The 67,354-nt window shown below is 51.9% G+C and overlaps 6 protein-coding genes across 6 annotated transcripts in view; 3 read left to right on the top strand and 3 right to left on the bottom strand.

The window, feature by feature from the left end:
- Positions 1–2,916: 2,916 nt before the first annotated feature.
- On the bottom strand, positions 2,917–6,372 carry BCDIN3D (BCDIN3 domain containing RNA methyltransferase). Its single transcript, XM_062597321.1, has 2 exons — positions 6,179–6,372; positions 2,917–4,153 (listed from the first exon to the last, which is right to left on the bottom strand). Exons 1-2 carry the CDS (start codon positions 6,368–6,370, stop codon positions 3,530–3,532), a joined length of 816 nt encoding a protein of 271 aa, XP_062453305.1. The 5' UTR covers positions 6,371–6,372; the 3' UTR covers positions 2,917–3,529.
- Positions 6,373–8,293: 1,921 nt separating this feature from the next.
- Positions 8,294–25,768, bottom strand: FAIM2 (Fas apoptotic inhibitory molecule 2). The gene is made up of 12 exons (XM_062597315.1): positions 25,658–25,768; positions 24,359–24,539; positions 21,210–21,313; positions 20,917–20,981; positions 20,049–20,102; positions 17,610–17,660; positions 17,051–17,090; positions 16,514–16,551; positions 15,440–15,527; positions 14,811–14,906; positions 13,133–13,186; positions 8,294–11,117 (listed from the first exon to the last, which is right to left on the bottom strand). The coding sequence occupies exons 1-12, from the start codon at positions 25,670–25,672 to the stop codon at positions 10,968–10,970; spliced, it is 936 nt and encodes a 311-aa protein (XP_062453299.1). The 5' UTR covers positions 25,673–25,768; the 3' UTR covers positions 8,294–10,967.
- An 11,713-nt stretch (positions 25,769–37,481) lies between these two features.
- On the top strand, positions 37,482–42,153 carry AQP2 (aquaporin 2). The gene is made up of 4 exons (XM_062597333.1): positions 37,482–37,844; positions 40,141–40,305; positions 41,069–41,149; positions 41,938–42,153. Exons 1-4 carry the CDS (start codon positions 37,482–37,484, stop codon positions 42,151–42,153), a joined length of 825 nt encoding a protein of 274 aa, XP_062453317.1.
- Positions 42,154–49,020: 6,867 nt separating this feature from the next.
- On the top strand, positions 49,021–52,028 carry AQP5 (aquaporin 5). The gene is made up of 4 exons (XM_062597337.1): positions 49,021–49,383; positions 50,807–50,971; positions 51,178–51,261; positions 51,781–52,028. The coding sequence occupies exons 1-4, from the start codon at positions 49,021–49,023 to the stop codon at positions 51,964–51,966; spliced, it is 798 nt and encodes a 265-aa protein (XP_062453321.1). The 3' UTR covers positions 51,967–52,028.
- Positions 52,029–56,685: 4,657 nt separating this feature from the next.
- Positions 56,686–57,258, top strand: LOC134152202 (glucagon-1-like). The gene is made up of 2 exons (XM_062597369.1): positions 56,686–56,776; positions 57,101–57,258. The coding sequence occupies exons 1-2, from the start codon at positions 56,686–56,688 to the stop codon at positions 57,256–57,258; spliced, it is 249 nt and encodes an 82-aa protein (XP_062453353.1).
- A 1,775-nt stretch (positions 57,259–59,033) lies between these two features.
- Positions 59,034–67,354, bottom strand: part of SLC4A8 (solute carrier family 4 member 8) — a 13,874-nt gene continuing 5,553 nt past the window's right edge. The window contains exons 11-24 of the mRNA XM_062597157.1: positions 67,340–67,354; positions 66,942–67,116; positions 66,691–66,824; positions 65,817–66,062; positions 65,599–65,704; positions 64,511–64,672; positions 63,731–63,844; positions 63,196–63,357; positions 62,320–62,571; positions 61,487–61,555; positions 60,730–60,903; positions 60,487–60,624; positions 59,991–60,091; positions 59,034–59,432 (exon numbers count right to left, since the gene is read on the bottom strand). The exon at positions 67,340–67,354 is cut by the window's right edge and continues 77 nt beyond it. Of these exons, the coding sequence (XP_062453141.1) occupies positions 59,345–59,432; positions 59,991–60,091; positions 60,487–60,624; positions 60,730–60,903; positions 61,487–61,555; positions 62,320–62,571; positions 63,196–63,357; positions 63,731–63,844; positions 64,511–64,672; positions 65,599–65,704; positions 65,817–66,062; positions 66,691–66,824; positions 66,942–67,116; positions 67,340–67,354 (1,936 nt within the window). The 3' untranslated portion in view covers positions 59,034–59,344. The remainder of the gene's footprint in view (positions 59,433–59,990; positions 60,092–60,486; positions 60,625–60,729; positions 60,904–61,486; positions 61,556–62,319; positions 62,572–63,195; positions 63,358–63,730; positions 63,845–64,510; positions 64,673–65,598; positions 65,705–65,816; positions 66,063–66,690; positions 66,825–66,941; positions 67,117–67,339) is intronic.

Consider the following 67,354-nt stretch of genomic DNA (forward strand, 5'->3'; position numbering starts at 1 on the left):
CAGTGGGAGCACAGCCCTGCGCCTACATACCCAGGGCAAGGTCATACCCCCCTTGGTTTAGCAGCAGCTGCCACCAGTGCCACACTTGTTCATCTCCCCTGTCATCCGAGGATAGGACAAGCAGCACTTTCAGCATAGAAGCCTCTGCACCAGCTTCACCTTCCCCTAACTCAGGTTCCCAGAGCTCTGTAAGGGTCATCACCCCCAGGGCCTCAACCAAGCAAGCAGTATCTCCAATTTCCCCAGCTGGTTGAATAACAATAACCACCCAACATTGAAAAGAGCTCTGAGCAATAGGAAGCGGAAGTGCTCCTCCTAACTCTCACCTTAATTTTCCTTCTCTCCTGCCTTTGGGAGACCCCTGAACATGTTTTAAAGCACATTGCCAAACAGAGAAAGTAGAGTATTAAAGAAAACAAATACTCCAGAGCCTTACATAAGCACTGCAGTTCAAATCCACAACATTTCTTCTATTGCCATGTCATGGAACTGGGCTCCTATTCTGTCTCTCATGTCCTGAGAACTTCCTGGAGAGCAGAGGCAACAAGCTGGAAAGAAAGCAAAAAGGGAGATTTTTCTCCTGTCTGCTAAAGGACTGAATCCATTCTAGCTGAATCCAGCTGCCTGATGTCCCAACAACTGCACAAGGATTTGCACTGACATCAGTTGGAGTTGTATTTGTGGCTATATGCAAGTGAAAAGAAAGAGAAACAAGACGTACCAAAGCTGAGCAGGGCTAGTTTTGGAGCTTGTCCCTTTTAGAGACGGTGGGACGTACTGCTATTAGCAACTTAACAGTCCAGACTTGACAAGAGTTAGAAAATATCACACTGTTACATATGCACTGAGCTAGTTCGCAGGTCTGTACACAATCAGCACACACAAAGGGGGAGGGGGGAGGAAGAGAAAGAAAATACACCACAACAAGCATCCCAATGGGATCCCCCAGGGAAACACTGATTTATCACCCAGAGCATAGGAATTGTAAGACAGGGCCTCTGGTGAAGGGGAAAGTCATTCCAGGTGGGTGCAGAGAGTGTCCGCATGTGATTCTCTGGGGTTGTCAACCTTTCTGTCAGCTCCACATAAAATTCTTCATAGGCAAGTTTGTAAACCTCCATGGTAAAATGAAGTGCTGGAAAACCTGTTCTCCCCTTTAAAGTGAGCACTCGACACACAGTCCAGTTTCATTCTCTAAGTATTTTAAAGTTTAAAGTAAACAGCAGCAAATATTGACACAGTGCAACAGTCTCCCAAGGGCCAGGGCTGTAGGTTGCACGATATTCCAGTGCCACCAGCTGCACAATGTAGGAAACAACAGCTAAGCAGAATGAAAAGGGAGGCTGAGCTGTCAAGTAGCACTGGGTGAGGCAACACCCTTGAGTCAGCGGAGCTTTCCCATAGATTACAACGAACATCAGATGCAGAGCTTCATTACCAAAGGGATAAATAACAAGAATTCAGGCACTTGGTGAGCCCCCAGGAAAACACATGACAAATTGGTTTTCCTTTCCCTCCCACAGGGATAGTAAAATCAGCACAGACCATAGAATAACAAAATTCACTACCATCACCAGGAAAGATGCATTTGTCTGCAGCTGGGGAGGCAGAGGAGATCTCAGAGAAAGGCCTTCCACACTCTCAAGGGTAGGCCCTAAACGTTTCCCAGTGGAAGCAGCCAAATACTGTGGAAGTTGCATTTAGGTAGAGAACCTCAAAGCTTTTCTGTGACTCTACAGTCCTGCCACAAACCCAGGAGAAGTGTCCATTTCCATGTGTGCACGCATTCACCGACCCCAGCAGCTCCACGTGCAGAAGTGTCTAGCCAGCCACGCCAGGCATTTGCACTTCAGTCTTTGAGCTGAGCTCATTATGGAGGAAAGCAAGATGCTTTCTTTGTTACTATCACTGCAGAACAACTGGGAAGTCCCTGCGAGGACAGAAATTAAAAGGTCTCTGCACACAGACTCACCTGAGCACAAGAACTGCTAGACAAGAGCACCTCCTGGAGGACATGGCCTCCTCTCTCCTGTTTCTGCAGCACCTTCGCTCTAGGACACAAGGCTTACACGCAGCGTAGGGCTACGAAGCTGATCAGAGGCTGGAGCATCTGCCCTCTGAGGAACAGCTGCGAGAGCTGGGCCTGTTCAGCCTGGAGAAGAGAAGACTGAGGGGGGATCTTATCAATGTGTATAAGTACCTGAAGGGAGGGTGTCAAGGGGATGGCGACAAACCCTTCAGTACTGCTATGTGAAAGGACAAGAGGCAACAGGCAAAAACTGAACCACAGAAAGCACTGCCTGAAAGTGAGGAGGAATTTCTTCACTGTGAGAGTGACGGAGCACTGGAACAGGTTGCCCAGAGAGGTTGTGGAGTCTCCTCTAGAGATATTCAAAGCCCACCTGGATGCAACCCTGTCTAACATGCTGTAGGTGACCCAGCTTGAGCAGGGCTTGAACTAGATGATCTCCAGAGGTCCCTTCCAACCTTACTGATTCTGTGATTCTGTAACCTGTTTAGACAATACTGTGGAAGCATGACTCCTACTTAATTATCAAAACAAACACTAGCTATACATAAACTAAACCATTTAAGGAAGTAGAATGAAATTAAATTAAGGTACTTTTCTTGATGCAAGATTTTTTCCATTTTCCCCCTCCTAGATTTTACTAATGAAAAAAAAAAAACAAAAAACAAACAAACAAAAACCTTTAACCATAGCCAAACAGCTTAAGCTTACCAAAGTCTCAGAGCCTGTGAACATAACAGAAATTATAAACTCAGTTACCTGAGATTGCTCAGCTTTTGAAAGCAGTGTGAATCAGAAGATTAAAAACAAAGTATTTCTGGCAAGAAATTTATGGCAAGAATAAATTATTTTTATTTCAAGAATGCTGTTACAAAGCTCTCATTTTTTTATATACACTTAAATACACATCTTACCATAAAAAAGTCACTCCACCATTAAAAAAATAAACACATTCACACCATTATCAGCCTTCAAAGTATACCCCATGCAAACCTTATCTGACAAAAGCAAGGGCATACTGATGACAGCCTGACCAAAATACTGACCAAGCAGACTCTCTCTGCACTGATCCAAATTATTTGCTTATGGTTGGTAAGCCATATTTTATGTTTTTCTTGAAGTATTTTAAAGAGGAAATATGTCAAGCAAAACAATGTATTCACATGGGTCAAGAGAAATGCAATTTCCTTCTCTTTCCGTTAAAACCTCTGGGGATGATAAAGGCACTCTCTCTTTTATTCCAGAGAATATTCTTAGCACACATAGAAAGCATCTTTCTAGGAATGGAAATCTCAGAACCTACAAGGCAGGTTAAAACTGTCACCGCATTTTGCAGATGGAAAGAAAGAAAAAAAAAAAACCACAGACATGACTTGCCCCAAATTCCTTTGGGAGGTCAAGGTATGATCCTGACAGGCATTTAGCAATTCCTAGATGTGACTCTGTAACCAGCACACACCTCCTTTCCTAAGGAGTCATGAATATGAGAGGCTACTTCTGTCAATCACAGCACTGCTCCTGTTCTGAGGGCTCCCTACCACTCTGATTTGATCCCTTTGATTTAAAGAGCAAGAGGCTTCTGTCCCAGCTGGTGCTGCCAAAGCAACACACCAACTCCATGGCACAGTCCTTTGTTAAAATTTCCATTATCCTCTCCACCATGTCCCCATTGATAGCAAGAGATCGGAAATGATCAAAGTCATTTCTGCCCAGTTTCCGCAGGCGGCGGGCAGCTGCTCTGTAGCATTTCCAAGGCTGGGGTTCAATCAGCAGGTATTTGCACAGAGAGGAGAGGAAGGACAAGAACTCTATCAGGCCACTGTCCCCATGGTTCAGGTGGATCCACATGGTCACAGACATGCAAAAGCCAACATCAAAGGTGGAGCGGCTAAAATGGCTCAAGTAGGAGCTCAGGAACGGCTCCCTGGCACCGGAGTCCATGATATCCAGCTCTGCAAAGGATATGGAGGCAGGAAAGGGATTGCACTGCTGAGCCCTCTCAATCAACACCGGATCGATGTCACAACACAAAAGGTTCAGATCCTTTCCAGCTGCAGGCTGATCCAGGCTGCCTTCACCCTCCTGAAGGCCAAGCAGGTGCCTGTACAGAGCCACACTTAGCTCCTGCAGAAAGGAAAACAACAGGGATTCATGGGGCCTGCACCACTTCATTAAGGCATCACTAAGCACCTAGGATCCCAGTCTCGGCAAGAGTGTCAAGTCAGAGCTTTCTCTTGAGTTGATGAGGTTTGGAACAACAAGCTCCCTAATAATCTACCTTTCTGTAGCAAAAAGCATCTCAGTAGCCCTGACTACTGGAGTCAGACAGGGCTTGGAATAACCCTGTATCACCCAGCACGTGGAGTTTTGATGCAGTAACTATGCAAAAAGTTTAGGCTTAGTTATAACTATCTTGCTGAATATTCCCATTCAGTGGCAAGGCGAAGAATTCATTGGTTTCTTTAGGTGAGCCTCAGAGTTCTCTAACAGCACTAACACCTACTTATAAGGCCCAATTTAGAGTGATGCACTTATCCTACTGCTAAAGGAAAATCATCCCCAACCATTATACTGTAGTGTAAGATAGAGCTTTACTTTCAATTTCCTTTTGTAGAGCGCTCCACTAAATGCAAAGTTCATTAACCTTTCTCTACCAGGGATCTGATGAAAATCTGAATGACATCAAGGGAAACTAGCTGTACAATTCTCTAGCCCTTACATTTTCAAAAAGCTTTTGGCTACACAGGCAAATAGTGTCCTCTAGTGGCAAAAGCCTCCGCATTTTAAAAGAACTGGACTGAGAACATTTTCACCTGACCTGTTTTACAAGTTCATCTGAAACAAGATCTAGAATTGTCCTTTAGATAATACCTCAGGTAGAGTTTCAAGCCATCTCACAAAGGGAGATGGGGCGCAGAGAGAAGCCACAAAAGCAACACTACTCATGTTCCCAGCCAGAATGCAAAATAACTTCACTCTCAACACACAATTATTTCTAAGTTAATATATTGGTAAAGTTTTCCTGTGAAAAGGCTTTAAACATACTTACATTAAACATTGCACTAGTATGCAGAGATGCACAGATGCTCCTGCATTATAACACAGCAGGTTTTTGCCTTAGCAGGAAAGGGGACAGACAAGATCTGCCACGTGCAAGCCAGCACAGCCTCCCAAGCCACCCCACAGCAACACTCAGCAGCAGCCAGCGCCACTGCACGCACCCGAGCCTTCGTCCTGCCCTTGGGGGACAGCGGTGGAGGGTGCTCTCCAGGAGAAGCGTCCCCTGACCCCACCAGTGCCACACTGCATCCAGCTCCCTCCTTGGCCTCAATTACACAGGATCATCCCTGGCCCAGACCAGGGCAGTTCCAGTCTGTCCCATTCCTGCCCAACACCCTAAGCCACTGTGTGTTCAGTATTCCCCCACACTCCGCCTCCCCGAGGCACCCCTAGCTGCACCATCACCCCCTGCACCTCCAGTCCACCCCACTGCCCCAACACCCCAGGCCCTGCCTCCACCAGTCACTCCAGTCCGCCCCACGGCCCCAACACCCCAGGTCCTGCCTCCACCAGTCACTCCAGTCCGCCCCACGGCCCCAACACCCCAGGTCCTGCCTCCACCAGTCACTCCAGTCCGCCCCATCACCCCCAACACCCCAGGCCCTGCCTCCCCCAGTCACTCCAGTCCGCCCCACTGCCCCAACACCCCAGGCCCGCCCTGCCTCCACCAGTCACTCCAGTCCACCCCATCACCCCCAACACCCCAGGCCCTGCCTCCACCAGTCACTCCAGTTCACCCCATCACCCCCAACACCGCAGGCCCTGCCTCCCCCAGTCACTCCAGTCCACCCCATCACCCCAGGCCCTGCCTCCCCCAGTCACTCCAGTCCACCCCATCACCCCCAACACCCCAGGCCCTGCCTCCACCAGTCACTCCAGTCCACCCCATCACCCCAGGCCCTGCCTCCCCCAGTCACTCCAGTCCACCCCATCACCCCAGGCCCTGCCTCCCCCAGTCACTCCAGTCCGCCCCATCACCCCCAACACCCCAGGCCCTGCCTCCCCCAGTCACTCCAGTCTGCCCCATACAGAGGCCCCAGCCCAGCATTTCTCCCCTCCGCGGCTCTCTGACCTCCCCCCTTCTCTTACCCCTGAGTTGCACCCCACGTCGAGCCCCAGCAGCGGACGGGCCTCAGCGGGGAACAGGCGCCGCAAGAGCCCCGGAGGCAAGAGGCTGACGCGACCCTCAGGCGGGTGGAAGCGGGAGTAATGGGGGAAGTTGCCGTAGGGGGCAGCGCCGGGCGCCAGGGCGGGAATCCTCTCACTTATGGGCGCCGCCATTTTCCCCTTCCGCCGCCGTGAGCGCCGGGCGGGAAAACGGAGAGAGGAGGCGCGTTCCGGGGGAAGAAAGGTTCCGGGGGGGGGGAACAGCGCATGCGCGGGCTGCGGCGGCGGGGGCGCTAGGCGGCCATGAAGGATGGCAGCCACAGGGAGCGGGGTGGGGACGAGGGACAGGGGCAGCCCCAGCCCGCGACTTTTCCGGTCTGCCTGCGATAAGTCGTTAAAAACATGAATTATTAGAGATTTTGCTTAAAAATACCCCTTCTGCGCTGGGCCTAAAAGGCCGCCGGGCACAGGCTTCCCTCCCGCAGCTAGGCCGTGGCGTTGCCATGGTGACAGCGCCCCAGCAGGCCGAGGCCAGGCAGCTTTTTGGGGTTTGTCTTAAGCTTTTCAGGCCCTGCTGAAACAGGAGCCGGGGAGAAGGTGAGATTTGGGGTGGGGGTGGATAGAAGGAAGCTGCAGTTCATGGTATACCAGTGACTTTTTTTTTTCTTGTTTTTTTCTTTTTTTTTTTTTTTTTTTTTCAAGCCACAGAGTGGAAAGCAGAGGGCGCCAGGAGCTCAGAAACGCCAGGCAAATGCTTCAGGGGCAAACGTTTGTGTTTTGGCAAAAACACCCATGAAGATCGTGGTGTCACCCCTTCCCCAAGGAGCAAAATTCAGTTTCTGCCTATCCTGCTGGGAGGGTTTTAGAGGTCTCACCTGGATCCCTCTGGCTGCATTTAGAGCCCCCGAATTCCTATGCTGTTTGCAGCAGGCATGGGAAACACTTCAATCTCCTTCTCTTCACAACATCCCTTAACACCTCAATAAGACACCCGCTCTCCTCCTACCTCCTCTCACTGTTTCCCCCTCTCTGAGTGGCCCCATGACACTTACGGCTTCCAGTAAGCCATGCACATTTTTGCACAGTTCCTCAAGAGTCGAGTGTCAACATTTGACTGAATAATCAGCCTTTTATTCTCCTTGTGATAATTACAGGAACTGCCGTGAGGAGTAACTAATTACGCCTCTCATGCGAATGCTAACAGCCACCTCACTGTTTGTGTGGCAATACCTCGCTTCAGTTATTCTTCCACAAGCGCTGCCCCACAGTAGAGCATGAACTAGCAAACGTACCACAATGCAAAATATTTTCTCGCTCCAGCAAAGGTGACTGTGATAACAAGGTTAAGAACATGCAGCACAATAACAACTGCAATGACCCAGGCACTACTGCCAGTTGTCAACACTGAAACCCCAAATCTAGCAAGTTCATGGAGCATATTTCTGCAACCCTTCGCACAAATGAGTTCACGTAGCAGTAAACTAATCTTTGGAAACAATTCTCCCACTTGCCTTTGGGCACGGCTCCTTCTGAGGAGCAGAGATCTGTTGCAACAAGATGCTGCAGTTGGGATTTCTCTCGCCTAAGAGATCTGGTAGCCTGGACTAACCACCCTTTCATAGCTGATGGATATAGATAAGTCACCTCCTTCCAAAGTGGGCATTAATTTAGGTCAGATTAATTGGGAAAGCTTAGTGCCTCAAGTTCCTCTCTGAAGGCAATGGGGAATGTCCCTCTGAGAAGGTACCTTCCTTACAACATACCTCCCCCCTACTGTTGAATCCTGTGGCTATTTACAGCCAAGTCTAAGGAAGCACAGAGATTTCACCCCAGGGAACCCCTTATCCTTCAGTTGCCAAATATTCCACGTGTGATGCTACACTGGAACCCAGCATATATTTGCTTTATGTAGGATGTGTTCCTTAGACATAAAGCAGCCTGGTCCTAATTAAAACTTCAGGCTATGTCACATCATCCTGTAACCTTGTTCATTTTTCCTGTTTTAAAGGGGACAAGACCTTAGCTGTGTGACCAGACCTTCCATCAGCTGCCCTTCAGTAAGGAGACCTTGCGACAAAAAGAACAGTTTTGCAACAGTTTATTAGCAATGTTCAGAGAAAATACAAAATCCTATTTACAATGAAATCATAAGAACAGCTGGACAAAAGGAGCAAGGGGATACAGAGCCAGGGTCTGGGTGATGCAGACCTCAGATAAGGACATTACACAGAAGAGAAACAGCCCTATACCTCTCATGCCCAGGGTGTCAGAGAACCCAGGAAGAACTTGCCTAGATCTGCGTTATTCAGCCTGGTGGGGACTTCCACCTCTCTGAGTGTTTACACATTACTCACTTCTTCAATACAAGTGCTTTCAGTAGAGAAAGGCTGGGACATGGCTTGGATGGGTGATATGGAAGGGCAAGGGGCTCAGTGCAGAACAGGACCCAGGAGACATGCAAGAAGGGAGCCCTGTGGTTCTGTTGAGGGACGCGGGAGGACAGCAAGCCATCTCTGCTTGGGTGTCCTGGAGAAGGAGCCGCAAGTGCCATGCAGGTATTTCCTTACTTTGGAGCAGAAAGCCAGGAGGTAGCAACAGCTGAGTTAGCAGCAGCAGAAGACAAGTCACTCCACACCAGAAGGAAAAAGCAAGAGAACCAGAGTGGGCTGCAGACCAGTATTCTCCCCAGGACCAGAGCCAGTTGGGAGGAGTCCCAGTGCAGAGAGAAGGGGCAGCTACAGAGCTCAAGTCTGAAGCATCTTCTAGAGGACAATTTTCAGGACTTTTTCAGAGTCTGAGAACTTTTCACATAACTTCAGCCATTCTTCTCCCTCAAAAGCTGGAAAGCAGAAATATCTACAGGCCTTTTGCTTTGAGTAACACAGCCTTTTACTGGGACAGAGGCTGTGCATCAGGTCTGCTAAGATCTGTAGGAAAGCACCTGCATAGGTCTGACATGAGCAGTACTTGAGCCAGGAAATTCCCTTTCTGCACTCCCATTTCATACATTCAAGGTGTCTCCCATGCTGTCTCCTCTCCCAGTTCTGGCTGCTCAGCTGTTCAAGGCAGTGGATTATGTACTTAATGCTGCCATCACCTAGTAGTTTCCTTTATCCTAGAAAGTTTTTTTGGAGCTGGGAGGCACCAGTTCTGTCGCTGCTGTCACTGCAGAGGTCAGTGCAGCCACTCAGAGTCCAAAGACAAGAAAGGCCCGGGAGAGAGCTTAGCTAGCAAAAGCATTTTCACTCTTTGCACAGTAACTTTCCTCTTCCTCTGCCCAGCTGAGGGTATTGAACACGTGTGGTGGGAGGATACAACATGTGAGGGGTAAAAGCCAGGGCAGCAGCAGAGGAGGAATGTGCAGTATGGAGCATTTTGGCATAGCCTCTCTCTAACATGCGGGGATTGCTAGAGGCAGCACAGTGACGCACTTACCCTGGCATTCCCAGAGAGATTGAAGATACGGGTTTCTATCAGCGGGAAGGATCACTTTCTAAATAAGAGCAAAAGGCCTCTTATCTCCACCTGGAGCTTTACAGTTAGAAATTAGCCAGCTGATCCCCAAACAGGGGAATGCGAGCAGGGGGAGATGGAAAGTTACCTGTGCACTCAGAGGCATCCCATGCCCTCATTGACATCCCTGTTTAGGGAAGCAGAGCTGGAAAACCACCAGAGCAAAAGGAAGAGATGATAGTGGTGTTGGCGACAGAAGTGCCCGCTTTTCCAAGCAATGGGCATTCACCTTGGCCTTAGTCTCTGCACAGTAACCACTTAGGGCCAATAATCTCTAGCAGTCAAGACACTAGCATGAAGGCATCAACATCCTTATGATTGACCACAGGATCTCCTCCCCATTTCTACAAGGGGAGGTTCCTAACTTTACAAACTCTGCAACTCAGTCTTTCATCCATTCTTTGCTATTGCTTGTCAATAATCCTCACATGAGATCACAACTCTCCCAAGTAAAGACCAGCACTTTAGAGAGCACTGACATACACGTCTCCTGGGGCGGGGAGACATCAGCAATCCTGCTACTCCAGGCTGGGAGGAAAGAAAGCACGATCTCAGCTCCATGGTCAGATATAAAGGATACAGACAAAATCTTCCTGCATTAGGGATGTCCTCAAAGAGGCTGCATGTCCTGAACAACAGGTTCCTTTGCGCCTGGAGGACTGGTTGCTAGAAGGACATCCAAACTATAGGATCTCATGCTCAGCCTTTCCAAAGGCAGACACTATCCAGAGCATATCTCTGCAGAGGCCATGATGCTCCATGAAAAAGTGCAAGTAAAAAACAGGGGACATGCAAGAATTTTCCTAGCCTTTTCCTTTTGTCCAACTAGTTTTCCTGCCAGGATCCTAGCAAAATTCCCTGTTTCTCCTTTCTTCAATATTATTTTCCCTTTGCAGGGCTGATCACAGCGTGTCAGCATCCCACAACAGGCAGGACCCAGACGGGCAACTCTGGCAGCCTTTGGGGAAAAGATCTTTGTCTGATGCGTCCCAGTCTCTGGTCTGGTTTGATCTCAGCAGGAGCAGAGGGAGCAGAAGAGACACAACACTTAAGCCCTGCTTTACTTTCTGGGTCACAAACACTTAACAGCATATATACAAGCTGCATAAGGAACCCAGGGGCTTTGCTCAGCTGATGGAGTGGAGCCTGCTAGTGGGCCAGAAAGGGTGGTTATTTTTTCCTCTTTTCCTCTTTTTTTCTTTTTAATTTTTTTAGACATGGTTCTTGCCAGCAAAGACAAGAAACTGCCTTGCTGCATTCACTCTTGGCTGGAGCCAAAGAACTGGAGGAAGAAGGAGAAAATGTAGATTATGTCCAGATAGATATTGAGGGCTCCAAAGATGTATTCCTCTGGGCTCAGCGAGTACCGACGATTCCCCATCAGCATCTGGGTATCAAAGGCCAGGAACTGGGGGGAAAGAGGATGAAAACCCAGTAACAGTCACACGCAGCTTCAGCACAGAGGCAAGAAGCACTTAACAGGAGTTGTCCCAGTTGCTTCAGTGATCCCACAATGAAAATGCAACGATTTCTTTTATGGGCTGTAACTGCTGTTTAAAAAGCTTAGAACAATACTTTGATCATGAGTTATGACTTTCCCCTTCATTTCACTGTTGTTAGTCCAACCCTGAGCCTAACTGTTCCTCCATCCCCACTTTTTTCATGCATATTGTGCAGGCTCCCCTTTGCTTCATCTATCCTGAACATGTCCTCTAGCTCAGCCCTGGAGCAATTCTTGTTCTTCCTCAGCCAGTCCCTATGACTTGTTATTCTTGTACTTTCTACAGTTCAGAAAGACCTGCCAGGTAACAGAGTGTCCTGGACCAACATGACATTCCAGCAACACCAGAGCAAAGAAGCCAAGAAATTGCTCCTTCCTCTCACTGCATTCATTTCATTTGTCCAGACTGCCCAGTCTTGCAGGGAACCTCCGGCTGGCCTCCAGCTAGCTCAGGGACCAGCAGCCCTGAGAGCAGACCTTGCACTTGACCTAGCTGCTGAGAAACATACTGCAGACCCTGGGCAGCAGCAAGGCCTGTACAGAGCTGCTAGGAGAAGTAACCAGACCCAGAGCAAAGCTAACATCTGGCAATCACATCTGAGAGCAGGGCAGATTTTATCCATGAAGCCATCACAGCCCTGCTGCTGGGGCAAGAACCCACTGCCCAGCCTGTCTGTGCTGATATACTGCTCACAGAAGGAAGTGTGTACAGGGGCAGGTTGGTGGCCCATCTGCCAGAAAACCTGCACCTTGCTGCACGACTTGGAGCACATCTTCCCCCATGCCACCTCTATCCCCTCTGTTAACCTAGCCTGTGACAGGCACCATGACTTGAAGCTCCCCGAGCTGGCAGAGCATCTCTGCCGTTCCCTCGGCTAGCATCTCTGCCATCTACGGTCATAAATAATAAAAATTGATCTCTCAAGACAGATCATCAAGCTGAGTTGACAAGGCTGGTGCTGTCAACTGCATCAGCTGAGTTTGACTGAGGTTTACGGGGTAATTATAAAATGTTTAGCCTGCTTATATTTTACAGAGCAGTCTTTAATTGTGAATCAGAGAAGAAATATCCGAGCTCTCTTGAAATGACTTTATTAGCTATTAAATGAAATTGCTCAACTGTTCTTATTCACAGCATGCCCAATGGGCACCGCCTTGATCCCCAAGGCAGCCCTGCTCCTGACCCCCACTTCGAGGTAACGCCAAGCATCTTCCCAGACAACTCCCACACCCAACCAGCAAGCACAGCACTGCCAGGACATGCTCCGGGAAGAGGCTCGCTGCAGGGACAGCTAGGGAGCAGTCGAAGGAATGAATCAAGTTTTTCAGTTTTGGTTAAAAGTGCTGCTGGGATTCAGGATTTTTTTCCTGCCAGCAGTGCACCTTCCCAATGACCCTCACTCCCAAGCTGCAGCCTGTAGGTAATCTTCCTATACGCTCATCTCCATTAACGAAGCTCATACCCGCTCCTTAGCCTTCATCCACTCTGGCCTGACTTGGTTTTGTTCACATCTGCAGCCTCATTTCATGCCCAGACTCCCTTTGAACCCTGCGGTCCTGCTTCCATTGCTGTGCCAAACCTTAACCTCTGCTTTTTCCACTCCAAAGAGGCCTTTTTGCTCCTTCTCTACAATACTTTCTACTCTTCACACCTAGTGTTGCACATACAGCATTGGTTTGCCAATCACACCATGCTCTGCTCTGACACTGTCACGTACACCAGCACCTTCTTTGGACAGAGCTGAGATCACTGCAGTAATTGCTATTCATGAGCCATTTGAGGATGTGGAGCTCTGCAATCCTGCAACTTACTCCTTCCTTCCCTGGGCACCCTTCAGGGCAAAAAGCATTTACTCCATGGTTATTCACTTATTTTTTCCTGCCTGCACATTCCCAGTCCCTATGACCAGCACTATACTTACCATAGTGAAGATAATGGCACCCAGAAGGGCATAGATCGCATGGAGCCAGTGCACCTAAAAAAGTAAATACATCAATCAGTGACTGGGAGAAAACTAGTTAATTATGACTTGACACAGAGCAGCGCTCAGCTCTGGTGTGGAGGAGTCAAATTAGGGAAAGTGCTGTAAAAGCCTTCAGCTTGCACCACTTTCAGCTCCATCCCAGTTCGATTTGTTCTTCTCATGGCAAAGAACAGGTCACTGTGCCTCAGTTTCCCCTATTTTAGTCTTTGCTTGGCTCATAAGCTTCCAGGTCAGCTTTCCTCAACAAGGCTGAGGTCTCTTCAGCAACCTCCTAGCTCTGTCCTGTTAGAAATATGTTTTGCAGCAGGCCTGGAAGGCTTGATTCACCTGGACAAGGATGATGCCTCTGAAAAAAACACCATATGCTTCCAAGGGACAGATCCAGCTTTAATTAACACAAAACTCCAGTATCTGGTGGAGTTACAGTGGAAATTCACTGGAATTGAGGGCAAATTCATACCCTGCTTGCTGGGGCACAGTAGCGCACAGCACTACCAGAGCAGTTGCAGGAGGTGTCTACATGGACTGCAGATTCAGCCCAGAGATTGCAACCTGCCTCCTCAGATAGACAAGCTAAATACAAGCTGCCTCGAGCTATGCTTATCTTGACAGGCATCAAGATATCAGAGAAGCTGTCACAATAGTTTAATGGCAGCAGCTTGGCAATGCAAGCTCATTTACCCTCACATGCACACACAAGGGGAGATGGACCTCAAAAAGAGACAACCAAAAACCAAGCTACTTTGGGAAATACTGGCCTTCATGTTCACCCATCTGTTTGACTCCAGGGCTAGTAATGGGGGAGCACCTGCTGCAGATCTGGCCTTGAAAGTATGATTTCCATCCCCAGAGAGCCCAGGTGAGAGGCAAGGGGTTTGGAGGGTATTTAGAGGCTGCTGTGAGCAAAGCCAGGTGCTGCTGTCTCCAGCACAAGCAAGCATTCAGGGAGATTAATGGAGGCTGTGCAGCCCCGTACTTTCCCTCTTATCAAGATCTTCCAGGGTCTGTCAGGCTCTTGCTTGAATGATGATTTGCCTAATGAAAAGCTCTTACATCAAAAACAGGCCCTCCACTGCTACACCAAACCATTGGGTAGTCACAAGCTGCTCCAGGATTTCAGCAGGGAACAGCCAACCGTGACTGTGACCAGGTCCAAGCCAAGAGCAGGGAGGCAAAGTGAAGAGAGGCTGCCCAAGGAGGCTGAAGGGACTGAACCCATGGAAGTGGGACTGGCAGTGGCTAGAGGTGTGACAAGGCAGTCACTCCTGATCAGAGCGCTGTTTTGTACTGGACAGCCAGGCACTCTAAAGTGCTCACCACTGTTTTACTGGAGGGAAAACTGCAGGCAGATGCCACCACTGTGAGGTCCTAACAGGAACAGAAGTTAACTTTAAGCCCAGGCCAGTGCTTCATCCTACAAACCAACCTGATTGCAGAATGACCAGGAATCAGGCATCATTTCCCCTGATGCTTTTGCACTTTTCAGGAAAGCAGACTGGGACACTCCTATCTTGAGCCAACCCCTGGAGTTTGCCTGCTTGAGGCTGATGTTTGGCTCCTTGTGCTGGAACTGGTTGCACTTGGCAAGGAAGGAGGGATGTGGGTTGTTACTCACATATTGGTAGGGTAGTATCACAGCCAGAATGATGCCGCCGAAGAAGAGCACCATGAGCATCACGAAGAGGACGCCCTGGTAGGAGGTGAAGTCAAACTGCGGAGGTAAAGAGCGCCACGTTACGAGTGCAGAGTGCTGCGGCGGAGGAGCTTGCCAGCATCACACCGATCTTGCTGTCAGACGGTGATTGGACTCAAGATGCAGGTGGAGCAATAACCCGACACCCATCATACTGCAAACACCCAAGCATTGTCCATCACCCCGTTATTGCCTAAGACAATAACCCAGTACCCACTGCAGCCCTTATACAGAAGTCCAACATACTCACTTGTGCCAGTATATTTTGTATCATCTTTCAGGACCTCCTGCACCCAAATCTGATACTCCAAAAGCCAGCTTACCCCGTATGTTGGCATCTTCCAATCCTGTCTTTATCCCAACATATTCACCCAGCACTTGTCATAACCTTCCTATATGCTTCACTTTTTGTCCCAGCATCCCTCAAATTGCTCCCATACTCAGAGCCCTATGGTCCTGCTCCATAACACCTCAACTCCCAGCATTATCTGACCCTGTTCCCTGCCCACAAAAGGTGCCTTTTCCAGAGGGACTAATCAGCACACACCCACCTTGGTCTGGAAGCTGAAGATGGTGACAGAAAGACACACCAGGGCTGTGATCCCCAGACACAGGAGGACTGACTTGGTATTGTAATAGCTGCAAAATTAACAGCAAAGCCACATTTCTAACAACTCCCACAGAGCCAGAAGGGATAAAGACAGGCAGAAGCTCAGTGGAGACATAGGAAAAGTGGAAGTCTTGGGGGCAGAAGCTGTCCTGACCTTACCAATGTTCCTGCTTAATGTCAAAAGAGAAGGGAAGACTGAATACACAGAAAGATTAGATTGGCTTTTCTCCTGCTTTAAATAGAAGAGGGTGAGCAGCAGGGCATGTCTACACCTCTTGGGAACTCACGAGCAGCTAAGATAGGAATTTATCATAAAAATCTATCTGTCCACAAGCATATGGAGAGGAGGAGGATTCAACCTGGGAGATAATAAAAATAAAATGACAAATGCCATTGCAGCACAATGAGAAAACAGAAAGCTCTGTTGCACTATCAATGTGCTCATAACGTGGAGGCTTGAATCTCAAAATTAACTGCAAAAAAAGTATGGAGAAATCTGAACAAGTACAGACTGCAGGCTTAGGTTCTAGTTTTCAGTGGGTCCAACTACCAACTTCAGTGGGTTACAGCACTAGGTTCAGCTCTAAGAAAACCCAGGTCTCCACTCTTCCCTTCAGTTTTATTAGTGATATCACTGGTATTCTCTCTTAGTTGCCAAGGCCACCACTTTTTGTCCCCAGTAGGTGGCCATTAACACCCACTGGCTCATCTGCCTCATCACCAGAGACTCACGTGAATCAGGGCTGATCTTGTGAGCAGACTGCAACAGTGAGAGCACAAGTAAAAGGATGCAAAGCCACAGACTACAAAAAGAAACTGCTGGAGGTGCCACCATAGCTCTTACAGAGCATCTTTAAAAGGTGTTTCCAAAGGGAAGGTCAGGCTTCCTGTGGCTGCTGGAACAGCTCCAAAGGGATCAAGCAGCCCAAATATTTCAGAAGTGAGAAATTGTTTTTCAGAGGAAGAGCCAGGACAAAGGCCCAGAAGAACTCCAGGGACCACGTATACAACCTACCTGGAGAGCATCCCGGTGAGATAAGCCATGGAGAGAGTCTGGGAGGGAAAGAGAATCACTTTACTCTTGCATTCATGTCCCAGGGACAAACACTCAGCAGATGAAATATTTCTAATTGCAGTGACAAGGATAACCATAAGGACAGTGAAACCTCTTAAACCAACACCCAAGAGATGCAATTTTTGCATAGTTTTTGATACTAGACTGACTAATGTCCATAGGGCAGGCCACAACTCAAGAGTTACTCCCCCTCCCCCAGTCCCCGCTTCTCCATCCCTCTGCCCCTCCTACGCAGGGTCCCAGCTCCTAACCCCTCACCAGACTCCACAGGCACTGGTTTTAAACAGAGGCTCTTTTCTGCTTATCGCTTTCTAGTTCAATTACAGTTCCTTGGCCCAAGTGCAGGGCAATTACAGGATGAAATTCCTGCTTTCTGCAGGAATTCAGAGCAGACAATAGCCTCTCCTGCCCGGAGCCATTGCAAAACCCATGCTGGTTGGAGGGGCATGGCAGACACTGTCCAGATGTACCACTTACAAAGATGCTCAGCAAGATCAGATTCCATGGGAAATACCTCCTGCAAGTTAAGAAACAGAGGCCGGTCAGCTCTGCGACACAAGGGGCAGTGGTGCTTAGCAGCACTGCACAACCGCTTGCATAACAGGTGTCGTATAATTAATGGTCTGTGCGTCGTATGGCAGGGGTGCTGCAAACAGACAGTCGTTCTGCTGGGAACAAGAGTGCATTCAGGCTGCTCCTGGGCCAAGATGGCAAACATCTCCCTGATACCCCAACGAAGCAGCCAGGAACCCCCTGCTCTGGGGAAAGCAGAGATGATTCTCCACAGTATCTAATAACAAGCATTTGGAGCTGTATAGCAATTTGGGCTGCACCAGCTTTGCTCTTCCAGTTGCAATTTTACTTCAGCTTTTACAGCTGTGTTGCAGCAGCCCACAACTGTCAGGCCTGAAAATACAGGCCTACATGACCGTGCTTTAACATGATCCATTCCCATGCAACATGTTAGCAATGCTTGAGGCAAGAGCAAAGCATTCATCTTTCATTTCACTGGGTTGTTTAAAACAAAACATTTTACCTGGGTCCAGAGCAGCAAGCCAGAATCAAGTAGGTCACAAAGAAAACAGCACTTCAAGGAAGAGAAAAAAGACAGATTAGGGAGGAAAACCCCAGCACTGTGTGTTGATGTTTGTAAAATTTGTCCATCTGACAAGTTTTACTGTTCCAGTACACTGCTTATGCATGTTCTACACCAAAAAGTCAGTGTTGGGTAGGAAGCAAAGCTGTAACTGCCCCTTGCCGAAGCTGTTTTGCTGCCTGCAGCTGCCAAATTTGCTTATGCTAGTTCCCCACTGCCACCCCGAGTTTGGGCAGCACTGCCATCCTGGAACAACCTGAAGGAAGGTTTTGGAGCAGAGCAAGGGTAGCATTCAAATCCAGAATATATAGGGCAGCCAAAGGTGTTGTAGACACCTTCTCAGTGCATGAATCACACATCCACAGCCAGTGTCTCCACTACATCAGAAAGGACTTGGACCATTCCAGACTATGCCCTCATTTTCAGTCTCTTCCTGCTTCAGTGAGCTCTCAAGGTGTCCCGCTGGGATTTCAGCAGAAATGAAAGATTAACAGTGCTAGAAGTGCTTAAGTGACTTGTCTGAGGCCAGAGCAAAATCCTGCATCTGAGAAGGAAACTGGTCCCATGCTAACTGCAACAGCCCACAAGGAAGAGTTCAACAGCAAAAGGATCCTCTAAAGACAGAGACCCACAGACCCAAGCCTAATACGTTGTTGCACAAGCCATCCGCAGGTCATAGGGAAGTTATTTATCTCGCATGACTTGACCCTTCAGTCAAGCAAAAACCCAGCAGCTGAGGAATCGTCTCCCTCTGCCCCAAACATCACGTTTTTCTATGGCACCCATGGGTTACAGCACAGTGGGAACCTGCTTACCTGCTTTCACCCAGCGCCTGGGGCTGAAAGCAGCTTCCAAGCATGCTGATGGCAGCCCGATAGCCAGTCACCTCAGGTCTAATAAATGAACATGACGGCAAAACCCACGGGCCGTGATAAACACACCAGAGATAAACCTCAGCATTGCTCTCCCACGGGGAAACCAGGAAAGCTAGAGTGGACACGGCTGAACAGATGGAAAAGCAGCATATAGGGAACTGCATTTGTCCATCGCCTTTCCTCCCTCTCCACGTTACTTTATTTCCTCTGAGCCCAAGCTATCACTCCAGTGGTAGGAAACCATCCTGGTACATCCACTTTTATTTTACAGAGGCATATAGAGATTTAGGGTCTCCATGCATGAAGAATATCCAGACTCAGATCAAGACAAGACACTAAGGATAGTTGGGGAAAGAGGGAATGGTTGGATTGGCAGGAGGTGAAAGGACAGAGGCACAAAAATTAAGTCCAGAGTCTACCTCCAACTGGCCCAAGACATGTTTTTTCCTACTGAAGGATGGAAAGAGAAACACATGCTAACTGGCTGGTAAGCCACAAGACATGAGCCCAGAGGTGAAAACATAGACCTGATCAGAGCTTGATCTTGTCTTCCAAAAAGCCCTGTGAGACAACGATGTTTCTCCAATCTACCAGCTGGCCAAGGAGGAGACCATATTATCTTCCTTTAAGGTCATAAAAAGGCATGTTGGTGCTGGGTTCCTTCTATTAGTGCTATTTTGATTCTTTTTTTTTTGAGTTATATAAGCTGGTGTCTCATCTCCGGGCCTGGACACATTTCATGATTTGGGTGTGAACTAATTAAAGCCAGATTTCAGAGCCTCCTTCACAGTCAATTGCATTGTGCACTCTGCCTGCTTAATTAGCAGCACTAACGCTTGCAGCATCCAAGAATTAGCACAACTGCAAATATCTTAACACAGAGGCATAGCTTAAGCTACCTCCTCACTGACCTTTCAGACCAAACATGCCTAACGAACAGGATCCCAGGTTCTGGGCACAAAGCAGCTCCGTAATGATGATTCGGGTAGGTCGGCTGCATCCAGACAGGTCCAGAAACACTATAATACCTTCAAATGCTTCCCCCTCCCTCTTAACACTGCCTACATCCTTCTTCACGTGTCTGTTTATCAAGATATGTGGTGTAAACCCAGGCAAGCTCCTTGATTTCGATGGGGTAGCCCCCAGATTAAGCCTTAAAGGTATACTAAGCATCCTCTCAACTCTCACACCTGGATTTCTGCACTGTTTTCCTGGTTTTACTTTGTTCGTTCTGTAAGCAATACTCACATCTTTACTACACTCCTGTTTGTAGAGTGGCAAGCCGTCAGTATTCAGATGTCTGTATCTTGTACCTCGGACTCATTTCCATCTTTGTTCTCAAAGATATCCATAAACTTTTCCACTTCACCCACACCTACACCCACTGGAGCAATTCCTCACGTGCAGGATGCAGACACGTTTGGAAAATGGCCCCGTATCACTATAAACACATCCAGAGCCATTTGGCATGTGCACGGCCGTAGGAGAGGACACGGATACTCACTAGGACGCCCAGTACCAGGCAGGGTTCATCTGAATGTACCCTTTGACCGGCTCACTGCAAGACAGGAAGAAAGAAGGGCACTGAGAGAGCAGAAACTGCCAATCACTGCACAAATCACTGCTGAATTAAACCCGGGAGCGTGTATGGGGTGGCACAGCATGGGACGTGGGGAGGCAAGTCAACGCCACAGCAGAATTTGCCCAGCAGGCTGACTGACTGAAAGAAATTCAACCTGTCAAATAGGAAAGATGGCCCTGCTGTTATCGATTACACAGTCAGCCTTGCTCAGGGGAACAGCTGCTGCCTTCCTAAAGTGATTAAGGAGCTGAAATCCTCAAACTGACAGCGGTTCATTATTTATTCTAGCTGCAATTTGATCTGCACATGCCCAAAGTGCTCAGTCATCCGAGCTGGAGAAAGCCCGCTGCTCGAGCTCAGGGTATCTGCTGCTGTGAAGGCAGGTAACCCGGTCCCGAAAGCCGAGGGAGCCAGGTGTCTGATGGCCTTGATAACTCCCAAAGGAAAAATACTGGCTATTGCTGATGCCTAAGGGAGCCGTATCCAACGGACCGGAGCCTGTTAACACCCTAGAGATGGTGCCTAGCTATGAAGCAGCAATTAATACCCAAGGGAGAATAACGCAGGTCCAGAAGGGATGATGCACCAGCTGGGACATGCAGGAACGGCAGCTGGGCACCAGAGGGACCAAATGACCTCTCAGGGTCCCTTAGTCTTACTTTCTATTAAAGCACATTAGAAAGATTTTTAGGTAACTGAGTAACAGACAACGCCCCTGAGTAAGAGTTGCATAGCAGCAGGTCATGCAGAGGACACCAAAGAGAACATTACTGCTGGACAAAAGACTTACCAGAAGGTGAAGAAAGCCACGATAACAACTGTGACCAAGAGCTGGACCATCAGGATGGCATAAACCTGAAAAGAGGCAGCATGGCAGTGTGGGAAACGTGCAGAGCAGACCAGCAGCCTTCCCCCCCCACTTCCCACTCGGCTCGGAGCAACTCCATGGTCCGGAGGAGCCAGCAAAGCTCCATCCATTTCAGGAGTGGGATGTTAAATACACCTGGCCTGCAGCCTTGCCCTTTCGAGAGCAGAGCTGGGTGTTCCCCCTTGGCCGGCACAGACATACCCCTTGCACCATACCTTCCTGATGAACACCCTGCGCACATTCCTGTCATCCCAGCTGAAGGTTGTGAGCATCTCCGTGTCGCCTGGGTACCCACCACTGCCATAGCTGGGGCTCGTACCTGAAGCAGAAACCAGGCAAGTCAGCTCCCTCCCCAAGCCTTCCCCGGGCAAGCTGGGATAACCCACCACCAAGAGATTACAGTTCAGGAGGCCCAAATCTCAGGATTTTCCTGTTGTATCACAAAACCCAGGGAGACGTGTCCTCCAGACATGCTGAAATGCACTTGGCTTCCCTCCCGCTCCTACATCTTATTAGGAGCACCTCTGAGAACAGATAGAGGTGGAAAATGCTTCTGCAAAGGGCCACATGACCGAGATACCAAGGTCAATTCCTCTCTACCGAACCTTTAATGACAACGCAATCATGTTCTCACTCACCTTTCACTGAACATTCAAAGATCCCCAAGAGGACCCGAGATCTGACTATTCCCCTTGGGAGCCCTGCTGCAGGAGGATTCCCCTGCTGCTCCACAATTGCCTGAGCTTAGCCCATGTGCATCATTTATTACGTTAATGGTGTTGTGCCCTCTCCCCTGAGGAAAGATCACTTCAGCTTTTCAATGAGGTCCACCCCACATCTGTTTTCTACACAAGGAGTCAGAACAGTTTAGCAAACAAGGGGAAAACAACTTGATGCAGCTGCCCAGAGTCTTCTTCCCAAGTTACAGCACCACACAAAGAGAGAAAGCAGCCAGGGTTTTTTTAAGGGCTTTTTAATACCAGTTCTCCTTGCTGGCATTTCCCTGCAGACCGAGGAGGAGGAAGGCTGCAGAAAGCATTATTTGCTCTAGGCTGCAGGGAGGTGGAGAGAAAACACCTGGAAACTTCTACCATCCCCAGGAAAGAGCAGGAGGGGACAACTATGACAGCCAGGGCTGAAGGCAGCGGGGAATGTCACAGGGCAGGAAGGGCTGAGAGGAGAAACCCAAGGAGGCAGCTCCTACCAGCTGAGATCAGCTGCCCAAATGAGACGAGCATCAGCCCTGAACCTCACAGCTCGAAAGAGCAATGAAACCGCAGTTGTCTTTGCGCATGGGCCTCCCATGCGATTTGTCTCTCTTGCAAACATCGCTTTGTGCTACTAAGTCTCCCCTGACCGGGTTTCCTATAGAAACAAGGCTGGTGCAATCGCACCAGCTGTGCGGTCACATCCCTGCCTGCTCGATGCTTCCCTCCCTGCCTTCACAAAGCCTTTTAACCAATTTGAACACAGGGGTGGAGGCATCGGTGATGCTCAGACCCATCAGGCAGGTAGGGGGAAGGCCCTCTAACCCAGCAGGCAGGCCGTGACGCAGGCACCAAAGCCAAATTCAAATCCCAAGTCCAAGACTTCCTCCATTTTACAGTTCAAGGGCACTTGCTTTTATTGCCAAAGCTTCATCTCAAAGATGCACCTAGCAGGAAATAAATCCCTCGTGCTCTTGTGCCTAATAAGTCTCCTGTGCCTACTTCTACACCCCAGGGGGGACAAATGCCTGCGCCGCTTCCTCTCCGCATTTCTGGGAGATCCCGTCATCACTGGCACGGGACCGAGAGCACCCGAGGCTCGTGTCTTCAGGGACAGTTCAGTGCCTCCTGCGTCAAAGCAATCAAGGTGTCTAAACACCAAATTAGGTACCTAAATGCCTCCGAGGAATGGAGCAGGTTTTCCTTCCCCGAGGCTAACGTCCCTGGCACTCCTGTCGCCTCCCACCCACGGCCGTGCTATTTCTGTCCCGACGGGGAGCTCGGTGCCAGCACCCCTCTCCGACGACAGCACGTGCTGTCTTGCTGCCACGTTTCAAGAAAGCAACCTGAAACACGCATCCCTTCCCTCCAGCTACTCCCAGCATCACACACGCCGGCGGACACGGCCCCGTGGCACGTTCCCCCGGGCGCCCAGCTGGCTGCGAGGCCGCACGGCAGCACGGCACGGGGCAGGGGGAACCGGAGGAAGACAGCGGAAGGGATCGATGCGTGACACGGAGCGCAGCCGAGGGGAGGAAATGCTGCCAGGCTTGTTAGGGCAGTGGGCAAGAGATGATGCATCACCTAGGCAAGTCCTTGGGGACACAAATTCCCAGCGTCCCAACCCCTTTGGGCTTTACTCATCCTAATTCACCTGGCGATTAGAAAGACCCAAGCGGCTGTTGCGGCAAGCTGGGAGGTTGTTTAGCCCTTCTGTTTCTGACCCCTATAGGCAAGCAAGAAAAAAAGCCTGCAAAACCATCAGAGCATGCAAATATCTGAGGGGATGGCGTGCTCCGTTTCCCAAACCTCTCCATCCCCGCAGCTGCGACCGTCGCCGCTGGCTGGAGCAGGCAGCCTGCAAAGGACGAGGACCCAAGGATTCCTCAACCCCCCGGTTCCCTCCAGGACTTCGTGGTTCAGGCCGTGCCGGCAGAGCCATCGCTCGCGCGCCCGCTCTCTCCGGCCGACGGCCGCCTCGCAGAGCCCCCGGGCTCGCCCCCGTGCCGCGGCACAGCCGGGCCTCTGTGCGCTTGTCCCAGCCCCGAGCCCAGGCTGCACGTGGTACCCGGGGAAAGAAAAGCCGTTTGTTTGCCGAGGAGTCAGCCGCGCTCGTGGCCACGTGGCCCAGCTCTAGAATAGTTCAGCCTTGGAGCCCAGCAACATTTTAAGCTCTGCCAGCTCTGGCTCGGAGCAGCCAGACATCACTGACGCTGCTACGCTGATTTTTGCTGCTTCAGCGGTTTCTCTGAAAGCCGGGGGCAAGCAGGAGCAAGGAGGGGGGCGGCTGCCCAGGAGCGCTTTGCTCGGGCCTCTCGCAGCCCCGGGAGGTGGCATTGCTTAGCAGACCGAGCTGCGAGCCGGGGTTTTCTCTTCCCGGCACTGCAGAGCAGCCGAGTGGTTAGAGGAAGGGGGCAGACCGCTGGGCACCTAGTCCCACGTTTGGAAAGCAGTGTGCTGCAGTGCTTGGGGGAGCTGGCTTATATATGTATATATATATATATTTTATATATATACATACGTATTTACAGCTAACAGCCCTAGCTCTAGGGTGGGCTCTACCATGGGCCAAATAGTACTACATCCTCGAGCCCGGCAAGATCCCTGCTCCCCTTCCACAAGGCGCTAGGTGTGGGTCCGGCCACCTGCAGACTCACTAGGGTCCACGTAAGCCCAGCTGGGATGGAGCGGCACCGACGGAGGAGGAGGGTAGGCACCAGACTTCATCCCCTCTCCTGCCGTCGCCTCCTCGTAGGTCGGAGGGGCCGGCGGTGCAGCGGCACCATCCTTCTTCTCCCCTTGCCCCTCGGCGTTGGGAGGTTTGTTGTTCACAGAGAGCTGCACGGAAAGGAGAAGGGGGGGGGGGAAGAAATTAGAACGTAAAAAGGGTGCAGAAACAGTCCTGCAGCAGGAACAAGAAGCAACGGGCACAAACTGAAACTCAGGACGTTCCACTTGAATATAAGGAAAAACTTCTTCACTGTGAGAGTGACAGAGCACAGGAATGGGTTGCCCAGAGGGGTTGTGGAGTCTCCTTCTCTGGACATATTCAAAACCCGCTTGGACGCGACCCTGTCCGACATGCTGTAGGTGACCCTGCTTGAGCAGGGGGGGCTGGATGATCTCCAGAGGTCCCTGCCAACCTCAACCGTTCTGTGAAGCTGGCAGAACACGTGCAGAGGCCTTTCAGCGTCCTCATTTCTGAATTTCCCTTGAAAAGAATTTCCTAGGAGGATATTCGAATGCATAAACTTGCCGAAGGCTTCAGACTACAAAACCCCAGCTTCTCCTTGGGAACATAACCCAAACAACCTCCCAGCAATCTCTGACCTCTTGGGAGAAGTTAGAGACTGGTGTCCTTTCTCCTCTGCAAGGTGGGGGCCAGCCCAGCATCAGGGACAGAGTCCCCACCAGTCACAGGGATGGAGGAGATACCCGAGGAGATGCTGGATGGTCGGTACCACCCGCATCTGGGCGGCCTCTGGCATCGTCGTTATGGCAACGGCACACTGCGCCGGCAGAGGATGCACAAACCCCTTCTGGGCTCCGAAAATTGGAGAATATCAAAATGTGGAGCTCCTTGGATGGGGAAGGAGGTGGCCGGGGCAGGTGCCAAGCGCTCCGACCACACCGATGGGAAAGTACAAGCACCACGTTAAGGTCGACAGCCCCTCGAATGCAGGGAAATAACGTCCAACGACAGAGCCAAGCTCCACATCCAGGATAAAAACAGCCCCCAACCTTATTACACAACCATCCATCCCCTCCTCTGCCAAAACACCTCCGTGCTGCAGCGGCCACTGCGCACCCGGCCGGGCTGGGCACGGGTACCCGGCTCCCGCCCCTGCATCGATACCCCCTGCTCCTTTCCTTCCTTAAATCCCCCCGTTTCTCCCCCAGCTGTGCAGTTATATAAGCGGGACGACTCGTGAGCCCAACCCTGCCCTCCCACCTACCTTTCCCTGGGTCATGCTGCCTCGCTGCCGCCCGGGCGCCGGGGGGACGCGAGCGGGGACGGCGAGGGCCGCAGCGGCAGGTCCTTCCCGCCCCGCTCTCCGGGGCGTCTGGGCTCCGGCCGCAGCCTGCGCCGATGCCTTCGCGTTCTAGCAACGTCCACGGAGCGACGAGCGCCGCGCTCGGAGGCAGGACCGTACCATTCCCAGCCTGCAGGACAGGGGGACGCCGGGAAAAGAAGCGGCTCCGAAGGAGCCAGGCGGCCCCCCAGCAGCGGCGGGGCCGTGCCGCGGCTTTGGGGAGGCAGCCGCAAGGCGCCGCGGGGTGGAAAGCTGCCAGCGGGCAGAAAGCGAGATGCCGAGCTCCGGGCTGGAATTGCAGAAGCGGGGTGGGATGGGTGTGGAGTGGGGGGGGGGGGTGAAGGATGCTCTCCCGCAGCATCCCTCCGCTGCGGCACGTCGGAGGCCAGGGAGCGACGGCTCCCCGCGGCGCCCGGCTGCAGTCGCGCACGCAGCCACCGGCGCGGAGAGACCGTCCGCGGGGGCCGAGCCGCGCTTGGGGGCTGCAGCAGAGAGCAAGGCCCGAGCCAAGCTCTCCAAGGGGAGAGCGGCTCCCGCTCCCCTCCGGAGCCTTTCCAGGCTTTGCACGGAGTAGAACAGAAAGGAAAAGGTTTAATCCTGCTGGAGAGACTCAGCTCAGCTACGGCTCTGGGGCACCGGGTGGGTTCGTACGGAGGAAGATCGAAAAGCAACAGCCAGGGAATCGGCCCTCCTTAATTCGGAGCCACAAAGGGGAGAGCTGGACGGGGGACCCAGCTCCAAGCCTGGAGCACGTCCGAGGAGGTGGCAGGGACACCAGATAAATGAGTTTTTTCTCCCTGCAATAGGGCATAGGAGGAAAAAAGTCACAAGGGCAGAGGGAGATGGAGGCACCTCCTGGCAACTGGGGCAGCAGGAGGGGGCAAATTTGTCCCATGACACATTTCGGTGCTTCACGTGGACAGAGAAATTTGCACAGAAAGGAAAAGGACAAGGCAAACAACACCCGCACAACACACCCTCAACGCAAACAAGCAGAAAAGTCCCACTTTCCGCTATGGTGCCAGTTGTAAGCACCTCCTGAGAGGGCCAACACAAACTCAAACAATGCCCAGCCCGTGATTAATTATCGCAAACATTATAATCAGTGCAGGTAGAAACCTCACCCAAAATTCATCCTCAAGACACTGACATCCCTGAGACCTCCCATATGTGCTTTGGGAGACCTCAGGGATAAACCAGGGATGCAGAACTGATCGTTACTGAGTTGTTCGTGGTGGTGCCCAGGAGCATCAGACCATGTGGAGGACGCTCCACGCTACTAGTCCTACACACACAGAGCAGGTTTCTGAGCAATCCTCATCTTCATCCTAGTAGTGCTCCCTACAGCATGGGGGATCCTGTCGTCTTCTCCCACTCCAGGACAGGCTTGGGATGGATGAGAGGTGTTGGCAGAGCAGTCTTAAACTGTATTCCTGCCAAATCCAAGCACAATCTCAGGCAGTGGTGGGACTACAACTCAAGCTAGGAGACGTGACCCAACACACCAAAGCAGAGCAACTCAACATTGCTCTGTCCTGCTGTCCTCCCTCTTATCCTTTCGCAGCCCCTTCCAGTTATTTATTGCTTCTCATGCCATGGCCAGGTGTCACAGCTGGAATTAGTTTGCCAAGTCTACAAGGCAAATATTAAATGTAGCAGTTTACTCATTCACTCTGCCAAAAGAAACCCTGCCACGTTTCAGGTTCTCTAAACACAGCTCTAGTGAAGGTAACGAAGAACAGGCTGCCTTCAAGGAGAGGATGGTGAAAAAAGCATCATCCCTTGGAAGATCTGCATAGAAAAGGGTCAATGTAAGGGTTAAAATGAAAGCATGATCTGAAAATGAAAGAATGCAGCCAAGCAATGTGCAGCTGGCATCCATACAGATCTAGCCCAAGCTATTCAGTTGGAAAGAGCAGATTACAAGGACTGCAAAAACTTGTCAGGATTATTCAGAATCAATTAGGTGTCTGTTAACCACAAGCTCAAAGGCTTTCATTCTCCTCGAGGTTGAGCAGAGACGTAAAACCGGGCAGGTCCTGAGAGACCAAGAGAAATTCAACCCAGCAGTTTGGGTGCTCTGCTGGCTGCCCCAGCCAAATACAAGGAGACCTTGTGGTGCCCAGCTCACATGTGACCGTGCCTTTGGTCCCCTTCCAGCTTGGAAAGGGACAAGCAAGTCAAGAGTTTGGGGACAAACTGCAGCTGACACATGTCGTCTTAGTGAGAAACGAGAGTCTTGTTTACACAAGGATCCCCAGACCGATTCCTCCTAGCTGTGGTCCCTGAACAAGCCCAGTTCCTCAGCGGCATCATGCAGGACCCCACATGCTCCATCCCATGTCCTCCAAAGATGCTTTAATGAGATAAAATACTGAAAGAGGAAAAACCCTCAGAGAACAGATAACGTTGGTATACCATAACGGCCTCCCTCTAGACAAAACAAGCAGTAGGGAAGGGAAATCAAAGCCCTCCACCAACCGTATCTAGCCCGGTGATTCCCAGCCCTGGAGTTCCCAGAGGGTGTCATGGTCTTCCCTCTCCATTCAGCCGGGTGGATCTACCCCCAGCTCCAAACCAAATCTGGTGCCAACGTGGAGTGTTTTTTGCAGGGCACTAGGAAACTGCTGTGTCTCTTCCCAGACGGGGAGGAGGGCAACTCCTCCACATCTCCTACAGATCCACATCCTTTCCCAGGCTCACGGACACACCAGGAAGAGGAGGATACTCGAGACACAGAGGTGCCCACACAGCATCACCATGGCCGTTCAGCATCCACTGCATCTTCCTTTTTGCCCTACTGGACCAACAGTCAGTGTGGGGAGCATCAGGCCACCTGAGGCAGCGGTTCACCTGCACGCAGATCTTTAACACTTAAATTTAACACTTAAAAAAACCTATCAAGGTCACACCCTGCCAAATTCACAATGGATTTCACAGGGATTAAAAAACTTTGCTGAACAATCACATCAAAAAGAAGGTAAAGACAGTCTGATGGGATAATTAAGTGATCTGCCACATTAACATATGCAATGGCACACCCAGGAGCCCGCTGCAAGCATGCATCTCCCAAGAGACAAAAGCAATTGCTGTCAATGAGCACCCTGCCATGGACTTCAAAACAAAAAAAAAAAACAAAAAAAACCAAAAACAAAACAAAAACAAAAAAAATTTAATAAAATAACAAATCAAGAAAACCCCAGGAATTCACCCTAAGCTTTCAGGCTACTGAATTACCCACGGACTATTAATGCTAAACCCTGCCACCAAGCTTGGTCTCTGGATAAGAGAATAGTAGATAAGCTGTAAACATCAAGGTGGGCATGAAAAGGGGCTTGAAAAGATAAAAGAAAAAATAAACTTCTTATGCTTGAGGGGCTTTTCCCTACTCTTGTCCCTAGGATGAGGAAAACCACCTGGGATCCGAACACTCCATTCGCAGCACCCCAGGCACAGGGTGGGCAAGGACCAGACCTGCTCCTGCCTGGACAGAGCCATGCCAACCTGCTCCCAGGAGGCACCACGCTTCCCTCGGTGGCCAGCTCATACCTCCTTGCTCTTGTGCAGAGCCCTTCGGCTGCAACAGCCCCTCTCCCTTCCCATCTTCACAATCTGTTCTTGAAGAGCAGAGAAATCACTCTGGAACATCCTATTTATGAAACCTAACAAACCAAAGCTATTCAAGGTAGGATCTTCTACCCCCAATTTCCACAGCAAGCGTTTACTCTTGAGCACAGGCCACAGTATCTAACACCAGAGCCTGCACCAAAAGAGAGCAAAACCCCACCATCCTCCTCCTTACACCATCCTTCTTCACTGCCTGGAAAGCTCCCAAACGATGCCCAGTTGAGCTGTCATACCTGCTCGCAGACACCTTGCCAGCTGAGTAAAATGTGTTAATTTAAATCCTCTGAAAGGTATTTTAATTATGGAGGGCCCAAGCCCTGTGGTGGGCAGTAGCTGTAAGTCACCTGGAGAATAATATCTAACTGAACCTCTTGGTTGTTTGCAGGCATTTGCCCACGCCACCAGGTTAGGATGACACCAGGATTTGGGTGCTCTGGGAAACTTTGCACTATTTTCTTTTACCGCCTCCAGGGCCTCGGTATGTGATTTGATTGAATTACAGGGAACAAGTCTCAGTGGTGAGGTTAAAAAATAAACGGAAACCAGATCTGTGTTCCCCACAAACCACGTCAGAGAGGGCAACAACAGCACACGCGCACACACCAACCGACCAAATAGATAAATATAAAGATGAGACACTCCCTGGGATTAAATTGTTCGGCTTCTCAGGAGTGCATTTCACTCATCGCTGCCAGAAGATCGTGTTCTTACCACCATCGTGGGCATTAGATGCTCTTAAACGAAAGCAATTGCACAAGTATGCAAACTTGCCCCACCAGGAGTGGGGGAACCGAACAGGTTTGGGTGACACTTGGAGTGACACCTTCCTGCCACTGAGCAGTTTCTTCTTTAAACTGTTATGAAGAAGCTTTATATAACGCAATCCAGAGGGATGTGCACGTGAATTTTTGAAATGTTTGTGAGTCTGTATGATGAATGACCTTGCGGTGACGCAGCAGCCTGACACCTGCGACCCAGGTGATTAGCAGGGAGAAGAGATTGGAAGGTGTTTTGACAACTTCGCTGCATTTTAGACCTCAAACTCTCGGCACTGAAATTGGCTCGAGAGCCAGGCTTGGAGATCCTATCCTGTAAAGTGTGTCTATTTTTGTCCTAGAAGCTCAGAACTATGTTACAAGTGAGGATATTTACCACTCGGCACCATGACGTCCTGGTAACAGCTTGTGATGTGTCTCTAGTTGGGCATCTGTAGAGCGTTGGGGCACATCCTGGGGGGAAACCGAGCTGAGGCTCTGCTGAAACTTCCCGTGCTTTTGTTTTTCCCTCTTTGCACATCCCCAAGGTTCCCACCGAGCCACTTCACTCTCCTCAGCAGCAATAACCCCCTGCAAGGTTTGTCTTGCTCCAGGATGCTGCTTCGCCTGAGCCCCAGCCGGAGGAGGTGAGTGTGGGGGACACGGCATCATCCTCAGCCGCTGCCAGGGAACAAGGAAAACTGGAGCCTGGTTATGAAACAGTGCAGAAACTTCCCTCCCCAAAAAGTCTTTCTATCAAAGAAGGATGGCAGCTCACGCTACTGGCAGCCCATTTTTTGTGCTCCACCCAAAAACCCGCACAGAAATCACGTAATCAACCACAGACAAAAATATCCCAAGCTGAAGTTTTCCTTCTAGAAGTGGAAAAGAGCCAGAGGCTCTACGAAACGAGCTTCATGGCTCCTGTACTATTGCAGCTTTCGCATGGAAGTTGGTATCAGGGCAGCACCATAAAACAGAGAAAGAGGGAAAAGAGGATGAAGGATGATTGATAGATGGATAGACAGATAGATAAAGAAGGATAGAGGGAGGGAAGAAAAATGGCGTATTCCCTTTCAAATACATTTAAAAATTGAAACGCACTTGGTTGCGTGTGTTCCTCTCTACCTGCCTTATGTAAAATTGTAAGTCCCAGGAGCAGTTTGGACTGGTCTAACCCTTTCTCAGAGCGCTATGGTGACACAGCCCAAAAGGAGCCTTCTGGAGAACTCAGCACGTAGAAAGAGGCCAATAGCCAACTCTGAAGGCTCTTGAGATCTCTTCATGGTTTTCATGGTCCAGATGTTCTGCTCCTTTCCCCTCTTTTCCTGCCTTCCCAGATTCAATATAAATCTGCCACTGGCATGGGAGAAACTTCCTAAAGCAATGACAAAACCATAAAGCTATTGCTTGATATGAAAATGATCATCACTAAAGCAACTTCTAGCTCATGGCTCAGTTGAGATGACCTTCTGGGAACTCATAGCAAGGTCCTGCCTTTAGTTTTCAATGGGTTTCTATAAGAAAGGCCACAAAGCCCCCATGTTCCTGATGCTTCCGCTGCCCAGAATAGTGGTGTCCAAGCCCTTGTACAAATAATTTCAGGGCAAAAAGGAGACTGGTGAAAGACCACAGGGCAGCTCTGGGCTGCCAATGAAGTTGCACATGCTGAAGGCTTCACAGGGATATCTCTGTGCTTGTCGTCCCTGCCACCTTCCAGAGCGCTGGCCCCTTCCATCAAGCTCTGGCAAAGCAACAGGTCTGCAAAGAAGGACTGTAAATGAGAAGAGAAATGCAAAAGGAGAGAGACCTGGCTGGGCATGGAGCTTCAAGGATGGATGGACACACGGGCAGTTGTGCAAGGCAGGAGACAGATGGCTGGAGAGCACCACTGTGAGCTGGCTGGAGAAATTCAGGTCTAAGGATGTAAAGTGCTGCAGAGTCCATTGCCTTGGACTGTAGGCAGGTCAGGAAGCTCTGCTCTGTGAAGTGCGTGTTTTTAGGGCCATGCTGAGACTGAATTTGAGATGCCCCCGAGCAGCCCCCGGCTACATTCAGGAGCAAAGCACCTTCTTCTGTCTCCATCAGTCCTAGCTGGTTGTCACACAGATCTTAGTGACAGTCGAAGAGAAGCTTTTCCCCTCTCGCTGCTGCTGCAGCCGCCTGGCTTCGTCCGCCGCCTCCGCGCTCACCTAGCGACGCGGTGCCTGTGCGCACGCCGGCAGCCCCCCGGGAGAGACACCACGATAGCAGCCTCTTCCCAATGGTAGCGTTACCGGGCACACTCCCGCTTTCCTCCCAGCACGGATCGGGAGGGAGCAGACAAAACGTCCCGCGGCGTGATGCACAAACTGGTACCCACAGCGCCGATCGTGAGATGACGCGTGTACTGCAGCAGCGCTCCCTCAGAAACCCCTTGTGCCGATGGATGTCGTAGACCCACGGGGAGGCAGAAAACGGGGCAGAAAGGGATGCTGGCCCTCGCTGCCGGCCCAGCTCCACCCAGACGGTTCCCCATGGGTACCAAACCTAGCGCTCCGGGAGAATTTCTAGAGAAAGGCGTCTGAATTGAGCGCCTTCATTTCTTCGTGGGCTTCAGCTCAGTTGCTTCTGATTCGCACTGAGGTAAGTACAAAAAATTAAAAAAAAAAAAAAAAAAAAAAGCCAAATTCCTGATGTTGCTCAGTTTCCTTGCACTGATGTCAAAGACACATCCCTGATTTAGGCCTGCTGGGAGACTGGCTCATTAGGCGTGATTTATTTTGCAAACACGACACTGGGTATCTGGAGAGGTTGAAGCTGAGGTCTCCTGTGCACTTCTGTCACCTGGGGATGATGTTGCAATCTGCTGGATTTTAACTAATGTAATATTCATGCCTGGCTAAGTAGCAAGGAGCACAAAGTGCTTACAAGATCTGGTAAGGCCAAGTGATCTATCTCATTTGAAAATCTGCTACGTATACACATATCCTGGTCTCTGGTTTTATCCATTTCACAGATTCAAGGGGAAAAGCATTAATTATTTTCCTATAAATATTTATGCAAAATATGCCATGCCCTGGCCTTGAACTTCACAACTCTACCATGTAAAAAATGGTCTCCTTCCTTCATCCCTTAAGACATATTTAAAGGGAGGTCGTTATTTAATTCAGCCTTGTCTCTGACTTAGATATCTGTTGGGATTAGCTCTATCTTGTCTATGAAGTTTTTCTGCAGAGACAGAAACCTCAGTTTCTCTAGCTCCCTGTTTCTGAACATTCTGGATCCAATTAACGCATCAGCAAAAGCAAAAACATTTTTTTTTCCTGCAAATCACAAAAGCAAAGAGCTAAAGATCAGACCATGCTGGGATGGAAGACGAGTTGGCCTATGTGGATGTCAGTGTTTTGCAAAGCCGTCAGAAATGTGCACTGATCCCAGTGCGAGCCACATCCCAGCTCCACCAACACCAGAGTCTTGCTTTCTACCCTGACTAAGACCCTAGGCAAATATTCAGGACTGAACTTGCAAGTCCTTGAGTTGGGATAAAAAAATAAAGCCTCCTGCTAATACCAGGCCAAGTTCCTGGCCAGCGCTCAAGCTCAATTCATTGAAGTCAGTGAAGGAAATCAGGGCTGCATTAATCCTGCTTCAATTAAAACAAGAACAATAAACACTGCAAGAGCCCACAGAAGTTTTGCATGAATAGGGATTTAGGATTTGGCCTGAAATGCCGGAAAAGGTGTTGATTTTTTATCCATTTTGTTCCTCCAGCTGAATGTCCTTTTGATGCCATATGAATGATCACCTCTCCTTTGGGAATAACGACATTCTCCTCTGCTCTATCTATTCTCCCACCAGGAGTACAAGAGAGGTAAGATTTTTTGGTATGTTAAAAACATAAATTAAAAATTAAAACCATGTCCCTGTTTGCATTGTGGCAAGAAATATGTCGCTGCATCTCTTACCCAACAGCAAGAGAAGCCCAGTTCCCCTCCCAGGAACATTGGCATCACCAGGGAGTCACTTAATGTTCATCAGAAACATTCCCATAAATCTGTCATCTGCAGGGAAAGCTGGAGAAAGAAAATGGCCTGAACCAAACACAGCAGCCTAGAGCTAAAAAGGGTCTTAATCTGCTCCTGTGATGCTTTGTTGGCACCTCTGCAGGTGCCCACCCTGGTGACAGCCCCTCATGGTCAAAGCACTCAGCCCGGAGCAAGCTGAGGGACCAACGCTTGCTCCTTTCCCTGCCAGGAAGGATTCCCATCCACAGACCCATCTGTCTACAAAACACCCATGAGGATCAGGACATTTGGGTTAGAGAAGGCGTCTGGAGCCAAACGAATGCTGGAGGTGCTCCAGTGCCCCACGTGAAAAGGCAGCCAAGGCGTTTCAGCCTCTGCTGTCACCACGCCCCGATCCCAGCGCCAACATGCCCCTAACTTCATCCCCGTCTGCTCCTCTTCCCCGAGTCCCCCGGCAGTTAGTGCGCAGCTGTCACTCCGCCACGCAGCGCTGCGGGACGCAGATGGGGCGTTTGTGTCACTGCTTGGTAACTGAATGCACGGAGAAACACATTTATCCTCACAGCAGACAGAAATTCTTAGCTGAGAAATAACGAGGTTAGTCACAATATTGCAATTAAGGTCTTTCACATACATATTCTTCCTTTTACAGGCTTCTCCTAGCGATCTCTTTGAGGTAGCGTCTTCAGTTTTGCCCTCGTGTCCGGGAACACCTCCATTCCTGGAAAGAAAACATCTATTTCCATGAATGGCAGAACCAATATCTGACTTTATACGAAGTTTTCTACCAAGATTTGGTGCTGCTATCTGTTCTCCAGTGTCTAATAAAACCACCATGTGAAGCACCTGCGTTTGCTCCTCTGTTGGAGAGGAGGGAGAGTTGTCTGGAGTCGCACGCTACTGGCAGAAAGGAGCAAAAAACAGAGCTGCAAGCACGGCCTGGGAAGCACACCCACCTGCCACTACGGAAGGATCACATCCAAGCAGGAAAACACACACAGTTATTTGTGCAATAAATCTTTTATTCTCTGTGGCTCGGAGGTATTTTAGATGGAATGGAGATACCTTAAAGATGTTTATACTTTCCTCAGAGCCAGGCAAGCAGAGATATCTGAGACATCTAAGTCACTTGAGAAGTAAGTTGTTGTGCAAGCACAGTTCCTTTGCTTGCAAAATATTATTTAAAAATGCATTACCAGGCCATTTTCTGCCATCAGGAGGAAGAACAGCGTATCACCCCTCCGCAGACACCAACGCGCTCTTAATGAGCGCTCGCGTTAGGTCCCAGGAGAGGGCTGAGGGAACTTCTGTGTCACCAAGGAGAAGCGGGAACTGTGAGGCTATGTTAGAGTTTTGAGTTGCTTAGAGCTAATCCTGCTTACTTCTCTTTCCTCTTAATTAGTTTGCATTAAGCAATGAAACATCCCAATTTGCTTGTCACAAGTATTAATCAAAAAGTGTATCAATTCCAGTTAATTTCCTATCTTCATTATCTGTCAATTCAAATACTAATAACAGCCCACATTAATAGTTGCTGACATAACTATTTGTACCAAGCAGGCAGATGCAAGAGTCCACAGAGTTGATGCGTCCGTATGTCCGTGCTTATCAGGACCTCAAACATATTTAGCCTCACAACTTCTTTTGTGAGATTGGGTTTTTTTTACTGGCAAGCTGGAGGCTGGACCGATACCATGATGTGCCCAAGTCAGCTGGGAAATATGAGAGCAACCATCCTTTTTGGAGGAAAAAGTTGAATCCAAGTCTTCCAAGCTCCAGCCTCACCCACGCACTCTGTTTCCTCCCTCCATAATCTCTCCCTTGTAAAGAGCCCGTCCCCATAAGCATCTTTTTGAGATAGGCCAAGTATTGTCATGTACCTTCTGTAGAGGAAGGAACAGGCTTTCACATACAATTAGAGCAATGTGGAATATTGTAGGTCAGCCTTTAATATCAGCCCGGTGGCACTTGCATGGTTCCTCTGGAGGGAAAAAATATTTGATTTATCAGACAGTGGAAGCCTTTGTCAGAGCCAAAAAAATGGACTCACAGTTCTGATGCTCCATGTGCCTCTAAAGTAAAAATGAGCCTTTCATCCCCAGCTCTACCCTGGGGGAATGTTCCTCCTAGCTCAGAATATCGATGGAGTCTGCTAAAGAAAGGGACAGCAGGAAGAAACAAGTGCAGTCTTTCCAGCAAATTGACCAACCCCAGTGGCACTGGGAGTGAAAGGCTTTACCAACATCACCAGGGAAGGAATAAATATGTAAAGCCACAAAAGAGAAAGAAAATGAACTTGTCGTGGAATGGGCAGATGGACTGATGCGGAGGAACCGTGGTCCAAAGAAGAAAAAATTATTCTTCTTTTGGTGATGAGTGCCAAGAAGCAAGAAGACATTCCTGAGAGCCAAGTTGGCCACAATCCCCATAGTTATGGCACAGCAGGTACTCCAGCTGTGCATGTCATCTGTTCACACTAGAATTTCTTTCCTGCCAGTCATATCGTGGGGCTTGTTCCCATTTCTCTAGGTAGGAAATCTGTGCCCCGGCTATAAAGTTCTGGCACTCTGGGAAATCCAGCTGTAGTAAGTCATTTGGAGTTTTGTGCCCACATGAGACTCTTCTGCATCCAGTTTTGCCTGGTTATTTAATCATGGCCCAAATCTTCCTTTTCAGCACTAGTCCAACTTACCCAACCCTATACACGCTTTCTAGAGGCTTTGTACCATTCCCCAAAACAGTCATGCCAAGATGTTTGAGGTTGTTCATCTATGTATTGGGTAAGAACCATGAAACATGTTGCACTTTTATTCCAACAGAGGGTCAAGAAATAAAGGTTTAGAAAAACTTATAATTTGCAGAATTTAGTAAAGTTCAAACCTGAGCCAACAGCATCAAAAGTTAGTCATTGGCCTACAATGGGCACAGTTATGTGCCCCATTTGCTTTCTCTCCTTCCCCTGCAGCCAAGTGATAGGGGTTGGGGAAAAAGAGGAGCAAAAAGTGATATTGGGAATATAGCCCCTGTTAAGAAAGCCCTGGAGAAAATGAACCAAGTTTCACGACATTGCTCAAGGCTGATTTATGACCTCCCAAGGGTGGCGAACGCTGCATTCCCCAGCTTAATGGAGGGGGCAGAGTCTGAAGTTCCCTCAGCTGGAACACAAATGAGGGAAAGCATCAGGTTTCCTGGGACCATGATCCCACCTCCATCGGTAGGAGATCCTTTGGCATTCTGCATCCATATATATATATGCCGTCCTCCGTCATCCTCTCAGGACCCAGCAGCTGCAGTAGACATTGCCTGAAGACACTGCAAGTAGAGCCAGTCCCTACAACCACCGACAAAAACTACTCCATGATGTGGGAGCTCCGTTCAGTAGCCTTCACTCGGGCTGTCTTTGCAGAATTTCTGGCTACCTTGATCTTCATCCTCTTTGGTCTGGGCTCTGCTCTGAACTGGCCCTCAGCTTCCCCCAGCATCCTTCAAATTGCCCTGGCTTTTGGCTTGGCCATCGGCACGTTGGTCCAAGCACTGGGGCACATCAGTGGAGCTCACATCAACCCAGCAGTGACAGTGGCTTGTCTCATAGGCTCGCACGTCTCCTTCCTCCGTGCTGTCTTCTACGTGGTGGCCCAGCTCCTGGGGGGTGTCGCTGGTGCAGCCATCTTACATGAGATCACCCCACCAGATGCCCGAGAAGGCTTGGCCATCAACAAGGTAAGACTTCAGCCTGTGGATGGGCTGGCAGAGTAGGAAAGATTGGGCATGGATTTTGGGAAGGCTGAGGGATGTGAAGAAAGGTCTCGTGGCCAGTAAGGATCCTGTTTATTTTGTTTGGGTGGTGTGTTTGGTGGAGACCAAAGCTGTGAGGCTACCACATCCAAGGTCTTTCCAGGAGCAGTGAAGAAGCCAGGAGTCCAGGCTGCCCCCTGCACTTTTGGGGACAAAGGCAAAGGTGTGATTCAGCTGGCCACATAGGTACCTGTCTTGGGAGGTGAGGCTGTCCTCATCTCAATTTTGTTTAAGGTTGTGCCAAGGAGGATCTATATTTTGAGGAGACCAAGGGTTAGGGAAGGGCAGAACCAAGAGCATCAGCTCTCTGTTCCCCATCCCCTAAGCACACGGCAATGGTGTCCTGAGCCTCTGAGGCCAGCCCAGGTCCAGGGACCTGGTCTAGGTCTAGGACCTGGGACGTAGATCACAGGACATAGCTAGGCTGCCACCACGAGATTAGCATCAGGACACGCTGCGGTGCCCAGAATGGCCAGGTCACTCTGTTCCTGGGAGCACCGGGGCTCCTGGGGCCTCTTCGCCCACCGTTCATCCTGCTTGCCCGTCTCAGCATGGGAACAGGCAGCCTCTTCTTCCCCTCCGTTTTATCTCTTGCCAGTATGTACAGGCTGCTGGTGCTGTGCCGGATCCCTTGGCGCTGGAGATGGTGTGACAGGTTTTTTTGCCTGAATCCCAGCTTTTCCGTAGATAGCACCGCTCATTCTGCTGTGTCCCATTGCAAAGAGGACACAAGAGCACCAGATCCAGCTGGTTTATCGCAGCGCCTGATACACGTGCATGCCCCGGCAGCAACTTCGCCCAGCTACCGAAGCGTTGCAAGGATCTGACCCTGCTTTCAGACATTGTGCAACTCCGAAACACAGAGAGAAGCGTTCAGACGATATTGATTTGCAGGCATGAGAAAAAGGGCAAAATTGGGAAGCTTAGGAAGCTGTGAGGAGACCCTCCCGGTGGTATCCCGTCCGGAGCTCCCACATCCCCTTTTCCACCCATGCGAAGAGGTAGAAATAATAAACAGAGGGAGGGGAAAAAAAATAAGTCACGGGGTTCACTATCACCTCGCTTTTCCCCGAGCCCCACGGCTCGTCTTCCGGGGGATGCGTGCAGCCGGGTCCCCCGGGCAGAGGCGCCGCGGTGGGAGCAGGAGGGCGGCACGTTTCGGCAAGCGGCGCACCGAAATCCCCTGCCGCCCAGCAGCCGAGGAGTCGAGCCCAGCAGCAGGGAGGCACTGCCAGGACCCGGCTTCGCTGCCAAGGAGATTAGCACAGCCGAAAAAGGGATTGGGGATTAATCTGGAGAACAAGGCTATTTAGACTGATAATAGCTGAGGTTTACTCAACCCGACAAAACAAGTAGGAGTTTTAGGAGAGATTTCGAAAACACCCAGCCCGGTTGTTTTACAGCTTAAAAACTCAGAGGGAGGGGAAAAAAATAAAAAAAAACTTTGATTTTTCCCCTGTGGGTTCTTCGTCTCGTAGCCACCTGCATGAGTTATCCTGCAAGGGACAGGGAATATTGGAGAGAGGAGAGCAAGCAAGGGTAGATCTGGACCTCAGGCAGGCGGGCGATCGCCGCGGTCCCGGACGGCGCCGGGCGCACGGGGCAAAGCGCTTCACGGGGTCGATCGTGCCAGGACGGGCCAGGAAAGCAAAGAGAGCGAGGAGGGAATGCAGATGAGCAGGGACTGCGACTGGCAGCTCCTCGGCACGGCGGCGCCGCTGCCGAAGCCCTCGAATCTGGATTAAAATCTGTCAAGGAATAAAACAGTGCCAGAAAGCAGAGTTTGAGGAGAGGAGGATGCAGGAAATCACATCAAACCTGAAAAGTTCTTGCAGTCAAAAGTGGGAGGGGAAAAAGTGGGAAGAGAGGATTTTTCTTTTTAATGCCAAAACATTTCTTTTTTTGACATTTTCAAAATGCAATGCATAAACTTTTCTGGAAGATATTTGTATTTAAAAAAATAAAAGAACCTGAGAGGAAAAGAAGGGTGGGGGAAAAAAGGGAAATATCCAGAGAAACACCAAAAAAACATTTCCTGACTCGTCAATAAAACATTACCTATTGATCCACTTCCCCTTTTCCCTGGGAAAAATTTCCTCTTCTTCACTTTCATACCAAAAATCTCGCTTATTTCCTATATCCCTTTGGGCTCCTCCTGAGTTTCCCCCTGCCCCGACATTTCCAGCTCAGTCACCAAACTGCAACTTTCCTCCCCTTCCAGCTGCACAACGAGACCACGACAGGGCAGGCTGTGACCGTCGAGCTCTTCCTCACCTTCCAGCTGGTCCTGTGCGTCTTCGCCTCCACCGACGAGCGACGGGAGGACAACCTGGGATCTCCCGCCCTGTCCATCGGCCTCTCCGTTGCCGTGGGACATCTCCTTGGGGTGCGTAGAGCAGGTTAAAAGCCAGAACAGAGCTATAGTGTGAGCTTAGCTTTTACTAGACACGACCCTGTTGGGGCTCTGCTCCTCCTGGAGTCCCTCCGGGAGCTCGCGAGCCACGAATCCAGGGATCAGCCCTATCTTGGATCCTGGAGTGAACGCATTAGCAAATGAGGCTCTCTGGACTGTATTAATTACGCACTAAGTATTTGGGATGAGTGGCCAGGGAAAACCCTCCCAGAGGACTTTGGCTGGGAGCAGGTGTATCAGGAGGAACAAAGCAGCCCTTGACCCTCTCAACTTCTCAGTGCCTGCATTAAAACAGTAAAATTTTACACCACATCTTCTCTCTCCAATGATCTGCAAGTCCTAGTGTCTATGGGGCATTTTTTTTCCGCTGTCTGTAGTGATAAGGAGCAGCAATTTGCTCCAGAAATAGACACTGCTTGGCCCAGCCGTCACTATCACGGTGCAGGGCACCTCACTCAGCCAAAGGTGCTGGAAGCGAGCCACGGCGGAGGACTCCTCGCTTCGCCTGCACCAGTTGCACCATGCACGGTGCATATGTGCTCACGCAGAACATGCACAAATAAAGGCAACTCACATGAGCTGACTCAGGTGCTAGAAGTGACCAACATCCCTCTTCCTGGAATGACACGAACGAGGACAAAATGTCAGCGTGGTGAATGAATCGGGCTAACACACCAGAGCGCTTAAAAATGAGGTAAAAGGGCTTCACGCTAACCAGTGCGTCCTTTCTCTTTAGATCCGCTACACTGGCTGCTCCATGAATCCAGCCAGATCTTTCGCCCCTGCTGTGATAGTCGGAGATTTCAGCGACCACTGGGTAAGAATTCAGGTTGCACCTCCCATCGCTGCAGATCTATGGGCCGTTTCGGCTGGATGAGCCCCCCGGGTTACTGATATTCCTAGAATGCCAAATAGCCAGCCAAATTCCTGGCATTTCAGTGCCGGCTCCCAGCTGGAGGAGAGATATAGAGATTAGCAGAAAGAGGTGGAGCCACTGGCTTCTTAATTGGCTTATCTAAAGCAGGGTGAATTGCAACAGGAAAAGGCTGCATCATTTGTTGACCTTGATCTAGCAAAAGAAGCAAAACCAATGGAGAGTCGAACTCTTGCCGTACTGGGAAGCTTTCCTGGTTCCAGTTGGATCTGGGCTTGTATTTTCCACTAGCTCCTTCAGGAGCTCTCCCAGACATTTCCATTTGCAAAGAGCATGTTCAGAGTAGGATCTGCGGTCATTTGGAATAACATGCTCAGAGGTGTCCAGCCCAAACTGGTGGGCTCCTCACCACTCTTAAAATGCATAAATGGGTAGGAAGACACACCTATCATTAATGAAGATCACACAGCTCTGACTCAGAACATAGGAGGAAGAGATTGAAGGTGATGGTTAGATGTATTCAGGCACCACAGCTATGGACAAGAGTTCAAGTCAGCAGTGATGGCTGAGGAAAGCAGGGCTGGCATCTGTATTTTGCACCCAATAAACACAGTATAGGAAAGTCTTTACCTAAGCCCCCCATAATGCTCTTCAGAGACCCTGACTCCACTCCAGCCTCAAAACACAAGCCAATTTTCACCCCCTCAATCCTTCTCTTTCTCCTTCTCCAGGTCTTCTGGGTGGGCCCCTTGGTCGGAGCAGCAGCAGCCTCAGTGATCTACAATTACATCCTCTTCCCGCAAGCCAAAACCTTCTCGGAGAGGCTCGCCATCTTCAAAGGCTTTGAGCCAGAGGAGGACTGGGAGGAGCGCGAAGCCCGCCGGAGGCAGTCTGTGGAGCTCCATTCCCCGCAGAGCCTGCCAAGGGGGATGTCGGAGAAGGTGTAGACGCACCTCGCCCCGGACTGAGAGAGGAGCTGGGGAAAACTCGGACGTCCGTTTTAGAGATGGCACCTGGTCAGATGAGCGTTTCACCTCTTCCTTCTCTCCCCTCACTTTGCTGGGGATGTAAAGTGGACTCATCTCCCCGGGGAGATGCACACCGACAGCTCAGCTCACCTTCTGTCAGTCAGTTTTCCCTGTGGCTGCCAGTTTTCTAACTCAGGGGAAAACGGCATTAAACCAAAACAACCAGTGTAGCAACAGAAGCGAGGACAACGGGGTCCTGTTCTAGGCCAGCAGCTTCCATGGTCCCTCTCATAGGGCAGGTGAGTTCCCCCTTGCAGGAGGCAACGTTCAACCGAGTTCGTTGCCCTTCACGAAGAGCTCTGAGTCCCTGCACAGAATTATTATTACAGCCATTTCGTGGGTGTGGATGTTGCCACCCGATGCCTCATTGCTCTTGAACTTCACCTACCTGGCTCCCATCCCTTCTCGCCACCCGGCTGTTTGCAAACACACGAACGTTTGCTCCGTGCTGCAAGTATGTCACGAACCGCGAGCACTGCTGATGCGAGAGTCCAAAGCGCCGTTTACGGCTGCCCCAGAGGACGCGGGCACTGTCTGTGCGCATGGAGGCTTTCCTAAGAACATAGGATTGGACGTGGGTCCCTGAGTCTCCTTGACCCCACTGGGAAGCTCTTCCTAAGGCTATCTGCTGTGACCATCACCTCCTTCCAGTTTCCAGCCCATATTCATTCATGGCTTGTTTGTTCTTGTACCAGTGGTGTTCTTCAGCTTCAGTGACTCTTCTCTATCCTTACTTTTTTGGTTTCTTTCCTCCACTCCTCCTCACAAAGTCTTTCAGACGTGACCTTCTCAGGGGCTGGTAAAGCAATGCAAGGCACTTTCCCATCTCCTGCTTCCTACAGCCCAGGCCATTTTCACAGCCACATCACAGCAACGGCTCATAATCAACCCACCTCTTTTTCCTGCTTTGTTGGGACCTGGTCACGGCTCCCAAAGTAGTCTAAGAATTTGTGTCTTGGGACTTGACTTTGCACTTTTGAGCATTAAATTTCGTTTCATTTCTATTACTCAGCCTGAAAGCCATGCGTTTCCTGCACAATATCCCAATTCTTCTTTCTGTTGGTGATGCTCCTGCGGTGATGGCACAAAATATCATCACCATGTTCAGGTTAATTCTGCCAAGGTCACCATACAGCCAATTCTTCCTCTTTTTAAAGTTCATGTTAATTACATGCCTCTTCTTCTGATCTAAGCATTTAATTTATTATTTACCCTGACAATGTTTAAGATTAATATAAACTGAATAAAGCCCTAGAAAACGAGTTTCAATGTCTCACAATTTACTGTAGTCATTGAAATAAAGTGCTTTAAATCACTTCTATATACTGAATCAGTACATGCAAATCAAAAAAAAATAATAACACATTTAGAGTCATATAAGATGTTTGCAAACCTTTTGTGTAGATTGCAAAATACTTTGGGGACCGCAAACATCCCCTGGCCGCCACTGCAATGCAGTCCAGCCCAGCTTTGATTGCAGCTGCCTCAACAACTCCAAATACTCATTGGCTTGGTTTGCAAAAAAATGACAGTAGACAACCTACATCTTCAAAACGGTGACCATAAAATAAAGATCATTCCCCCTTTAGCACTCCTCTGACACTCATTTCTGAGCTGGCCAGATTCTGATCTTGACACGCCAGCGTTGACATCAAGCAATCTCACTAAACCAGCTTGGGGATGGCTAAAGCCCTCTCGAGTCAATCAGGTACATGAATTCACCCTCTACATGGAGCAGCGTCTTTGACTCCAATGGCAATTCCAAAAGTTGCACCGTCAGGAAATTAAGCCAGTAATTCCAGATTTGCCCCAGTGCAACTCAAATTAGAGAGCACGATCAACAATGTAGAGATCAGAGCTGCCGCTGACCTGGCTAAATTGATAGCACTCATATATTAGATCTCAACAGGAAGATTTTGACCTAGGATTTAACATCACCCCAACCATTCTCATCAATGAGCTCACAAACCTCCACAATGAATATTTGCAATATTGATTGCAACATGCATTAGCCTTTACAAGCAAAATCAGGGACCTATGATAAAAAGCAGAGCCACGAAATCAAAAAGAAAATCACCCCATAGTCTAAACATCTCAAATCACATTTCTTCCTACTACCTGCTGTCACTTGAGACCTCGAGGCTTTCCTCCACCTCCTGTTGTCCCACCTCTGAGACACAGAGTTCCTCAGCACCATCAGATTTGGGGTGCTGTTCTGCAAAGTCCTTTAGCATCCTTTGGGTGCTATGAAAATTCAAGAGCATCAGCATTTTGGAAATGCCTGGACCCCCTTCCCAACATTGCCAGACAAAGCCCAACCAGTTGCTTCAAAATACCAACTGAATGCCAAAAAATTGTACATCTTTGGCAGAATCCGCTCCTCATCCCATTGGGTCTCCAGTGGTCCAAAACTACACAAAACTGCACGGCCCAAACGCCAGCTACGTTGCAAGACCTGCCTCTCCAGAAAGCCGTGCTGGAGAGGCTGTTGTGACCAACATCCCGGGAGCACACCTGTGCGGCTCCCAACACCCCAGCAAGCCCAGGTACTGTCACGTTTCCCAACAGGCCACCCCACCCAGGGGCGGAGGGAGAGATGCAGAAGAAAATAAATGTGTTGAAAAAGTCATTTTGAAAAATATCGATGTATTTTCAAGCAAAGGAAACCTCCCCCTCCCTAGGTGCCTGCTCCTGTGCCCTCAACACCAGCTGTTCACCACCAACCTCATGAAATGCCCCCCGAGAGCATTTCAGAGGGGTCTCACCACTAGTGGCAAGAAGCCCTCTCCTTCCAGCATTTCCACTCAGTGCAGGCGGGCTGCAACGTGTATCTACCAACTTTTTGCTTTGCACAGAGGAGGGTCAGAGCAACCCGAAAGCACCTGAACCTCCACGCCGCCTCGGCACCTGAATTGCTCCTCCGCGGCGTGGGGGCAAAGGGGTGACAACCCCCTAGGAACACAGCTGGGAACAGCCGGTGCTCCGCGGGAGAAGCCAGCTAATTCCTCCTGCGACGTGTTGGATTGAGAAACTTCTTGACTCATCTCTGGGGCAGAATGGGGGGGAAACTGGCTTTCGGTTCACTGGGGTAACCAGCTGTTCACGTATTACTGCCAATATTTTGTTCGCTGTCCTGGAGCCAGGTGATTATATGAGAACTGCAGCTGCAGAGGGTTAAGAAATAAGACACACTTTCAGCGCAAATGCATTTCAATAGGAAAAAAATCACCTGCCCAAGCCAGGCCTTTGCTGTCTGCATCCCGAGGACGCTGGCAAGCGCCTGCTGGCTCGTGAACGATGCAGCCTCTCCCGGCGTGTTGCAAAGTTAATCTCGCTAAAGCAGGTGGCATCGCCGAAAAGGGCTAGACCTGAAAATCAGGCTGCCTGGGTTTCAAGCCCAGCTTTCTCGCTGCGTGACCTTGCACGGATCTGTCGTCCCGGGCCCTTGCTTTCCCTGATATGCATTATTATCCCCGTGTGGCAATTTAATGATGACTGTGATGCAAATGACTTATTAAGAAGGCCGGCATTCGCATTGCGGGCCAGCCCCAAAGCGTTTGCAGTCGTTTCTTTGTAAGCCCTCAAGACCATCAACTAATTTTCACGCAAAGAGCGGAGCAACGCTGTTATTAAGTATTAACACTCTGCAGCATTTAAATAGCATCATCGCTGTTTACGGACTCGCGGGTGACGAGGTCACTTTGGCCAGCTCAGCGGCACCGAGCGCCGGGCCGCAGCTTCGGGACACTCTTTGCAAGCCACAAGGGCAGCGAGCGAAGCGGGGCCGTGCGCGAGGCTGAACCCGGCTGCAGACCGGCGGCTGGGATCCCCCGGTTTGCTTTTTCTGCAAAAAGAAAAACCCCAAAAGCTCATGCAGAAAAGCTGCCAGCGAAGGAGCGGCGGGCGCTTCCCGCGGCCGGTCGCCGTCCCCTCTCGGGCTCGAGGGCTTTTCGCTCCAAAGGGCTCCGTGGGGCTACAAAGGGGACAGACACATCGTGCTTCGTTGGGAAGAAGCGCTGCTTCTCCTATCACCGAGTCAAGACCGCGGCGGCAAACGGCGCCGGGAACTAAATGTCGGCTCTCGGGCTGCTGCGGCTGCAGCTGGCGGAGCCGAGTGCAAAGGAAAAACCAGCACAGAGGTCGCAAAAAGACTGAGAAAGCCAGAGCCGGGGGTTGAACGCTGGGTGCACTACGCCGGGGGCTGATTGGAGGGGAAAGTTTGCCATATTTCACTCTACTTTTAATTCCCAGTATGGTTTTTTTCCCCATTGATGCATTGCAACAAACTCCCAAAACTGAGCCAGCAAGAAACACCCTTTCTCCTAAAAAACATCCTAAACCCAACTTTCTCCAGCTGCCTAATCCCAGCTAATCATAGATTCCAGGGGAAGGAGTTGCCTCCTGTTACTATTATTATTCCTGTTTATACGGCCGGGCTGCCCGCAAGGTGCTCGGCGGAGGCGCGGACGGCGGCGCGGGGCCGGACTCGCCCGAGATCGGAGCTGCCCGCGGAGACGGCAAGCGGAGAGCAGCCCCGCGCAGGGGCAGGGAAGGAAGCGGGAGGATCCTTTTCCTCCTCTTGCCCTGCCCAAGGGCCAGCGCAACGCTATTACACAGCAGAGAAGCCCAACAGGCTTGCCCCGAAAGAGCAAAACCGAAGAAATATCCATGGGGGAAAAAAAAAATAGCATCGACGGGGGCTGTCATTAGAGCAACAGCTCGTTGCTCCCTGCGAGTTTCCCCGATTGCTTTCGGCTCTCGGCGGTTCTTCCCCCGGCTCCGGCTGGAGGATTTTCCCGCGGGGAGAGAGCCGGCGCGCTCCGAGGTTGCGATCGGGCCCCGGGATCCCCGCGAGCATCCCGGGGGCTGGTTTTGCCGCGGGGGAGCCCGCCGGCGAAGCGTTCGGAGCGAGGGGAACAAGGTGCTTTTTCTCCTGCAGAAACCACAGGCAGGGCTGAAGGGAAGTGGCAAGTAATTACTGCGGCTGGAATCTGGCCAGGGTATCTTGAAAAACCAGATTGCAAAACTTTCACCAAAACACGCCAACGGACCAGGTGTTTCTAGGATAACAGATCTAGTTTTTTAACTCTGCAATCTCCCCAGAAGCCGCACAACCAGGAGAATATAATTATCGGGAACGGTGCTGTGACACATCCTCGGCCCCTGGAGACTCCCGGGATCCGAACTCTCAGGATTTTGGGTGCAGCTATTAAGAAAAGGGCTCATTTCTTTGGGGCTCTGGAGGAAGAAATCCCCCCCGTTTGCTCCCGAGGGAAATCCCTTCCCGCTTTGAACCGCATTGGCATGGGGCAGGTGCAGGTCTGCCTCTACCCAGCAGAAGGCAGCAAGGAATGCGGCTCGTTAGCACTTTTAAATTGATTTAAATGATTTTTATGCCTCTGCTGCACACTTCGCTTGTGGAGTGCGACCACTTTTGCAGCGGAGCCCGGCGACCCCGGCACCGCCTTTGCCCGCATCCAGCATGGGCAGATGGGAGCGCTGGAGAGAAGCGAGATGCCATCAGCCAAGCAGGAGCCCAGCAAGGGCTGCACCCCAACCCATCAAAAAATAATATTTAAAAAAAATGCAGGTGCAAGGCTGCAAGGACTGCAGGGGGACCACAAATTTATTGCTAAATGTCTCCAGAAGCTTGTTCTGCCCCGAGCAGCTCCTGGCTGCACGGTGTTGGGAGCCTCCCCGCTCTGCTCTCCGCCAGCCAAGTCTTTGCAGTGGACGGATTTGGGATGGAGGGCAGCACCACGGGGACGGCAAAGGGGACGTGCAAACGTGGCCCGCGCCCTGCAAAGCCTGTGGCTTTATGCTGACATTCCCAAGAGCAAAATCATTGACCTCATTGAGCAACAGCTCCAAAAGCAAAAAACGAGAAGCAAAGAGCCCGAAACGCCAGGGGAAGGATGCAGCCTCCGCGGCTACGCGCAGGGGGCACGCCGCGACCGCCACGGCACGCGCCGGCGAAACCCCCAGCAACGCTCATCGCGCTCTGGAAGGAGCAACGGAGCAGAAAGGCAGCAAAGAGGGTCAGAGCCCGGCTCCCCGGCACTCGGCCCTCCTTAGGGGCTGCCTCGGGCAGAGCATCCCCCCAAACCGCCCGGCTCCGGGGGCCTTGAGCCCCCTGAGAGCCGCTTGCTTCCCGGAGCTGAGCTGCCTGGAAACTCTGGGACCAACGATAGGTTTTTAACTTTGCCATTGCAATATCCGGCTAAAATCAAATGCACCAGGCCAAACGCAGGAGCCCTGCTGCAGGGCCACTGCTCCCGGCAGAGCTGTTGCAGCTCGACCCTGGAAACGAGACATTTCAAATAGAGCTACGGTCTCCTCCAACCTGCAAGCACACCGAGGAAGGGCACGTGAGCCGCACCGCTGCTAACGAAACCCTCGGCGCCCTGCGAGCGGTAGTAAAAGGGAAAGGCAGAGGAGGGAGCCCAGCGTCGTTATGCAACCGCGTTAGATAACGACCACGGAGACACCCAATAGGGGCTCTTTGTTTGCAGAGGGCAGGAGAAAGAAATGCCACCAATATCTGAGTCACTGGTTCACCAAGAGGCTCCAAAGTTATTTTCAGATGGAAACTTTTCCAGTTTCACATGATAATTTGGGAGGACTGGCTAATTCCTGGGCTCCACCCACCGCCTAGTAACACAGCTCCCTGCTGCTCTTGCATATATAGATAGGTATGGCCCTACAACTCGTTGCAGACAGAAGAGCCTCGAGACAGAGGAAAACTAGATTTACTTTCTTCTCAGACGCCTTCCACCTGCTGCTACCATGAAGAGGGAAATATTAACCCTAGCGTTTGCGCGAGCTGTCTTCGTGGAGTTCATCGCCACGCTCATCTTCGTCTTCATCGGCCTCGGCTCGGCCCTGAAGTGGCCGTCCGCCCTCCCCAGCATCCTGCAGATCGCGTTGGCCTTCGGTCTGGCCATCGGCACGCTCGTGCAGGCATTCGGCCACATCAGCGGCGCCCACATCAACCCGGCTGTGACCATCGCCTTCTTCGTGGGTAACCAGATCTCCTTCTTCCGGACGCTCTTCTATGTGATAGCCCAGCTGGTGGGGGCCATCGCCGGGGCTGGCATCCTCTACGGCGTAACGCCGGCCAATACCCGCGGCAACCTGGCCATCAATGCGGTAAGTCTTCCTACCTGGAGATGATTCATCTTGCCGCTCACCTCCAATTTGAGGTTTTCCTTCCCTTTTGAGCAAGGAGTCGGTGCCATCTGAGCCGGAGAGCTGAATCTTTAAGCATGGTTGGTCTCAACACGTTGTCCTGCGGGAGGAGAGGGATGGGAACTAGATAGAAGCAAACTCCAGCGTAGCCAGCAGAATATTGACGTGACAGCTTTATTGTGCGGGGTAATGAACGGGGTATTTTTTCACCTTTAATAAGTGCTTCCTTTATCCTAAGGGCCTGAGTGAGTCACTCGCACCATTGAGATGTTCTTGACTACAGCCTCTCCACCTGGAGATTAGCGCCGGGATAGGAGCTGAGCCAGGAGGAGAGGGGGAGGGATGCAGGGAGCAGAGCCCAGTAAAACCAGTTCAGGATTCAGAAGCCCACTAGGACCAGTTCGCTGGAGAAATGGAGGTGGCAAGAGAGAGGCTGTGAAAAGGGGGAGAGGAGCAGAAGAAGGTGAATGAGAGCGTCTGCGAAGTGATACGTGGGAGGGCACACAGAGCAGGGCACGGAGAGGACAAGAGGCAGGAGACGGCTCTTGCAGAAAGGTGGGAGAAAACGGGGACCCTCTGGAAGCCACAGGACTGGGCAGCACATGTCAAATCCTTGAGACAGCACTGAGAAACCACCCAAAACGGGAACAGTGGAGCTCTTGTTTCACCTGAGGCCAGGAGGGGACCCCTCCGAGCAGCACAGACCTGCTGCAGAGGGCTTGATGGCGAGGATGAGGTGCTGCACCACCTTCATCCTATTCCCACGTGCTGTGTCCCAAACCAGCCAGCTTCAGCTACAGGGCTTTAGGTCACTCACCCCTGCTTTGCCCAACGGGGTCCAGTCTGCTTGACAGTCCCCAGTGCAGAGGCACTTGGACAACAACAGCCCATCTGGCACCCAGGACATCTCCTGCCCTCTCCCCCCCCCACACACCCCGCAGTGGTAGGAGATCTTCAGCCTTCCCTCCCATGCCCATCTCCCAAAGAGCTGCCAGCTGCTCCCCAGCCTTTGGGGCAGATGCTCCACAAAGCAGATAGGAGAAGAGTCAGGATTGAGACAATATGATGCTTTGCAACGACCAAGGGAGAAAGAACTGCAGGAAGAAAGGGGTAATAGGTGACCAGGTGAAAAAACACCAAGTGTTACAGAGACAGATAAGCAGATAGATATGTGGGGTAGAGTGTAAGGAATGGACAACCTCTTCCCTTAAAAGGAAGAAGAGATTTGCAGACTCCTATCCCATCGAGCCCGAGCAGCGGCCAGCACAAGCACTGGAGCTCCTGGTCCAGCTGGATGGGAGGACTTGGGCCACCCTTTGCAGGAAGCCAGGGTGACACTGAGCCCCATGTCCACTTAATTATTGCCCCTCTCCACTGTTTGCAGCTCAACAACAACACGACCCCGGGCCAGGCCCTTGTGGTGGAGATCATCCTCACCTTCCAGCTGGCTGGCTGCATCTTCGCGTCCACAGACAGCCGCCGGAGCAGCAACGTGGGCTCCCCGGCACTCTCCATTGGCCTTTCCGTCGCTTTAGGCCACTTGGTTGGGGTGAGTGTCTGGGCAGAGGCACCAGCTAGGGTAGGACTTCCTAAATATTCCAGCCCAGCAGTTCCTGGAGGGAGCTGCGAAATGGTGCCAAGGGCAGAGCAACTTCCAGCCACCACAACCCCAACTTCCGCAAAATCCCTAGAGCAAGCAAATACGATAGGCAACGTGATGCACCTTAACCCCCAGCTCCTTTCTGCACCCCACAGATCTACTTCACTGGCTGCTCCATGAATCCAGCCCGGTCCTTTGGCCCTGCGGTCGTCGTGAGGAAGTTCAGCTCCGCGCACTGGGTGAGCGTTAGCCCCGCACTGAGCTGATGAAGGAGCCCGTCAGCATGGGAGGAGGGTGATGAATCCCACAGGTGTTTCCGGCCTCTGGAAAGGATCAAAGGGACTTGGAGGGCGTGGGAGGAGGGAGCAGAGCAGCACTGCGGGAAGGCACCCGTGGTGCAAGAGTGGCAGAGGCCAGCCTGCCCCGTGCACTGAGCTCGGGCATCATCTGGGCTCAGTGAGGCATATGGAGAAGCCCAACTTGGGCCTTCCGTTGACCTCGTGCTGCCTGCAAACCCAAATCCTGCTGTTCAGCTCAGGCTTGGCCCTTCCTTTCCCTGCCCGCCACATCCCTGCGCCCTTCTTTGCTTGACTTTTTCGGAAAGCAGAGGCAGAGGGAATTTCGGTCTGTGGGAAAGCTGCATCTCTCCACATCCAGGAGAGGCTGAGCAGCAAGAGATGTTGGTGTGATGGACAGCCTGGCGTGCCAGCTCCTGAAAACTGCTCTCATCGCTCTCCTCTCCACAAATCGCTTTCCAGGTCTTCTGGGTCGGGCCCATCCTTGGGGCTTGCCTGGCAGCACTGCTCTACTTCTACATCCTGGTGCCCTACTGCATGAGCATGTCAGACAGGATGGCCATCGTCAAGGGCACGTACGAGTCGGAGGAGGAGTGGGAAGAGCAGCGGGAGGAAAGGAAGAAGTCCATGGAGCTGACCTCCCCGTAGGAGTGGACGGGAAAGCAGAAGACGGGGAGGAAACCTTGCGCACAGGCTCGCGTGTGCACAAACCAAGGCAACGAACAAAGCCAGCATCAGTAGACTCTTAAACAAAAAAAAAAAAGTCATGTAACTCAAAGACCGCCCGTGACCCAGAATGAACAGAGCATCGCAGCGTCCGTGTATATAATCTCCCATCGTGAGCAAGAGCACTAGAAACCTTCCTAGCTTACCCGCAGCCAGCGAAGCCCGGCGCAGGAGGCTCAGCCCAGGGCAGCCTTTCCGCCGGGTTTGGACGCCCGCTCAGCCGCGTCCCTGCCTTTTGACGTGGGAAGTTTGCACGTTTTTCAAAGGGGCCCGAGAGCACGTTTTCTGGACCGTCCAGAATTTCGCCTGTGCATTTGGTGGCCCAGGGGATGGAAACAAGTGGCAGATACCAGGAAAGAAGGAAGACCACTCTGGGCAGGTGGAGGCACCAAAACCCCCCGCTTTCTCCCCGCCGCAGGTCCACGTTGCTCATAGATGCTCTTTCCTGCATTAGCTTGTGCTGGTGAGTCCTATTTGTTCACAGCTGCCGGAAGAACACGATTTTTTGGATTTTGCATTGAGATCCTTGTAATATAATGTATTATTTATTGTGAATAAAGGAAATTAAAAAAAAAAACAAGTCACGGCTGAAAACTCACTCAGGCATCTGATTTTAGGAGCAAAAGGGGTTAAATGGGATGCAAAGCTCCAAAGAGGAGGTGCTCAGCCCTCAAGTCCTGTGCCAGCTGATGGCCAGGGCCACGTTTGCTATGGGAAAACAGGGCACCAAGGGCTGCCTTCCCTTGAGGGCATCTCCTGAGGATTGAGGCTGAAGCAGAGGTTGTAGGGAGAGGCGACACCTTTAATTAGACCCGCTGATCCTGCTGGAAGAAAAACAGCTCGGCTTTAAGCTACGCACCAGAGCCGAAGGGGGATTTGCAACCGTGAGCCGCCCCGAGCAAGCAGAGGCCGAAAGCAAATCGTCGGCGTTGGGTCGGGTCGCGCCAGTCCCGCGGCAGGGACGGTTTTCCCTCGAGAACAGCGAAAATTCGCCCTCGAGAAGCGACCCGCAACCCTCGCCGGTGCCGGCTGCCAAACCGCAGCGACGTCCGTGGCCCCTTCGTGCCTCGGTTTCCCCATGCAGCCCATTCCACGTCGGGCACCGGCCGCGCGGGAAGGGGGCCCAGGAGTCCGGCGGGAGGCCCGGGTGCTGCCCGGCGGCTCCTAATCTCCCTCCGGCAAAGGAGCAAAGCCCGAGGCTGCGAACGGCCTCGGCTCAGCCGCGAGCCGGCAAAGAGGCGCTAACAAATAAAATAAAGCCGCTGGCAAGTGTCCTCCAGGATACGAGCCCTTCTCGCTGCCGTGACATTAATCCCGTTTGGCAAGGCAGCGGCAGCTCTTTTGCCCACGAGCAAGGTGCAGCTGCAGGTTCACATAATGCCCTCTTGTGCGGCCGGGGAACAAACTAAATAAATCGGATGAGAACAAACCGTCCAAAACGTCTGACGGAATTTGCTTTTTTTTTTTTTTAATACATGAAGAAAGCCATAAATAAAGGAAAGCTGTTCGTCCGACTGATTTCTTGCAGCTTAAAGCGCTGGGGATTTCTCCCCCCCCCCCCACACACGCATTGCTCGGGGCGGTATTACTTTGCCGAAGAAAGGGCCCTTTTCCCGTGGGAGCTGCGGAAAACGAGCCCTTTCCGCACTGCTCTCGACGCCCTCGTTTGCGATCGATTTATCAAAGCGACCGGCCGCTCGCCAAACCCGAAAGCCTTTGCTCCCGGCCGGCGGAGATCAGAGCGCGTCGCGGCTGCAATCGGCACCTTTCCGAGGGGAAATAAACGCAAACGCTGATATAAACGTTATCAGCTGCTTTTGTTCCGTGCAGATAAGAAAACATTTGCTGGGCGTTTCAAACAGAAACCCCACTAAGAGCAGTCAAGCAGCGGGGCAAAAAAAAATTAAAAAAAATAACCGTGCTTTCAAGCGCAGCGGGTAAACAACGCGCCACGTCGCTTTGCAAAGGCGGCTCCGGCGCGGATCGCGCCCCGGCGCCCGCGCTCGGCTTCGCGGCTTCTCCGGCTAAACAAGCGAGCGATTCCCCCGGCACAATTTGTCATCTAATTGCGCCAGCACGCCCAGGATTAATTGCTGCATTTGCATGCGGGGACTGTCCTGATTTACGGCGCGGAGCAGGTTTCGTCAGCCGGTTAGCAAAGCTCGGCGGCATCGCGGAGGGCCGGGGAAAGGGCTCCGCCGGGCGCCCGTCCCGCGTCCCCGCTCCGAGCGAGAGATGCTCTCGTTGGACCCCGGTGGCTCCAGTAACTCGCGCGCGGAGGAGCAATGGGAACGGGGTACAGGAAGCCGGGATCTCGGCCCGTGTCCTCCAGCTCCATCCGCGCCGCTGGAAGAAAAGCCACGCGTTGGTCAATAACGGAGATCCGCAGCGCGAGCGAGGGCGGTTTGGGCTTGGGTTACGTTGCATCCACCCCTATCCCTCAGGATCTATGGGTCCAAACCAGCTGTGTGACTCGGCCCCACCTCCGCTTCCCACCACGCTCTTCCTCCCTGGCAGCGAAGGTCGGACGAGAGCACGAGGCTGCGACCCCCTCGGCTCTGCGGCATCGGAGGCAGCCGGGGGCTGCTGCCCCAAAACGAGCACGGAGTGGAAAAGGGGCAGGAAGACAAACCGCGTTGCTCTGGAGCTGCCAAGACACCTGCCCTTGATGTGCCCCCGCTTCAGCTTCCCGTGGCAGGCCGGCGCGGATCACCTTTTTCTTAATGGCTTTCCTTCGGCTTTTAGAGAACACGGTAAAGGAAAACAGGGGAAAAAGGCCAAAAGCACCTGAAACTGAGACCGTGCACTCGGCGTCACCCCAAATGAGATGTTTCAGGTCCAACCACTGAGCTGAGAAGGTCTTTTCTTGCCCAGCTATGCCTTGGCTCTAGCCCCCGTCAGAGGCACAGGTATAGCATTGCCTTGAAGTACTTGCAAACCACAGCGATGGGTGGACACGCAGGGTGCGCCGTTTTTCCCCCGTTGATCTCTCTTGCACTGTTTTGGACCCAAAATGCTTCCAGCCCAGTCTCTCCTGCAGGAAACTCCTTGTGGAGGACCCAGGAGGGTGCATCCAAAGCCTTTATTGCTTCTTATTTGCAGGAAACCTGTCCAAAATTAAGTGCCGCCCGGGTTCATGTTGGCTCCTGGTTGCATCTAAGGTGCCTTCGGGGTTGCCCCGAGCCTGCAGGCATTGCACATGCAGAAGTTGAGGTGCACCAGCCCTACCGACCCCTCTCCGAGCAGGAAAACGGAGACCAGAGGCAGGAGCTGGCTGCTGACAGCACAAGGTTCGGCCGGTCTACGCAGTCTGCTTAAGCCTGAGCTCTGTTTCCAACCTGATTTGGGGCAGGAACTGGGCGATGGGATCAGGGAAGGTCGGACGGGACGACGGGCTATGGAGGAGGTCGAGTATCCAAGGCTCCTGCAACCAGGAGCGGGGCACAAGCGTTGAACCCGAAAGCAACCCAACGGGGCTGGTGGCATCCAGCAGCCCCCAAACTCAGGTTCTCCGTCCCCAGGGGTCGAGCGGGACAGACACGGCGAAGCCCGGATCCGGCCGGCCGGGCGTTTCGGGAGCAACCCGGAGGAGGATGAGGCAGCCCGGGGCCAGGCAGACGAAGGCTGCCACCTGCTGCTCGGCAAAACCTAAAACCAGGACAAATCGCGGCTCTCCGCCGGCGCGGGCTCCCGGCGCGGCGGCGGCGAGCCCAGCGCCGAGCTCGAGCCAGTCCACCCCCGCAGCCGGCCTTTCCCATCAGGCCGCTCTGGGCCCCTAATTAAGGCTCTTCTAGACTCAGCGTCCCCCGAACGCTGGTCATCCGGTGACAGGGACGCTAATTATGGAAATCTCTTTGATAGAACCACGATAATTACCCGAAAGGTCCCGCACGAGAAGGCGGCAAGCGGCCGAACGGGCGCCTTCGCCCCCCGCCGAGCCGGGGACCCGCCGAGATTTCTCGCGCCAGCCAAGAGGTGCCCAGAGCCCCCCCATCCCGCAGGCGCCCCGTTACCCCCCGGAGCAAATTAGCACTAACGAACGTGTCCCCTCACCCCATGGCTTTGGCTCCGGTGCTATTTTGGGGACAAAACTGGGCTCTGCGACTCCGTGACATTGCAGCGAGTGCTCGCGGGCGCTTTCGCACCCGAGCGCTTCTTCTTCCATTTCAATCCTTGCTTTTTATTAGTATTATTAGCATCATTTTCCCCCCCTTTTTCCCTTCTCCCCGCTTGGAAGAGCAGCCCCGCAGGCCCTTCTCCCGGAAGGCAGAAAGCAACAGGTCACTTCTGCGGCGCCGGCAGCGAAATTAAAAAAAAAAAAAAAAAAAAAGCAAGAAGAAACCCCCACCGCTGAAGGCAAAAGCTGAAAAACACGGCAGCGACTATATTTTTTGCAACTTAAAAAAAAAATAAATTAACTAAAAAAAAAAAAAGCCCTGTAATGATTCACGCTGACCCATCGGACTGAAACCGGGAGCGCGGCCGACCTACCTGTCATCTCGGAGCATCCTGCTGAGGAGCTTAAAAGCGCGGGGAAGGCGCCGGGCGCAGGCACAGGCGGCTCGGAGGAGGACGCAGGGGTTTTGCTGCGCGACCTTCCCGCGCGCTCGCTCGCCGCTCGCTCGCCGCCGCGGCGCCCAGATGCGAGTCGCCGGGTGGCTGCCGCTCGCCGGGCTGCTGCTGGCGGTGCCGGTGCCCGCCGCGCGCCTGGCCGCCGCCGGGTACGGAGCCGGTTTCACACCCCCCCCCCCCACCCCCTTCCTTGGGCTTTTCGTTTCGCTCTTCGCGCTCTCCCCGCGCCCGGGACCCCGTCGCCGCCCCCGGGAATTTTGCAGCAAGCGGCTCGCGGGCTCCGGTTTAGCGGCGGCGGGAGTGGGGGGGGGGAAGGAGATAACGGCACCGCGGCGAGGAGCCTTCCCACCACTTTTAACCCCTTTTCTTTTTTTTCCCCAAAATCCCATTTTTTTCCAAAAAATCCCTTTTTTTCCCCAAAATCCCTTTTTTCCCCAAAATCCTTTTTTTTTCCCCCCCTCCTTTTTTTCCCCTTTGCTCGCCCCAACCAGATGGCCGCCGCACCAAGGGCTCCGGGGCGCCGCGGCCGCGCTCAAGCGGCACTCGGAGGGCACCTTCACCAGCGACTTCACCCACTACCTGGACAAGCTGAAGGCCAAGGACTTCGTGCACTGGCTCATCGACACCAAGCGCTACAGGTAAAGGGGCGCCCGCCGGAGCCGCCTTCCCGGAGCCGAACCGCAGAGGGGGGGAAAAATACGGAGCAAGCCGGGCACGCAGCAAAACCCAGGGTGGGTTTTTCTTTTTTTTTTTTTTCACCCTTATTTTCTGATTTTTCTTTCCCCCCCCCCCCCCTTTCGTGCAGCTCCACGAAGCGGGACCTGGAGGCTGCGGCCCGCGGGCTCCCGCTCCCCGCCGGCCGGGTAAGTCGGAGGCGCCCGGCGCCTCGGCCGCGATAAACGAGTGATTTTAAAACACACATGGGGCAAGCGCTTGGCGGGGAGGGGGGGACGAAGCTGCTTTCGCTTCCCAGGCGTAACGAAGGGGCGACCGGAGCCGGTGCCGCCGCCCTCGGGCCCCCCCGCGAAACGGCTCGTCGCTCCCCAACCGCCTTCGCCGCAAAATCGGCGCCCGCGGACCGGCTCTGCCTCCGCGCCGGCGCTTTCCCACCCGCAGCCCCCCCGTCCGTCCGTCTGCCCGTCCGCCCATCCGTCTGTCCGTGCATTTTTTGCTCCTTCCCGGTGCAAACGGTGCCGCGCGCCGCCGGGGAGGCGAGCGGGGCCGAGCTGCGAGAACCCGCGGCCGGAGCAGGGAGGCGGCGACGGAGCCACCCGGAGGCAAACGGGTCTTTTCTTATCATTGTTTTATTATTATTATTATTATTATTATTATTATTATTATTATTATTATTATTGTTTTCCCCTTCTCTATAGTCAAGGAGCGACAGTGGGAAGCCAAAGACGGACGCGACTCGGCCGGGCGACGCAGGGCGCCCGGTTATTTGGGTTTCACCGCGCGATCCCCCCCCTCCATCAATCCAATTAAAAGCTTGACGAATCACAAGGATTTTAGCTGGCGAATAACATTTTTTTTTTCTCCTCCCCTCCTCTTTTATTTACAACATGGAGCGTTTCCAAACTAGATCATCTTTTGCCACAAAAATAAATGTATTTCAGTATCTCCAAAGCAGAAGTAGTTTCTCTATTTCCACATGTAGCATGTTAGGAGGGAAAAACAGACCACGAGGGAGGGGGGGGGGAAAGGAAAACCAGTGGCAGCACCTTATTTATTCCCTTCTGACGTTTTCGCCTCTTCCTCGTTCAGGGATTCCCACGCATTTCGTTTGGGGAAGCTTTTCCAAAGTTGCTTGGGAAGTTGCTGCTTCCAGCCCTGTCCCCGCTGCTCGGCCCCAGCCTTTCTGCAGCCTGCAGCGGCCCCAGCAGCTCTGTTTCTTCTCCAATTTTTTTTTTTTCAAAAGTCATCCTCCCTCCAAACCCAGGTTTTCTCTCCCCAGCTCGGCCCCCAGGGCACGAGTCCTTCACCCGCGCCGGAGCGAAGGGCCTGGCATCTCCCGCCCCCGCTGAAAACCCCAGCTAACGCCCTAAAAATACAGAAATATGATTAAAAAAAATAAGAATAATCAGTTAGAGACTTCAGAGCTGCTTTTTACAGGCCGGGCAGCGACAGGAGCGGGTCGGCGCCGGCCCAGCTCATTGCACCCGGCGCGGGGCGTTCGCCAACGCTCCCACCCCCGTCGGATCAGGGCTCCCCTCTCCCCCGGGCTTTGCTCCGTGGGAAGGGGGAATATCCCATGCCAGCACCCTAAATCCACCAGCTGCTCCCCTTCTGGCTCTTGCAGAGCTTTCACCGCCTCCTCCCTCCCCGGCGGGGAAGAAAATTATAAAATAAACGGACGATGCATCGAATATAACAGAAAATGGTTTCATACATTCAGAGTTTATATTTGGGGGGGGAAAAAAAAGAAAGAGGCGGAGGGGGAGCTGGATACTAAAAAAAGAAAAGAAACTCCGACAGCGCTGAAGGGTTAGGCGGAAGCATCCCTCCACCGCCCCGAATCCGCACCGCGCGCGCCGAGGCCGCTGCGTGCACCTCGCTTGGCCGGTCTGGAGACACCGAACGCCCGAAGCCCGGAGATGATGGGGGACGTCGGGATGGCTTTGACGCGGAGCCGGCTGAAGAGAGCACCGGGCAGGGCTTTTGCTCCCTTGCTCTTCGCTCTCCTCCGCTCGAACGGGCGGCTTCTCCCCGTGGCTCGTCCTCCTCGGCTTCAGAGTTTTTCTGTGTTCATGGTGAGCGCTTTCCACACGGTCGTTTTAGGCATCTCGTCCGAGATGTTGATGTCGGAAGGATCGACCCTGCAATAAACATTTCAGGCAGCGAGCGCCGCGGCTGCGGGAACCGAGGCCGAGGGCGAGGAGCGGCGCGGAGCTGCTGGAGCACGAATTTTAGGATGCCTGAAAAAGCCGCTGAGCACCAGCTCAGTGCAAAGGTTCGTGCGGGCTTTTAGCATCCCACCGAACCAGGTTTCTAAGCCACCGCCGCTAACGGGTACGTGCGCGCAACTCCTCCGTCCTAAAGCGCGTCGAGCCCTGCCGGCGGGGACCTCGCGAGCTTTGGGGGGCGGCCGGGAGCCGTGCGCCCACTCTGCTCCCTCGACCCGCGAACGAGGCGCGGGCCCTTCCCCTTCCCGGCGGGCATCGCCGGCCCGGCCGAGCCTCGAGCCCGGGGGGGGACGGGGGGCTGGGGATCCGATCCCCAGAGATGCTGCAGGACTTCACCGCGTTTGCTCCACTTTCACACCAAGCTCACCGCGAGTTTCTAAGCGATGCTCAAAGACGCAAGCAGAAGACAACCGTGCCAAACGCCTTCAAACTACTCCTGCCAGGGGGTCCTGGCGTTCACCGGAGCTTTACCTGTCGCTATTGTCTTGCTTCGAGACATCTGAGTAGCTGATTTTGCCCAGGTTCAGCTGGACTGAATTTGCAGCAGCAGCTTCCATCATCTTCTGCGACTCCTGCAGGAAAAGGGACAAACCAGGTTCTCTGCCCTCGAGCTAAGCAGAGTCGAACGCAAAATCCTGCCCGGCCGTGACGCCCCAGGTGCCACTTGCCACGATCAGCCATTAGCAGAGCGGGGCAAAGCTTTTCGCTTCAAACATTTTGGGAGGGTTACAAATCCACTACAACTAAATCTTTCCCCCCAAAATTACTTAAAGACTAGTTTTAGGAATTACATGCCTGTTGTTCATGTGTTAAGCTCACAGCTGATTTTGCAAAAACTGATGATGTGGCATCTAGGCTATTGGGGTCTATTCCTATTTAGCTCTGATCTTCCCACCATCATTCAAAGACAAGCCGTGTCCACCACGGCCACAGGGAGACATCCAGCTTCGAGGAGTCAACATGTTACCTCTTCTTCTTTGGCTTCGTTTTTGGCATCATCCAGTTTCTTCTTCTTGCTTTCTGGCATGAGGTCATCCAGCCAGCTGAGCTCTCGCTTCGAGAAGCAGAAATCCATGACCTTCCGCACAAAGACGAGAGCCAAAACCTTCACGAACAGAGGATGCGGTTAGGCCAGCGAGGGCGCTAGGTCTCACTCGGATGCGAGGGCTCCAGCTCTGCAAACTCGCCGCTGTCGGATACCAGCTCTTACCATCATGGGGAAGACGATGGCCGCAGGGGACGCCTTGATGATCCACAGCAGGATGAGGCAGCTCAGCTGGATCAGCGTGAAGAGATGCACTTTTCGCAAGGGGACGTGCCGCAGGTAGATGAAGTCCGGCTGGTGTTTCTCAGGCATCCCGAAGAGCTTCAAGCGATCGAAGAACTGCAAGAGCGCAGGGAGACGTTATCACCTTGAGGCAGGACCGCAGGAGGCTTCTGGCCCTGCCAAGGCTCCCAGGGACTTTTCAGGACCTTGCTCACAATAAAAAGCCATCAATCCCACCATGTTCATCCCGGGAGCGTGGGTTAACAACCAGCTTTCCCTTCGCTCTAACTATAAACCAGCAATTGCCTGTAGGCTAGGGAAGTCTAGCTCACCCCCACACACGCTTGTAAGTGCCGTCCATCTAATTGCAATTATTCTAATTTATTCCACAAATTAGAGTTTCTTGGTCCGGTGAATGCCTGCAGCACGGAGTTCCACAGCCCGACCGCACCAGCGGGAGAAGCTTCCCTCCCTTCGCACCTAACCGAACGCGGACGTGCCCTCGCACGTTGATACAGGCCGAGCTGAACCTGCCCTCCCCACCGCCCGACGGGCCTCTGGTGCTTCCACTCGTTTCTCTTTCTTGCACAAATTATCTTCTTTGCTCGCCCTCGGAGAGGCTTTTCCCAAGCCACTGATCAGAAGACCTTTCTAATGCTTTCTGACGAAATAGCGGGGAGTTGACACGCTACGCCCGTACCTGAATTCCTCGGAGCGACGATACACCCATGTAGAGAAAGACACCGTAAAGCACAGGCATTGGTATAAGCTGCGAACAGAAAACAGGCGTCTGAAATAGATACACGGCGTGCTCAATATTAGCATTTATTCTACAGGCAATGCCTAAAATTGCCGAAAGTTCTCCAGTTTCCGTGGGTTATAGACGTGTCGAGGTTTACCATCAGAGATTTTGTGTGCGAGTTAGCGCTCTACTTCAGGCTGAACTTTGGGGTTAATTTTCATCAGAATGATTCTGTTTTCTAGAAAAGTTAGAGGAAAATACAGGGTTTCTCCAGTGCTATAACACAACAAAGGCATGCCGCGTTCTGTGGCAGTAGAAAATCATTTCTGTATGTTCCTGTGGTAACACGGAAACAGAAAGCGTTTCCTTTCAGCCTGGAGATGGGATTATTTTGCGGCAGGAACGTGTAAGAAAGCCCGTGGGAATGATTGCAGCGGGTTTAACTCCTGGGAATGGTTGTTCCGGGGCATTTCAGGAGTAAATTGCAACCAATAAACCGCTGCCTGTCCAAAAAAGAACAGATGATCTGGTCTGAATACGGCTGATCGTAGCCTATAAACACAGATGGGCTTGAAAGACACCCGAAGAACGAAGCATCTGTGTCGCTCGCTTCCCTCCAGCCTTCCGAACTGAGGGCTAGAAAACAGAACGGAGGCCAGAATCCCACCGCGCGTCAAGCCTGGAGGTTTGGGGTTGCCTCCCGCCGTGCCCCGCAGTTATTCAGGCCTGGAGTGGAGGGAATGCTTTTGTACAACCCCCAAGAAGCTTTAGGAGGTTTCACAGCCTCTTACCTTTAACACACTGGTCAAGAAGACCGAACAACCCATGAGCACAAATATCATCAAGCCGGTGACTCTCTGCTCTCGTATGCCCAGAAACTTGGGTTGTTCTCCCGGCGCTGAGCAGCTGGACTCCAGTTTGAGGCTGTTCACGTGGGTGATAGAGAGGACAGTTGCAGCAACGAACCACGGCAGCCCCATCACGGAGCACACGCCGAGCATCACGGCCACCATGAGAAGATCCAGGTGGTACCCGCATCCTTTCTGCGGGGAGCAAGAACAGAAGCAGCATCCCACAACACCAGCGCAACACTGGCGTATCAAACCAGGCCAAAGCCCAGCTCAAGCCAACTTTTGGAAAATTAAAAAATGGGAAGTGAACAGCCAGGCTTTGTGCAAGCACCTCTTGTGCAAGCCGGGCAGGAGTTCAAAGTGGATGTGGGGCTTTTTTGTGCAATGCCTACTTCTCAAAAAAAAGGCAAAAAAAAAAAAAAAAAAGAAAAAGAAAAGAAGAAGAAAAAGGAAAAAAAAAAACTTTGTTTTATTTTTAATTCATAAAAAGTTTCCACCACTTCCAAGTAAGAAAAGACCCAGAGTTTTCCCTGGCAGTGTGGCAAAATGATTTGTTCCCCTAGCTGCCGCTGACATTTTCAGACAAAATACTCTTCTATATTGCTTGAAGATTAATTTACTGCTCCGAAAGACTGCTCAGGCGAGTTCCCTGTGGTTTGTTGTGACATGAATAATCTCAGAAAGCATCCTGCAGAGCACATCAACGCTGTCCCAACAAACAAACGCCTTTGCTAAGCTTTTGCAATGGGTGTTTCTCCTGGCACTGGCAGCCAGGAGCAGGCTGGGGAAGGGGTCACTTCACGGCAGCCCCCTCACCTGAAGCTTGTGCTCCTTCCTGTTCACGATGACTGCAGTGATCTGCTGGTCCATGAAGATCAAGATGGTGCAGAGCAGAGCCGGGACGAACGCTGCCAACACTGTCCACCAAGGGTTGGGTCCTACGGGGTTGATGAGCCATCCCCGGTCATCTCTGGTGGGCTGCAGCAAAGAACGGACAACAGCATTGCCTCCCAGCCCAGCCACTTCGCTGGGCACCACCACCTCCCCTCTATCTCCTCACTGAAGCGTCTCACAGCCCTGCTTTGCCCACCCACGCTGCTGTCCTCCTTGCAAGCAGGGCAGCTGTAGATATTCCTCCTGTAACTATCTGGTTTAGGGGTTGTCTTCTTGTTTCCCAGAGGATTTGACACCCTTTAAGGTGGAAGAGATGTTCACGGCACCAGGATCTTGTTGAAACTCTGACCTATCCTTCCTCTGCATCACCTTGCATCCCACATGGCTCCTGGTTTCACAGCATCACTAGGGCCCGAGCACACAGCGAAACCAGCTCTGTGCTGAAACACCCCATTACCTTGAACATACTGGGGACGTGAAGCTTCGGTGAGGGGATCCCAATCAGGAAGTCAATAATCACCATGATGACGATGGTGAAGAAAACAGCAAAGTCGCTTACGGTGGACCGTACCTGGGGCAAGAAACCTGAGCTGAAAGAGGCATCGCAAACACTGTCACAGAGCTTGGCGGAAGAGTCATGGGACATAAAGTTAAGGCTGGTTAACAAAATCCCACCGCTCTGACGACACGCAGCCAAATCCCTCGATTAGATACTGTTGCTGTGTTTGTCCCTGCAAGACTTTCAGAGGGAAGAAAACAGTTTAATGGGGTGAGCAAGGTGTTGCTTTAATTCAGATCTCAAGAAATCTGCTTGATCCTTGTTCACGTTCACACTCGCAGGTAAAACGGGAATAAGGCACCGAGGCATCATTTCTTCCCCGTAAGGGAGAAATACAGCCTCTTTTTCTACAGGCTCCCCATTTGTGTCAACTTTCCCCTTGAGCACGTAACACAGGGGGTGAAGAGTTAACCTTGGAGGACCTGATTTTCCACTGCCCTGCTCCCTGAGCAAAAATTCCCCCTAGGGCAGGTTGCAAGGCACACGAGAAATGCTAGAATCACTTTGCACTTGCGGAAAGGAGTTCAAGACATCCAGGGTGGTGGAGAACTTGGCCTTTTAAAGGCTTCTCCATCAAGGACTCCCAGGTGAGTGGTGGCAGATGCTGCTTAGTGCTCCAGTCAAGTCATTTGGGGAAACGTGTGAGGGGACTGTTGCTTGCCACCATCGTCTACCTACTCTGGTTGGGAAATAGTGGCTGGTTTTAAACGTCTTCAGTGAGCCCGACAGGATAAAGGTGGAGAAGAACAGGATGCAGGACCAGAAGAGGACATTGGGTGTGTAGGGGCCATCGTGTCCACAGGCAGGTCCATGAAATTCACCATGCAAATGCTGACATTCCTGGAGAAACAGAGTGTCAGGACACAACAGCAGTGTGCGAGTGGCAAGGAAACCGTGGACGCCTAAGGGTTTTCTAAGGATCTTATTCCCAGATCCATGACCTTGTACCCGCTGCCACTGACTGAGATTTCGATTTGCTGAGCAGTAGCAACCGAGCAAGTTGAACATGCAACACAAACTCCACAGAGGAGAGCAGACAGGTCAGTCACATCAGGACACCATGCCATAGACCCATGGCGCATCCACCACTCGAACGGCAGGTAACCATGGCCAGAGAAGACTACATAGGAGAATGAAACATCCGGAGGAGGATGCTGGGAACTCTTAGGGATAAAGACTGAGGGAACGGGGAAGGATGACTAAGATAACGGTGGAAGGAAAGGAGAAAAGACAAACTGTCGCTTCCCAGGGGAGGGCTTGCAGGACCTGGCCAAGAGGTGATGAGGATGCCCGTAAAATCTTTGCATCCTACACACAGGCTCTGCTGCCAGCTACAACAGCCCCAGCAGCTGCTCTCACATGCAAAGTTATGCATGTACTTACAGACATTGCTGAATAAGAGCCAGGGACCCAGATTTATTAGGAACCAATTAAGGAAGCCAATTACTGAAAGCATAAACTCAGGTCCTCCAGCTTCCACAATATTCAGTCCACCCACTTAATCTTGTTCCTGGTCAGAAACACTGTCCTGCAACAGGCTTCAGGAGGTTGGTTAGTCCTGGCTTTGGGGACAAGGTGAGCTCTCCTCCCCAGGTCCCTCAAGGGCGACCACCACCCGGATTGCATTGAAGCACTGATTTATCACAGCAGTGCTAGCACACTCTGAAGCACACCACCACTTTGTATCAGGTTAACAACGGAGGCAAACGCGCTGCAGAAATAAGTTAACCCCACGGCTGCGCTGCACCGAAAGCAGAGGCACTTACAGAGACCGTGAGGTTTTCCCAGGTGATTAAAGACGGGTTGATCTTGTTGCTCTCCCAGAAATGCAGGGTTTCATTGGTAGGATGGGCTGGGGCTTTGCATTTACAGCTGGGAGGAAAGAGGCCAGGAGAGCGTTGAGGGAAAGGCACCAGCGCTGTAGCTCTAATCTCTTACCGAGGGGCAGTGGCATCTTAGGGGAGAAAACCCAAGAGAAGCTCACTAGTAGATGGTCAGGAGGTCAAGCTTGCTGTCCACGTGGATCGGGTAAGTCTCTCCCAGCCAAATCAGCTTCTCTAGCGCCTCGTAGATGAAGATGATGCAGATGAGGGCGGCGAAGGCTTCCTCAGTAAAGCGGGTGATGTAGCACACCAAACAGCTGGCGTCCGTCGCCACCAGGACCACGCAGAGGAGGGTGGTCCACAGCCCGATGCACGCCCGCAGGGAGAGATAGGAGAGCGCATAGTCCCTGGGAAAACGAAACTGAGGGTGTAAAACGCAGCAGGAGGCTCCAAGCCGTGCTTCCCGCCGGGGAAGCTCGCGAGCAGTTTAGGAGAACGTCAAAGCTCGGGATGGCGAAGCCAGTTCCCATCTACCGCAGCCAGAACCTCGGGGCGGCAGCGCAAAAGCGGACTGTCAAGGAAAGCGGTTTTCACATGAGGAGCTTCTGCTTTTCCAGCAAAACAGCCCAAGCTCAAAGCATTTCAGCAGGGAGGAAACAGGTGTGGATATTTGGGGAAAAAACGCACTTCCAGCAAAAATCGCTTTAAAAATTGCCTCATTTGCGCACTCAAAATTAAGCAAATTTTCGCCCCCTCCTACAGCAAGCGCGTTTCGTGCCCCCGTCCCGCGCGCCGTCCCGCAGAGCCCTTCGGGGACCGGCCGCTCTCGCACCAGCACGTCCTAAAGCAGGAGCGTTCGATGCGCGTGGCACAGAGGACAACTTAAATCCCACAACTGCCTCTACGGGGGGAAGGAAAAGGGGGGAAAAAAGGGGGAAAAAAAGGCAGGGGGAAAAAAAGGGGGGGGGGAAATATCTTCTCCGCGCTATCCCCTTCCTCCCCGGGGTCCCGCCGCGCCCGGCGCGCAGCCCTTACTTGCAGAACTTGTACAGGATCTTCTCGAAGACGAGGACGGGGCCGGTGCTCCCGAGGATGGTGAGGGGTTGGCCGGCAAACAGGGAATACATCACGCCGGTCATGGAGGCTCCCAGCAGCGACTCCATGGCGCTCTGCCGGCGAGGGGGACGGGACGGGGGCGGGCGGTGAGCGAAGAGGGGCTGCGCCGGCGGGGAGCCCGCCGACGATAAACCCCCTCCCCGGGCCGCCGGGCGCGGACGCGCTCTCACTATGTGCCCGCCGGTCGCTTCCCCCAGCAGCCCGCCGAAGGTGATGACGGGCGACATGCAGGCGCAGTAGAGGAAGAGGAAGGACGCCAGGCACTGCAGGCTCACGCCGTCCCGAAAGTCGCTCCAGAACCAGGGGGCTTTTCGCTTCACGTCCAGGATCAAACCTCCAAAAAGCCTGAAGAGGAAGAAATAAAACCAGAAGAGAACAACAGCGAGTTTTGCCTCGTTTTTTTTTTTTCCCGCCGGACAAGAGCGATCACAGAAACAGAGCGGCTTTCCAGCTGCGGAGAAGCAGGATCCTCCTCATTTTACACCCAGAAAAAACTGGGATACAGAAAAGAAACTCCGCCAGCAACTCCGTTTTAGGAGGCAGAAAAAGCAACTGCTGAAGTTCAGACCTTCCCGTCCGCTGC

Source organism: Rhea pennata, chromosome 29 (assembly GCF_028389875.1).
Source record: "Rhea pennata isolate bPtePen1 chromosome 29, bPtePen1.pri, whole genome shotgun sequence".
NCBI classification, from domain to species: Eukaryota; Metazoa; Chordata; class Aves; order Rheiformes; family Rheidae; genus Rhea; species Rhea pennata.

What these genes read in the sequence shown, in the direction of transcription:
- AQP5 (XM_062597337.1), top strand. Translation starts at nt 49,021, where the DNA reads ATGAAGAGGGAAATATTAACCCTAGCGTTTGCGCGAGCTGTCTTCGTG. An exon ending in CTTTAGGCCACTTGGTTGGG is followed by an intron (nt 50,972 to 51,177) that starts GTGAGTGTCTGG and finishes TGCACCCCACAG; the next exon opens with ATCTACTTCACTGGCTGCTC. An exon ending in AGTTCAGCTCCGCGCACTGG is followed by an intron (nt 51,262 to 51,780) that starts GTGAGCGTTAGC and finishes ATCGCTTTCCAG; the next exon opens with GTCTTCTGGGTCGGGCCCAT.
- BCDIN3D (XM_062597321.1), bottom strand. Translation starts at nt 6,370, where the DNA reads ATGGCGGCGCCCATAAGTGAGAGGATTCCCGCCCTGGCGCCCGGCGCT. An exon ending in ACGTGGGGTGCAACTCAGGG is followed by an intron (nt 4,154 to 6,178) that starts GTAAGAGAAGGG and finishes TCCTTTCTGCAG; the next exon opens with GAGCTAAGTGTGGCTCTGTA.
- FAIM2 (XM_062597315.1), bottom strand. An exon ending in GCTTGCTGCTCTGGACCCAG is followed by an intron (nt 17,091 to 17,609) that starts GTAAAATGTTTT and finishes CTTAACTTGCAG; the next exon opens with GAGGTATTTCCCATGGAATC. An exon ending in GTGCCATTATCTTCACTATG is followed by an intron (nt 11,118 to 13,132) that starts GTAAGTATAGTG and finishes CTTTCCCCCCAG; the next exon opens with TTCCTGGCCTTTGATACCCA.
- AQP2 (XM_062597333.1), top strand. Translation starts at nt 37,482, where the DNA reads ATGATGTGGGAGCTCCGTTCAGTAGCCTTCACTCGGGCTGTCTTTGCA. An exon ending in AAGGCTTGGCCATCAACAAG is followed by an intron (nt 37,845 to 40,140) that starts GTAAGACTTCAG and finishes CTCCCCTTCCAG; the next exon opens with CTGCACAACGAGACCACGAC. An exon ending in CCGTGGGACATCTCCTTGGG is followed by an intron (nt 40,306 to 41,068) that starts GTGCGTAGAGCA and finishes CTTTCTCTTTAG; the next exon opens with ATCCGCTACACTGGCTGCTC.
- LOC134152202 (XM_062597369.1), top strand. Translation starts at nt 56,686, where the DNA reads ATGCGAGTCGCCGGGTGGCTGCCGCTCGCCGGGCTGCTGCTGGCGGTG. An exon ending in CGCCGCCGGGTACGGAGCCG is followed by an intron (nt 56,777 to 57,100) that starts GTTTCACACCCC and finishes CTTTGCTCGCCC; the next exon opens with CAACCAGATGGCCGCCGCAC.